The following is a 72,089-nucleotide window of genomic DNA, read 5'->3' on the forward strand; positions in this document are numbered from 1 at the left end:
GACTGGGAGCGAGCGGTAAGGGGTTTCGGTCTATTGGAACGCTGGAGAGTGGGTGCGAGCCGGAAGGGTGCTGGATCTATTGGGACTGTGGTGAGTGGGAGCAAGCGGGAAGGGGTTTGGGTCTATTGGGACTGTGGGGAGTTGGAGCGATCGGGAAGGGATTTGGGTCTATTGGGACTGTGGATAGTGGAAGCGAGTGGGAAGGGGTTCGGGTGCAGTGGTGCTGTGTGGAGTGGGAGCGATTGGATGTGGTTTGGGTGCAGCGGAGCTGTATGGTGTGGGAGCGAGCAGGAAGGGGTCTGGGTCTCTTGGGACTGTGGAGAGTGGGAGCACGCGGGAAGGGGTATGGGTGCCATCGGACTGTGGGGAGTGGGAGCGAGCGGGAAGGTGTTAGGGTCTATTGGGGCTGTGGGGAGTGGGAACGAGCGGGAAGTGGTTTGGGTCTATTGGGACTGTGGGGAGTGGGAGCGAGCGGGAAGTGTTTTGGGTCTATTGGGACTGTGGAGAGTGAGAGCGAGCGGGATGGGATTTGGGTCTATTGGGACTTTTGGGAGTGGGGGCGAGTGGGAAGGTGTTTGGTGCAGTGGGGCTGTGGGGAGCGGTGAGCGTTTGGATAGGGATTTGGGTCCAGTGGGACTGTGGAGAGTGGGAGCGAGCAGGATGGGGCTTGGGTCCAGTGTGGCTGTGGGTAGCGGGTGCGAGTGGGAAGGGGTTTGGGTGCAGTGGCGATGTGGAGAGCGGGAGCGAGCGGTAAGGTGTTTGGGACAATTTGGGCTGTGGGGAGTGGAAACGAGCGGGAAGGGGTTTGGAACGATTGGGGCTGTGGGGAGTGGGAGCGAGTGGGAAGGGGTTAGCGTCCAGTGGATCTGTGGTGAGTGGGAGTGAGAGGGATGAGGTTTGGGTCCAGTGGGGCTTTGGGGACTGGGAGCGAGCGAGATGGGGTTTGGGTGGAAAGTGGCTGTGGGGAGTGGGAGCAAGCGGGAAGGGTTTGGGTCCAGTGGGGCTGTGGGGAGTGGGAGCGAGCGGGAAGGGGTTTGGGACCATTGGGTCTGTGGGGAGTGAGATCGAGCGCAAAGGCATTTGGGTCCAGTGAGACTGTGAGGAGTGGGAGCAAGTGGGAAGGGGTTTGGGTCCATTGGTGCTGTGGAGAGTGGGAGCGAGTGGGAAGGCGTTTGCGATTAGTGGGATTGTGGAGAGTAGGAGTGAGAGGGAAGGTTTTTGCGACCATTGGGGCTGTGGGGTGTGGGGGCATGTGGAAAGGGGTTTGGGTCCATTGGGGCTGTGGGGAGTGGGAGCGAGCGGGAAGGAGTTTGGGTTTATTGGGACTGTGGGCAGTGGGAGCGAGCGGGAAGGGGATTGGGTCCAGGGTGGCTGTGGGGCGAGCGTGCGAGCGGGAAGGGGTTTGGAACATTGGGGCTATAGGAAGTGGCAGATAGCGGGATGCGGTATGGGACCATTGGGACTGTGGGGAGTGGGACCGAGCAGGAAGGGGTTTGGGTCCAGTGGGACTGTGAGGGGTGGGAGCGACCGGAAGGTGTTTGGGTCTATTGGGACTGTGGGATGTGGGAGCAAGCGGGAAGGGGTTTGGGTGCAGTGGGGCTGTGGAGAGTGGGAGCGAGTGGGAAGGGGTTTGGGACCATTGGGATTGTGGAGTGTGGGAGCAAGCGGGAAGAGGCTTGTAACCATTCGGGGCTGTGGGGAGTGGGAGCGAGCGGGAAGATGGTTGGGACCATTGGGGCATTGGGGAGTTGGAGTGCGCGGGTAGGGGTTTTGGTCCAATGGAGCTTTAGGGAATGGGTGCGAGCGGGAAGGGCTTTGGATCCTATGGAGAGTGGGAGCGAGCAGGAAGGGGTTTGGGTCTAGTGGGGCTGTGGGGAGTGGGAGCGAGTGGGAATGGGTTTGGGTCCGGTGTGACTGTGGGGAGTGGGATCGAGCGGGAAGGGTTTTGGGTCCAGTGGGATTGTGCGGAGTGGGAGCGTGTGGGAAGGGGTTTGGGTCTATTTGGACTGTGGAGAGTGGCAGCGAGCAGGAAGGGGTTTTGGTCCAGTGGGTCAGTGGGGAGTGGGAGCTAGTGGTAAGTGGTTTGTTCCAGTGGGCAGTTGGGGCGAGCGGGAAGGGGTTTGGGTCTACAGGGACTGTGGAGAGTGGGAGCGAGCGGGAAGGGGTTTGTGCCTATTGTCAGTGTGGGGAGTGGGAGCAAACGGGAAGGGGTTTGGGACCAGTGGTATTGTGGAGTGTAGGAGTGAGCGGGAAGGGGTTTGCGACCATTGGGGCTGTGGGGAGTGGGAGCGTGTGGGAAGGGATTTGGGTCCAGTGGGACAGACGGGAGTGGGAGCGAGCGGGAAGGGGATTGGGTCCAGTGTGGCTGTGGGGCGAGCGAGCGAGTGGTAAGGAGATCGGGCGGTGTGGGGAGAGTGGGAAGGGGTTTGGAACATTGGGGCTATGGGAAGTGGGAGAGAGCAGGATGGGGTTTGGGACCATTGGGACTGAGGGGAGTGGGAGCGAGCGGGATGGGGTTTGGGTCCAGTGGGACTGTGAGGGGTGGGAGCGACCGGAAAGGGGTTTGAATCCTATGGAGTGTGGGAGCGAAGGGAAGGGCTTTGGATCCAATGGGGTGTGGGAGCGAGCAGGAAGGGGTTTGGGTCCAGTGGGGCTGTGGGGAGCGAGTGGGAATGGGTTTGGGTCCAGTGAGGCTGTGGGGAGTGGGGGCGAGCGGGAATGGGTTAGGATGGAGTGGGCTGTGGGGAGTTGGAGCGAGCACGAAGGGGTTGGGTGGTGTGGGAGCCAGCAGGAAGGTGTTTGGCACCATTGGGGGTGTGGGGTGTGGGAGTGAATGGGAAGGGGTTTGGGTCCTGAGTGGCTGTGGGGAGTGGGAGCGCGTGGGACGCGGTTTGGGACCATTGGGATTGTGGAGTGTGGGAGCCAGCGGGAAGAGGCTTGTGACCATTTGGGCTGTGGGGAGTGGGAGCGAGCAGGAAGGGGTTTGTGACCATTGGGGCTGCGGGGAGTGGGAGCGAGCGGGAAGATGTTTGGGACCATTGGGGCTGTGGGGAGTTGGAGTGCGCGGGTAGGGGTTTTGGTCCACTGGAGCTGTAGGATGTGGGAGCGAGCAGGAAGGGCTTTGGACCCTATGGGGAGTGGAAGTGAGCGGGAAGTGGTTTGGGTCCAGTGGGGCTGTGGGTGGTGGGAGCGGGCGGGAAGGGGTTTGGGTCCAGTGGGGAGTGGGAGCGAGCGGGAAGGTGTTTGGGTCCAGTGGGGCTGTGGGTAGTGGGAGCGAGCGGGAAGCGGTTTGGGTCTATTGGGACTGTGGAGAGTGGCAGCGAGCGGGAAAGGTTTTGGGTCCAGTGGGTCTGTGGGGAGTGGGAGCGAGTGGTAAGGGGTTTGTTCCAGTGGGCAGTGGGAGCGAGCGGGAAGGGGTTTGTGCCTATTGGCACTGGGGGAGTGGGAGCGAACGGGAAGGGGTTTGGGTGCCGTGGGGCTGTGGGGAGTGGGAGCAAGCGGAAAGGCGTTTGGTCTATTTGCACTGTGGGGAGTGGGAGCGAGCGGGAAGGGGTTTGTATCCTGTGGGGCTCTGGGGAGTGGGAGCGAGTGGGAAGGGGTTTGGGTGCAGTGGGTCTGTGGGCAGTGGGAGCGTGCAGGAAGGAGTTTGGGTCTGTTGAGACTGTAGAGAGTGGCAGCTGGCGGGAAGGCATTTGGGTCCAGTGGGTCTGTGGGGAGTGGGAGCGAGTTGTAAGGGGTTTGTTCCAGTGGGCAGTTGGAGCGAGCGGGAAGGGGTTTGGGTCTATAGGGACTGTGGAGAGTGGGAACGGGTGGGAAGGGGTTTGTGCCTATTGGCACTGTGGGGCGTGGGAGCGAACGGGAAGCGGTTTGGGTGCCGTGGCGCTGTGGGTAGTGGGAGCGAGCGGGAAGGGGTTTGGGACCAGTGGTATTGTGGAGTGTAGGAGTGAGCGGGAAGGGGTTTGCGACCATTGGGGCTGTGGGGAGTGGGAGCGTGTGGGAAGGGATTTGGGTCCAGTGGGACAGACGGGAGTGGGAGCGAACGGAAAGTGTTTTGGGTCTATTGGGACTATGGGGAGTGGGAGCAAGCGGGAAGGGGTTTGGGACTATTGGAATTGTGGAGTGTGGGAGCAAGCGGGAAGAGTCTTGTGACCATTGGCGCTGTGGTGAGTGGGAGCGAGCGGGAAGGGTTTTGTGTCCATTGGGGCTGCGGGGAGTGGGAGCGAGCGGGAAGGGGTTTCGGACCATTGGGTCTATGGGGTGTTGGTGTGCGAGGTTAGGTGTTTTGGTCCAGTGAGGCTGTAGGGAGTGGGAGCGAGCGGGTAGGGCTTTGGATCCAATGGGGTGTGGGAGCGAGCAGGAAGGGGTTTGGGTCCAGTGGGGCTGTGGGGAGCGTGTGGGAATGGGTTTGGGTCCAGTGAGGCTGTGGGGAGTGGGGGCGAGCGGGAATGGGTTAGGGTCCAGTGGAACGGTGAGAAGTGGGAGCGAACGGAAAGGGTTTTGGGTCTATTGGGACTATGCGGAGTGGGAGCAAGCGGGAAGGGGTTTGGGTGCAGTGGGGCCGTGGAGAGTGGGAGCCAGTGGGAAGGGGTTTGGGACCATTGGGATTGTGGAGTGAGGGAGGGAGCGGGAAGAGTCTTGTGACCAGTGGGTCTGTGGGGAGTGGGAGCGAGTGGTAAGGGGTTTGTTCCAGTGGGCAGTGGGAGCGAGCGGGAAGGGGTTTGTGCCTATTGGCACTGTGGGGAGTGGGAGCGAACGGGAAGGGGTTTGGGTGCCGTGGGGCTGTGGGGAGTGGGAGTGAGCGGAAAGGTGTTTGGTCTATTTGCACTGTGGGGAGTGGGAGCGAGCGGGAAGGGGTTTGTATCCTGTGGGGCTTTGGGGAGTGGGAGTGAGTGGGAAGGGGTTTGGGTGCAGTGGGTCTGTGGGCAGTGGGAGCGTGCAGGAAGGAGTTTGGGTCTATTGAGACTGTGGAGAGTGGCAGCGAGCGGGAAGGCGTTTGGGTCCAGTGGGTCTGTGGGGAGTGGGAGCGAGTTGCAAGGGGTTTGTTCAGTGGGCAGTTGGAGCGAGCGGGAAGGGGTTTGGGTCGATAGGCACTGTGGAGAGTGGGAGCTAGTGGGAAGGGGTTTGTGCCTATTGGCACTGTGGGGAGTGGGAGCGAACGGGAAGGAGTTTGGGTGCCGTGGCGCTGTGGGTAGTGGGAGCGAGCGGGAAGGTGTTTGGGTCCAGTGCGACGGTGAGGAGTGGGAGCGAACGGAAATTGTTTTGGGTCTATTGGGACTATGGGGAGTGGGAGCAAGCGGGAAGGGGTTTGGGTGCAGTGCGGCTGTGGAGAGTGGGAGCCAGTGGGAAGGGGTTTGGGACCATTGGGATTGTGGACTGTGGGAGCGAGTGGGAAGAGTCTTGTGACCATTGGGGCTGTGGGGAGTGGGAGCGAGCGGGAAGGGTTTTGTGTCCATTGCGGCTGCGGGGAGTGGGAGCGAGTGGGAAGGGGTTTCGGACTAATGGGGCTGTGGGGAGTTGGAGTGCGTGGTTAGGTGTTTTGATCCACTGAGGCTGTAGGGAGTGGGAGCGAGCGGGAAGGGCTTTGGATCCAATGGGGTGTGGGAGCGAGCAGGAAGGGGTTTGGGTCCAGTGGGGTTGTGGGGAGCGAGTGGGAATGGGTTTGGGTCCAGTGAGGCTGTGGGGAGTGGGGGCGAGCGGGAATGAGTTAGGGTGGGGTGGGCTGTGGGGAGTGGGGGCGGGCACAAAGGGGTTTGGGTGGTGTGGGAGCGAGCGGGAAGGGGTTTGGCACCATTGGTGCTGTGGGGAGTGGGAGTGAATGGGAAGGGGTTTGGGTCCTGCGTGGCTGTGATGAGTGGGAGTGAGCGGGAAGGGGTTTCGGTCCACTGGGGAGTGGGCGCGAGCAGGAAGGGGTTTGGGTCCAGTGGGGCAGTGGGGAGCGGGATTGATCGGGAACCGGTTTGAGTCCATTGGGAGTGTGGAGAGTGGGAGCGGGTGGGAAGGGATTTGGGTCTATTTGGACTGTGGAGAGTGGAAGCGAGCGGGAAGGGTTTTGGGTCCAGTGGGCAGTTGGAGCAAGCTCGAAGTGATTTGGGTCTTTAGGGACTGTGGATAGTGGAAGCGAGCAGGAAGGGGTTTGTGCCTATTGGAACTATGGGGAGTGGGAGCGAATGGGAAGGGGTTTGGGTGCCGTGGCGCTGTGGGGAGTGGGAGCGAGCGGGAACGTGTTTGTGTCTATTTGCACTGTGGGGAGTGGGAGCGAGCGGGAAGGGGTTTGTCTCCTGTGGGGCTCTGGGGAGTGGGAGCGAGTGGTAAGGGGTTTGATCCAGTGGGCAGTGGGAGCGAGCGGGAAGGGGTTTGTGCCTATTGGCACTGTGGGGAGTGGGAGCGAACGGGAAGGGGTTTGGGTGCCGTGGGGCTGTGGGGAGTGGGAGCAAGCGGAAAGGCGTTTGGTCTATTTGCACTGTGGGGAGTGGGAGCGAGCGGGAAGGGGTTTGTATCCTGTGGGGCTCTGGGGAGTGGGAGCGAGTGGGAAGGGGTTTGGGTGCAGTTGGGCTGTGGGCAGTGGGAGCGTGCAGGAAGGAGTTTGGGTCTATTGAGACTGTGGAGAGTGGCAGCGAGCGGGAAGGGGTTTGGGTCCAGTGGGTCTGTGGGGAGTGGGAGAGAGTGGTAAGGGGTTTGTTCCGGTGGGCAGTTCGAGCGAGCGGGAAGGGGTTTGGGTCTATAGGGACTGTGGAGAGTGGGAGCGAGCGGGAAGGGGTTTGTGCCTCTTGGCACTGCGGGGAATGGGAGTAAACGGGAAGGGATTTGGGTTCCATGGCGCTGTGGGGAGTGGGAGCGAGCGGGATGGTGTTTGGGTCCTGTGGGACGGTGAGAAGTGGGAGCGAACGGAAAGGGTTTTGGGTCTATTCGGACTATGGGGAGTGGGAGCAAGCGGGAAGGGGTTTGGGTGCAGTGGGGCTGTGGAGAGTGGGAGCCAGTGGGAAGGGGTTTGGGACCATTGGGATTGTGGAGTGAGGGAGGGAGCGGGAAGAGTCTTGTGTCCATTGGGGCTGTGGGGAGTGGGAGCGAGCAGGAAGGGTTTTGTGACCATTGGGGCTGCGGGGTGTGGGAGCGTATGGAACGGTTTTGGGACCATTGGGGCTGGGTGGAGTTGGAGTGCGCGGTTAGTTGTTTTAGTCCAGTGAGTCTGTAGGGAGTGGGAGCGAGCACAAAGGGGTTTGGGTGGTGTGGGAGCGAGCGGGAAGGGATTTGGAATATTGGTGCTTTGGGGAGTGGGAGTGAAGGGAAGGGGTTTGGGTCCAGTGGAGCTGTTGGGAGTGGGAGCGAGTGGGAAGGGGTTTCCGTCCTGTGGGGCTGTGGTGATTGGGAGTGTGCGGGAAATGTTTGGGTCCAGTGGGGAATGGGAGCGAGTGGGAAGGGGTTTGGGTCCAGTGGGGCTGTGGGGATTGGGAGCGAGCGTGAATGGGTTAATGTCCTGTGGGGCTGTGGGGAGTGGGGTCGAGCGGGAAGGGGATGGATTCATGTGGACTGTGGGGACTGGGGGCGAGCGGGAAGGGGTTTGGGACCATTGGGACTGTGGGGAGTGTGAGCGAGCGAGAAAGGGATTGGGTCCAGTGGGACTGCGAGGAATGGGAGCGACCGGGAAGGGGTTTGGGTCTGTTGGGACTTTTGGGAGTGGGAGCGAGCGGGAAGGGATTTGGTTGCAGAGGGACTGTGGAGAGTGGGAGCGTGCACGAAGGTGTTTGGGACCGTTGGGGCTGTGGGGAGTGGGAGCGAGCAGGAATGGGTTTGGGACCATTGGGGATGCGGGGAGTGGGAACGAGCGTGAAGGGGTTTGGGTCCAGTGGGGCTGTGGGGAGTGGGAGCGAGTGGGAAGGAGTTTGGGTCCAGTGAGGCAGTGGGCAGTGGGAGCGAGCGGGAAGGGGTTTGGGTCCAGTGGGGAGTGGGAGCGAGCGGGAATGGGTTTGAGTCCAGTGGGGCCGTGGGGAGTGGGAGCGAGGGGGAAGGAGTTTGGGTCCAGTGGGGCAGTGGGCAGTGGGAGCGAGCGGGAAGGGGTTTGGGTCCAGTGGGGAGTGGGAGTGAGCGGGAATGGGTTTAAGTCCAGTTGGGCTGTGGGGAGTGGGAACGAGGGGGAAGGAGTTTGGGTCCAGTGGGGCAGTGGGCAGTGGGAGCGAGCGGGAAGGGGTTTGGGTCCAGTGGGGCTGTGGGGAGTGGGAGCGAGTGGGAAGGAGTTTGTGTCCAGTGGGGCAGTGGGCAGTGGGAGCGAGCGGGAAGGGGTTTGGGTCCAGTGGGGATTGGGAGCGAGCGGGAATGGGTTTGAGTCCAGTGGGGCCGTGGGGAGTGGGAGCGAGGGGGAAGGAGTTTGGGTCCAGTGGGGCAGTGGGCAGTGGGAGCGAGCGGGAAGGGGTTTGGGTCCAGTGGGGAGTGGGAGCGAGCGGGAATGGGTTTGAGTCCAGTGGGGCTGTGGGGAGTGGGAGCGAGGGGGAAGGAGTTTGGGTCCAGTGGGGCAGTGGGGATTGGGAGCGAGCGTGAAGGGGTTAGGGTGGATTGGGGCTGTGGGGAGTGGGAGTGAGCGGGAACGGTTTTGGGCGGAGAGGGAGCGAGAGGGAAGGGGTTTGGGACCATTGGGGCTGTGGGGAGTGGGAGTGAATGGGAAGGGGTTTTGGTCCAGTGGGGCTGTGGAGAGTGAGAGCGAGCGTGAAGCGGTTTGGGTCCAGTGGGGCTGTGGGGAGTGTGAGCGAGCGGTAAGGGGTTTGGGTCCAGTGGGGAGTGGGAGCGAGCAGGAAGGCGTTTGGGTCCAGCGGGGCTTTGGGGAGTGGGAGCGAGCGGGAAGGCGTTTGGATCTATTGGCGCTGTGGGATGTGGGAGTGAGCGGGAAGGGATTTGGGTCTATTGGTACAGTGGGGAGTGGGAGCGAGCTGGAAAGAGGTTAGGTCTATTGCGACTGTGAGGATTGGGAGCGAATGGGAAGTGGTTTGTGTCTATTGGGACTGTTGGGATTGGGAGTGAGTGGGATGCGTTTTGGGACCATTGGAGCTGTGGGGAGTGGGAGAGAGTGGGAAGGTGTTTGTGTCCAGTGGGAATGTGGAGAGTGGTAGCAAACAGGAAGGTGTTTGGGTCTATTGGGACTGTGGAGAGTGGGAGCGAGCGTGAAGGGGTTGAGGCCTATTGGGGCTGTGGGGAGTGGGAGCGAGCAGGAATGGGTTTTGGTCTAATGGGATGTGGATTGTGGGAGCGAGTAGGAAGGTGTTTGGGTCTATTGGGACTGTGGGGAGTGGGAGTGTGCGGGAAGGGGTTTGGATCTATTGGGACTGTGGGGAGTGGGAGAGAACGGGAAGGGATTTGGGTCCTGTGAGTCTGTGGGTAGTGCGACCGAGGGGGAAGGGGTTTGTGACCAGTGGCGCTACGGGGAGTTGGAGCGAGCGGGAAGGGGTTTGGGCACAGTGGGGCTGTGGGGAGTGGGAGGGAGTGGGACGGAGTTTGGGTGCAGTGGGGCTGTGGGGAGTGGGTGTGAGCGGGAAGGAGTTTGGGTCCAGTAGGGCTGTGGGGAGTGGGAGCGAGCGGGAAGGGGTTTGTGTGCAGTGGCACTGCGGGTAGTGGGAGTGAGCGGGAAGGGTTTTGGGTCTATTGGGACTGTGCGGAGTGGCAGCGAGCGGGAAGGGTTTTGTATCCTTTGGGTCCTGTGAGTCTGTGGGTCTGTGGGGAGTGGGAGCGAGCGGGAAGGTGTTTGGGTCTATTGCGTCTTTGGGGAATGGGAGCGAGCAGGAAGGGGTTCGTGTCCAGTGGGGCTGTGGGGAGTGGGAGAGAGCGGGAAGGGGTTTGGGTCCTGTGAGTCTGTGGGTAGTGCGATCAAGCAGGAAGGGATTTGGGTCTCTTGGGGCTGTGAGGAGTGGGAGCGAGTGAGATGGGGTTGAGGACTATTGGGGCTGTGGGGAGTGGGAGCGAGCAGGAATGGGTTTTGGTCTAATGGGATGTGGATTGTGGGAGCGAGTGGGAAGGTGTTTGTGTCTATTGGGACTGTGGGGATGGGAGTGTGCGGGAAGGGGTTTGGATCTATTTGGACTGTGGGGAGTGGGAGAGAGCGGGAAGGTGTTTGTGTCCTGTGAGGCTGTGGGTATTGCGACTGAGCGGGAAGGGATTTGGGTCTACTGGGGCTGTGAGGAGTGGGAGCGAGTGGGACGGGGTTTGGGTGCAGTGGCACTGTGGGGAGTGGGAGCGAGCGGGAAGGGGTTTGGGTCTATTGGGACGGTAGGGAGTGGGAGCGAGCGGGAAGGGGTTAGGGTCTTCTGGGACTGTGGAGAGTGGGAGCAAGCGGGAAGGTGTTTGGGTCTATTGGGACTGTCGGGAGTGAGAGCGAGCGGGAAGGGTTTTGTGTCTTTTGGGACTGTGCGGAGTGGCAGCGAGCGGGAAGGGTTTTGCGTCCTTTGGGTCCTGTGAGTCTGTGGGTCTGTGTCGAGTGGGAGCGAGCACGAACGTGTTTGGGTCTATTGCATCTTTGGGGAATGGGAGCGAGCGGGAAGGGGTTCGTGTCCAGTGGCACTGTGGGGAGTGGGAGCGAGCGGGAAGGGGTTTGGGTCTATTGGGACTGAGGGGAGTGGGAGCGAGCGGGAAGGGGTTTGGGTCCAGTGGGCCAGTGGTGTGTGGGAGCGAGCAGGAAGGGGTTTGGGTCTATTGGGACTGTGGAGAGTGGGAGCAAGCGGGAAGAGATTTTGTTCTATTGGGACTGTGGAGAGTGGTAAAGAGCTGGAAGGGGTTTGGGTCAATTGGGTCTGTGGGGAGTGGGAGCGTTTGGGAAAGGGTTAGGTTCCAGTGGGACTGTGGAGAGTGGGAGCGAGTGGGAAGTCATTTGTTTCTAATGGATCTGTGGAGATTGTGAGCGAGCAGGAAGGGGTTTTTGGACTAAAAGGACTGTGTGGAGTGGGAGCTAGCGGGAAGGTGTTTGGGTCTATTGGCACTGTGGGGATTGGGAGCGAGCTGGTTGGTGTTTGGGTCCAGTGGGGCTGTTGGAAGTGGGAGCGAGCCGGAAGGGGTTTGGGTCTATTGGGACTGTGGGGAGTGGGAGCGAGCAGGAAGGGGTTTGGGTGCAGTGGGATGTTGGGACTGGGAGCAATCGGGAATGCTTTGGGTCTATTGGGGCAGTGAGCAGTGTGAGCGAGTTGGACGGGGTTTGGGTCTATTGGTACTGTGGGAAGTGGGAGCTAGCAGGAAGGGGTTTGGGTCTATTGGGTCTGTGGGGAGTGGGAGCGAGCGGGAAGGAATTTGGGTCTATTGGGGCGGTGAGGAGTGGGAGCGAGTGGGACGGGGTTTGGGTCTATTGGTAATGTGGGGAGTGGGAGCTTGCAGGAAGGGGTTTGGGTCTATTGGGTCTGTGGGGAGTGGGAGCGAGCGGGAAGGATTATGGGTCTACTGGGGCTGTGAGGAGTGGGAGCGAGTGGGACGGGGTTTGGGTCTATTGGTAATGTGGGGAGTGGGAGCGAGCGGGAAGGGGGTTAAGTTCTATTGCCACTGTGAGGAGTGGGAGCGAGCGGGAATGAGTTTGGGTGCAGTGCGGCTGTGGGGAGTGGGAGCGTTTGGGAAGGGGTTTGGGTCCAGTGGAACTGTGGGGAGTGGGAGCGAGCGGGAAGGCATTTGGGCCTAATGGGTATGTGGAGAGTGTGAGCGAGCAGGAAGAGGTTTGGGACTGTTGGGACTGTGGGGTGTGGGAGCTAGCGGGAAGGGGTTTGGATCTATTGGCACTGTGGGGAGTGGGAGAGAGCTGGTAGGGGTTTGGGTCTATTGGGACTGTGGGTACTGGGAGCAATCGGGAAGGTTATGGGTCGTTTGGGGCAGTGAGGAGTGGGAGCGTGTTGGACGGTGTTTGGGTCTATTGGTCCTGTGGGAAGTGGGATTTAGCCGGAAGGGGTTTGGGTCTATTGGGTCTGTGGGGTGTGGGAGCGAGCGGGAAGGGTTTTGGGTCTATTGCAACTGTGAGGAGTGGTAGAAGGCGGGAAGGGGTTTGGGTCAAGTTGGGCTGTGGGGAGTGGGTGCGAGCAGGAAGGGGTTTGGGTCCTGTCTGGCTGTGGGGAGTGGGAGTGAGCGGGAAGGGGTTTGGGGCCATTGGGACTGTGGGGAATGGGGGTGAGCGTTAAGGGGTTTGGGTGCAGTGGGACTGTTGGGAGCGGTTGCGAGTTTGAAGGGGTTTGGGTCTATTGGGATTGTGGGGAATGGGAGAGAGTGGGAAGGGGTTTGGGTCTGTTGGGTCTGTGGGGAGTGGGAGTGAGCGGGAAGGGGTTTGGGTGCAGTGGGACTGTTGGGAGCGGTTGCGAGTTTGAAGGGGTTTGGGTCTATTGGGACTGTGGGGAGTGGGAGCGAGTGGGAAGCAGTTTGGGTCCATTGGGACTGTGGGGAGTGGGAGCGACCGGGAAGGGATTTTGGTCTATTGGGGCTGTGAGGTGTGGGAGCATGTGGGTCGGGGTTTGGGTCTATTGGTACTTTGGGGAGTGGGAGCGTTCGGGAAATGGTTTGGGTCTCTTGCGACTGTGAGGAGTGGGAGCGAGCGGGAAGGGGTTTGGGTCTATTGGGGCTGTGGGGTGTGGGACCGAGCGGGAAGGTATTTGGTTCCAGTGGGGCTGTGGGGAGTGGGAGTGAGCGCGAAGTGCTTTGTGTCTATTGGGACTGTGGGGAGTGGTAGCTGGCGGGATGGGGTTTGGGTCCATTGGGGCTGTGGGGAGTGGGAGCGAGCGGGATGGGGTTTGGTTCGAGTGGGGGCTGTGGGGAGCTTGTGCGACGGTTGGCCGCTGTCACAGCCTAGTGACACATTGTGAAGGCACGGATTCTGCAATTGGAAATTTAGTGATCGATGTGTTTTGGAGTCTTCAAAAAATGTATAAAGAATAAATGAAACATCATCTGTCTCATGATCATTCGCAATCTCCGCAAATGGGTCCCGAGGTGTGCAATCTGCTTCCCATATGCTGTCGCGCGGGGATTGAGAACCACTCACCTCAGACGATGGACCACACACCCGCTCTACCCCAATTACTCAACCGCATGACCAACAACACCTCACCCTCACTCCTCAACTGCACCCAGTCAAACCAGACAAGGCAACACTAAAATATATCAGTCAGGGTACAGATAAAGAACCATAGAAAAGTTATGGAACAGGAGGAGGACATTCAGCCCATCATGTCTGCGCCAGCTGAAGAACCTGCCCATTCTAATCCCACCTTCCAGCACCTGGTCCATAGCCTTGCAGGTTACCGCACTTCAGATACATGTCCAGGTATCTTTTAAAAGAATTGAGGATTTCTGCCTCCACCACCATTCCTGGCAGTGAATTCCAGACACCCACCATGCTCTGGGTGAAAAAGTTTATGCTCATGTCCCCTCTAATCCTTCTATCAATCATCTTAAATCTGTGTCCCCTGGTAATTGACTTCTCCGCTGGGCGAAACAGATCCTTCCTGTCTACTCTGTCTCGGCCCCTCATAATTTTTACACTAAAATTCAGTCACCCCTCAGCCTCCTCTGTTCCAAGGAAAACAACCCGAGCTGATCCAATCTTTCCTCATAGCTGCAACTTTCAAGCCCAGGTAACATTCCTGTAAATCTCCTCTGTACTCTCTCCACAGCAATTATGTCCTTCCTGTAATGTGGTGACAAGAACTGTGCGCAATATTTCAGCTGTGGCCTAACCAGTGTTTTATACAGTTCCAGCATCACATCCCTGCTTTTGTATTCTATATCTCAGACAGTAAAAGAAGGCATTCCATATGCACTCCAACGTCTCTCACGTCTTCTACCCTTCTCAATATCCTCTAATTTATTGTGTATTTCCTCGCTTTATTTGCCCTCAAATGCATTACCTTACACTTTGCTGGATTGAATTCCATTTGCCACTTTTCCACCCACTCAACCAAACCATTTACATATTTCTGTAGTCCACAGCTGTCCTCTTCGCTATCAACTGCACGAACAATTTTTGTGTCATCAGCAAATTTCCCAATTATGCCTCCCACATTTAAGTCTGTATCATTAATATATCCCACAAACAGCAGGGGACTCAACACTGAGCCCTGTGAAACACCACGGGAAACCGCTTCCCATTCACAAAAACATCCATCGACGACGACCCTTTGCTTCTTGTCACTGAGCCAATTATGATCCGAACTGCCACATTCCCCTGTATTCCAAGGGCATTCATTTTACTGACCAGTCCGCCATGAAACCACATCCACTGCACTACCCTCATCAACCCTCTTTGTTAGTTCCTCAAAAACCTCAAGTTAGTAAGACATGACTTTCCACTAACAAATCCACACTAACTATCCCTAATTAATCAGTGCCTTTCGAACTGGCAGTTTATCCTGTCCCTCAGAACTGGTATCTCCCTGAGAGACAATGACTGAGAGATACCAGTTAGAGTACAGATCATCCTGAGAGAGTGGGTACTGAGAGATACCGGGCAGTGTAAAGATATCTCCAATAGAGGGTACTCAGAGACACCAGTCAGTGCACAGATATCTCCCGGAGAGAGGGGACTGACAGACAAAAGTGTACAGATATCACCCTCAGAAAGAGGGACTGAGAGATACCAAGCAGTGTACAGATATCACCCTCAGAGAGAGAGACTGAGAGACACCAGTCAGTGGACAGATATCACGATGACAGAGAGGGACTGAGAGACACCAGTTAATGTACAGATATCTCCATCAGAGGGTACTTAGAGACACCAGTCAGTGTACAGATATCTCCCTGAAAGAGGGGACTGACAGACACCAGTATACAGATATCACGCTCAGAGAGAGGGACTGAATGACACAGGTCAGTGGACAGATATCACCGTGAGAGAGAGGGACTGAGAGACACCAGTCAGTGCACAGATATCGCCCTGAGACACACCAGTCAGTGTGCAGATATCACCCTGAGAGAGAGACTGAAAGACACCAGTCAGTGTACACATATCACCCTGAGAGAGAGGGACTGAGAGACACCAGTCAGTCTCCAGATATCACCCTGAGAGAGGGGACTGAGAGACACCAATCAGTGTACAGATATCTCCCTGAGAGAGAGGGACAGAGGGACACCAGTCAGTGTACAGATATCACCCTGAGAGAAGGGACTGAGAGACATCAGTCAGTGTACACATATCACCCTGAGAGAGAGGGATTAAGAGAGACACCAGTCAGTGCACAGATATCACCCTGAGAGAGGGGACTGAGAGACACCAGTCAGTGTACAGATATCACCCTGAGAGAGGGGACTGAGAGACACCAGTCAGTGTACAGATATCTCCCTGTGAGAGAGGGACTGAGAGACACCAGTCAGTGTACAGATATCACCCTGAGAGAGAGGGACTGAGAGACACCAGTCAGTGCACACATATCACCCTGAGAGAGAGGGACTGAAAGACACCAGTCTGTGTACACATGTCACCCTGAGAGAGAGGGACTGAGAGACACCAGTCACTGGACAGATATCACTGTCAGAGAGGGACTGAGAGACACAAGTCAGTGTACACATATCACCCTGAGAGAAGGGACTGATAGACAACAGTCAGTGTACACATATCACCCTGAGAGAGGGGACTGAGAGACACCAGTCAGTGTACAGATATCACCCTGAGAGAGAGGGACTGAGAGACACCAGTCAGTGTACAGCTATCACCCTGAGAGAGTGGGACTGAGAGACACCAGTCAGTGTACTGATATCTCCCTGAGAGAGGGACTGAGAGACACCTGTCTGTGTACACATATCAACCTGAGAGAGAGGGACTGAAAGACACCAGTCAATGTACACATATCACCCTGAGGGAGGGGCTGAGAGACACCAGTCAGTGTACACATATCACCCTGAGAGAGGGGACTGAGAGACACCAGTCAGTGTACAGATATCACCCTGAGAGAGGGGACTGAGAGACACCAGTCAGTGCACAGATATCACCCTGATAGAGGGGACTGAGAGACACCGGTCAGTGTACAGCTATCACCCTGAGAGAGTGGAACTGAGAGACACCAGTCAGTGTACTGATATCTCCCTGAGAGAGAGGGACTGAGAGACACCTGTCTGTGTACACATATCACCCTGAGAGAGAGGGACTGAAAGACACCAGTCAATGTACACATATCACCCTCAGAGAGAGGGAGTGAGAGACAACAGTCAGTGGACAGATATCACCCTGAGAGAGGGGACTGAGAGACACCAGTCAGTGCAGAGATATCACCCTGATGGAGGGGACTGAGAGACACCAGTCAGTGTACAGATATCACCCTGAGAGAGGGGACTGAAAGACACCAATCAGTGTACACATATCACCCTGAGAGAGAGGGACTCAGAGACACCAGTCAGTGTACAGATATCACCCTGAGGGAGGGGCTGAGTGACACCAGTCAGTGTACACAGATCACCCTGAGAGAGGGGACTGAGAGACACCAGTCAGTGTACAGATATCACCCTGAGAGAGAGGGACTGAGAGACACCAGTCAGTGCACACATATCACCCTGAGAGAGAGGGACTGAAAGACACCAGTCTGTGTACACATATCACCCTGAGAGAGAGGGACTGAGAGACACCAGTCAATGGACAGATATCACTGTCAGAGAGGGACTGAGAGACACCAGTCAGTGTACAGCTATCACCCTGAGAGAGTGGGACTGAGAGACACCAGTCAGTGTACTGATATCTCCCTGAGAGAGGGACTGAGAGACACCTGTCTGTGTACACATATCAACCTGAGAGAGAGGGACTGAAAGACACCAGTCAATGTACACATATCACCCTGAGAGAGGGGACTGAAAGACACAAGTCAGTGTACAGATATCTCCCTGAGAGAGAGGGGCTGGGAGACACCAGTCAGTGTACACATATCACCCTGAGAGAGGGGACTGAGAGACACCAGTCAGTGCACAGATATCACCCTGATAGAGGGGACTGAGAGACACCAGTCAGTGTACAGCTATCACCTTGAGAGAGTGGAACTGAGAGACACCAGTCAGTGTACTGATATCTCCCTGAGAGAGAGGGACTGAGCGACACCTGTCTGTGTACACATATCACCCTGAGAGAGAGGGACTGAAAGACACCAGTCAATGTACACATATCACCCTCAGAGAGAGGGAGTGAGAGACAACAGTCAGTGCACAGATATCACCCTGAGAGAGGGGACTGAGAGACACCAGTCAGTGGAGAGATATCACCCTGATAGAGGGGACTGAGAGACACCAGTCAGTGTACAGATATCACCCTGAGAGAGGGGACTGAAAGACACAAGTCAGTGTACAGATATCTCCCTGAGAGAGAGGGACTGAGAGACACCAGTCAGTGTACAGATATCACCCTGAGGGAGGGGCTGAGTGACACCAGTCAGTGTACACATATCACCCTGAGAGAGGGGACTGAGAGACACCAGTCAGTGTACAGATATCACCCTGGGAGAGGGGACTGAGAGACACAAGTCAGTGTACAGATATCTCCCTGAGAGAGAGGGACTGAGAGACACCAGTCAGTGTACAAATATCACCCTGAGGGAGGGGCTGAGAGACACCAGTCAGTGTACACATATCACCCTGAGAGAGGGGACTGAGAGACACCAGTCAGTGTACAGATATCGCCCTGAGAGAGGGGACTGCGAGACACCAGTCAGTGTACAGATATCTCCCTGCGGAAGTGTGGGTTGAGAAAGAGCTAAGGGACAGTGCACATGGGCTGTGGAAGGGGGTTGAATGGCGGTGCAGAGACTGTGGTGAGGGAGAGTGTACATGGGTTGTGGGAGATTGAATACGGGTGTAGAGACTGTGATAGTGGAGAGTGTACATGGGCTGTGGGAGATTGAATGGGGATGCAGAGACTGTGATCAGGGAGAGTGTACATGGGCTCTTGGAGATTGAATGGGGGTGCAGAGACTGTGATCGGGGAGAGTTTACATGGGCTGTGGGAGATTGAATGGGGGTGTAGAGACTGTGATGGGGAGAGTGTACATGGGCTGCGGGAGTTTGAATGGGGATGTCGAGACTGTGATAGGGGAGATTGTGCATGGGCTGTGGGAGATTGAATGGGGAAGTAGAAACTGTGTTAGGGGAGCGTGTACATGAGCTGTGGGAGATTGAATCGGGATGTAGAGACTGTGATAGAGGACAGTGTACTTGGGCTGTGGGAGTTTGAATGGGGATGTAGAGACGGTGATAGGGGAGATTGAACATGGGCTGTGGGAGATTGAATGGGGGTTTAGAGACTGTAATAATTGAGAGTGTACATGGGCTATGGGAGATTGAATGGGGGCGTAGAGACTGTGCTAGGGGAGAGTGTACATGGGCTGTGGGAGATTGAATGGGGGCGCAGAGACTGTGATAGGGGAGAGTGTACATGATGTGACTGACCGAAGTATCTGGGACATGTGACCTGTTTAATATTCCATAAACATTCCTCCTGTGAAATCCATCATTCAAGAACACAGAGACATTAAAAATCCCGGAGAGTTCCTCCATTTATTGATCAGTTTAAACTGTCGAGGATTGTCTCCTTCTTCTAACTCCATCGCACAACCTGTCAGAGACGGAGAGATATCGGGAGAGAGTCAATCTTTCTATATAATAAACTGAAAAGACATTAAATCTCCCCACGTAGTCAGGTGGCTACAGAATAGTGAGGACATTGTACACCCTGGCACCAGATAAGTAACAAAGCCCACAGGACATTCGCCTGTGAGTGCGGGGACGCAATCCATCCCGCAAGTGATCAAATTCCTCCATTAACAGAACAGCTCCATGCTTGAGGTACTTCACTTACTTACAGAGACGGCAGAACATGGGGGATAATCTACTTAGACCACTGAGGGAGTGCTGCACTGTCAGAGTGTCAGTACTGAGGGAGCAGTGCACTGTCAGAGTGTCAGTACTGAGGGAGCGCTGCATTGTCAGAGGATCAGGACTGAGTGAGTGCTGCACTGTCGGAGGGTCAGGACTGAGGGAGCGCTGCACTGTGAGAGGGTCAGTACCGAGGGAGCGCTGCACTGTCAGAGGGTCAGTACTGAGGGAATGCTGCACTGTCAGAGGGTCAGAACTGAGGTAATGCTGAACTGTCAGAGGGTCAGCAGTGAGGAAATGCTGCACTGTCAGAGGGTCAGTCCTGAGGGAGTGTTGCATGGTCAGAGTGTCAGTACTGAGCGAGCGCTGCAGTGTTGGAGGGTCAGTACTGAGGGTGCTCTGCACTGTCGGAGGGACAGTACTGAGGGAATGCTGCACTGTCAGAGGGTCAGTACTGACGGAGTTCAGCACTGTCAGAGAGTCAGCACTGGGGGAGTGCCGCACTGTCGGAAGGTCAGTACTGAGGGTGTACCGCACTGTCAGAGGGTCAGTACTGAGGGAGCGCTGCACTTTCAGAGAGTCAGTACTGAGGGAGTGCTGCGCTGTCAGAGGGTCAGTACTGAAGGAGGGCTGCACTGTCAGAGGGTCAGTACTGAGGGAGCACTGCTCTGTCAGAGGGTCAGAACTGAGGGTGAGCTGAACTGTCAGAGGGTCAGTGCTGAGGGTGCGCTGTACTGTCGGAGGGTCAGTACTGAGGCTGAGATGCACTGTCACAGGGTCAGTACTGAGGGTGAGCTGCACTGTCAGAGGGTCAGTCATGTTAGATGCAGAGTAAAGCTCCCTCTACTCTGTCCCAAACACTCCCAGGACAAGGACACTCGGGATTGGCTGGAGAGTTGGGAGCACTTCCTGTGTGCAGTCAGGGAGAACAACTGCACTCGAGCAGGCTGTGGGAGCTGGAACTGGACAGGAGAGTGGAGAGAGCGGCAACTTCCAGCTTCAACTGTGGAACTGTTGCTATTTTTACAAGAACAGGGAAGACCTGAAAGTCATTTTGGAGAGGTGGGTGTTGGAGCACCAGAGAACTGTTTGTTGTTTGGACTGTTGGGGGAGGGAGAAGGCACCGGAAGATCCAGGGGTGGGGCTGCCAAATTCTATCGGGAGCCCTTGTATTTGCTCGTGTGTTTATCTGCCATCCTGCACAAAGGGGGCTCCCTCCCCACCCCCAACTGTGTGGCTCGGGATGACTGGAGCTGCCCTGCTGAGAAACTCTTTAACAACAGCAGGAATAGGAGAGAACCGGGCGGCTCTAGCCGACCCGAGCGAAGAGCCCTCCCCTAACTGGAAGACAGGATGGTGGACTCTGCAGCAATGTGCTCCAACCACCGATCGTACAGCAACATCCTCTCAGTTGTTCTCTCCCTTGCAACCCTCGGCCACCTATCCTCTCCTCTCCTTTTCACCCCTATCCTGCTCTGCTCCCACCCTCCCATCAAATTGCTTCAGTTTTTTAAAGAAAGAAATTGTATTGTGCTTTGTTTCTTGGCAGTGGGTGTGGCTCTGCGACCCCATGGCAAGCCGCTCTTCACTGGTGGCGGGGTCTTCTCGCATGGATGTTGTGGCTGCTGCAGCTGCACCTGTTGCCCCATCACCATTTGCATTAATAACATCGAAGCATGGGGTCAAGAGCTACGTCCACCCCAATATGTCAATAGAGGCATGTGTAAAGGCAATGGCCAAGATTTTCGGCCCTTCAGCCATTGTTGCAGCCTCTAAAATGTACGGGAAGGCAGTGTTTTTCCTGAAGACCGAGCGGGCGGTGACCCTGGCTCTGAACAAGGGGCTCACCATGGGCGGGACCTTTCTTCCAGTGGACCCCCTGGAGGCCACGGTGCAAAGGGTCATTTTATGCAACGTTCCGCCCTTCATTCCTGGTGAGCTCCTCCTTCCCCACCTGCACCATCTGGGGGAGGTAAAGACCGGGCTCACTCCAGTCCTGCTCGGTCTTCGGGAGAACAGCCTCTGGAACGTGCACTTCGGAACGAGGACCTGATACCCTCCTCGGGAGCCGGTCCAGCACAAACCGAGCTGCCTATTGGAAATGTCCTCCGTGCCATTCCAACCGGCGTGGAGGGGTTCCTGTACGGGCTGCTCCTGCACACTCTCCACTTCCTCTCACTCGTCAGCCAGCCGGACATGCCCTGGTGGTCCGCGTTGCCATCTGGCGGCAAGGGGAAACCCCGATGGAGGTCTCTCTCCATGGGAGTCCTCCCCCTTGACATTGGGGACCTGGGGTGGAGGGTGTTGCACAGGGCAGTCCCGTGCAACAGACTTTTAAGCAGGTTCACGGACTCCCTGGCCGCCTGTACTTTCTGTGGCCTGGACGAGTCCGTGTTCCATGTATATATGGAGTGTGCGTGGTTGCAGCCCCTCTTTGAGTATTTGAAGGGGCGGTTCCTCAGGTTTTGGTTGCTGAAAGAAAGCAGGTTAGACACAGTGATGATATATTGCTTTATGCAAGTCCTAAAAACATAGGGATTAGATACAGAGGGTCAAAGAGAGATTAAATTAAATTTATACTCACTGACTTTTCGAGATTTTCCAGAGGCAAAGAGAAAAAACAAAAGCGATGGGAACGGATATGACAATTCCAATGATGCTGGAATGATGTTCGACCTGGTGTTCCCCATCTGTGAAAGAGAATACATCTTAATATGAACAGTCTATACTGATGTCTCAGAACTGGACCAGTTTAATATTGTCCTGTTGGATTGAACAAGGAAAAGAGAGAGACAGAGATATATCAGGAAAGAGAGACAGACAGACAGACAGAGAGTAAGATCCCGGAAAGGAGAGACAGACAGAGAGATTGAGAGTCATATTCTTCTATTCCTTTCTCTCCCATGTGTTTCTCCAGCTTCCCCCTTAAATACATCCACACTATTAACCTCACCCAATCCCTGTGGGAGAGAGTTGCACATTCTCACCACTCTTTGGGGAAAGATGTTTCTACTGAATTCCCTGTCTGGATTTATTACTATCTTATATTGACGGTCCCGAGATCTGATCTCACAAACATCTTCTATACATCAGTCCCATCGAAATGTCCATGATTTTAAAGACATCTGTCAGGTCATCCCTCAGTCTGCCCTTTTCTACTGAAAAGAGTCCAAGTCCGTTCAGTCTTTCCTGATTGCCGTAACTTCCCAGTTCTGCTATCATTCAACTAAGTCACAGTGCTCCCAATGTTGGTCTAACCAAGGGATATGGAGACTGGAACTGTGCACAGTGCTCTAAGTGTGGGTCTAACCAAGGAATATGGAGACTGGAACAAAGCACAGTGCTCCAAATGTTGTCTAACCAAGGGATATGGAGACTGTAACTGTGCACAGTGCTCCAGGTGTGGGTCTAACCAAGGGATATGGAGACCAGAACTGTGCACAGTGCTCCAAGTGTGATCTAACAAAGGGATATGGAGACTGGAACTGTGCACAGTGCTCCAACTGTGGTATAACCCAGGGATATGGAGACGGGGACTGTGCACAGTGCTCCAAGTGTGGTCCAATCAAGGGATATGGAGACTGGAACTGTGCATAGTGCTCCAAGTGTGATCTAACAAAGGGATATGGAGACTGGAACTGTGCACAGTGCTCCAACTGTGGTGTAACCCAGGGATATGGAGACCGGGACTGTGCAAAATGCTCCAAGTGTGGTCTAATCAGGGGATATGGAGATTGGAACTTTGCATAGAGCTCCAAGCATGGTATAACCAAGGGATATGGAGACTGGAACTGTGCACAGTTCTCCATGTGTGATATAACCAAGGTATGCGGAGACTACAAAAGTGCACAGTGCTCCAAGTGTGGTCTAACCAAAGGATATGGAGACCGGAACGGTGCACAGTGCTCCAAGGTTGGTCTAACCAAGGGATATGGAGACCAGAACTGTACACAGTGCTCCAAGTGTGGGTCTAACCAAAGGATATGGAGACCAGAACTGTGCACAGTGCTCCACGTGTGGTCTAACCAAGGAAAACGGAGACCAGAGTGGTACACAATACTCCAAGTGTGGTCTAAACAAGGGATATGGAGACTCGAACTGTGCACAGTGCTCCAAGTGTGGTCCAACTAAGGGATATGGAGACCAGAACTGTGCACAATGCTCCAAGTGTGGTCTAAACAAGGGATATGGAGACTCGAACTGTGCACAGTGCTCCAAGTGTGGTCTAACTAAGGGATATGGAGACCAGAACTGTGCACAATGCTCCAAGTATGGTCTAACCAAGGGATATGGAGACGGGAACCGTGCACAGTGCTGCAAGTGTTGTCTAACCAAGGGATATGGAGACCAGAACTGCGCACAGTGATCCAGATGTGATCTAACTAAGGGATATGGAGACTGGAACTGTGTACAGTGCTCCAAGTGTGGTTTAACCAAGGGATATGGAGATCAGAACTGTGCACCGTTCTCCAAGTGTGGTCTAACCAAGGGATATGGAGAGTGGAACTGTGTGCAGTGCTCCAAGTGTGGTCTAACTAATGGTTATGGAGACTGTAACTGCGTACAGTGCTCCAAGTGTGGTTTAACCAAGGGATATGGAGACCGGAACTGTGCACAGTGCTCCAAGTGTGGTCTAACGAAGAGATATGGAGACCGGAACTGTGCCCAGTTCTCCATGTGTGATCTTACCAAGGTATGAGGAGAACACAACTGTGCACAGTGCTCCAATAGTGGTCTAACCAAGGGATATGGAGAGCGGAACTGAGAACAGTGCTCCACGTGTGGTCTAACCAAGGAAAACAGAGATCAGAATGGTACACAATGCTCCAAGTGTGGTCTAACCAAGAGATATGGAGATTGGAACTGTGCAGACTGCTCCAGGTGTGGTATAACCAACGGATATGGAGACCAGAACTGTGAACAGTGCTCCACTTGTGGTCTAACCAAGGATAACGGAGACCAGACTGGTACACAATGCTCCAAGTGTGTTCTAAACAAGGGATATGGAGACTCGAACTGTGCACAGTGCTCCAAGTGTGGTCTAACCAAGGGATATGGAGACCAGAACTGTGCACAGTGCTCCAAGTGTGGTCTAACCAAGGGATATGGAGACTGGAACTGTGCCCAGTGCTCCAAGTGTGGTCTAACTAAGGGATAAGGAGACCGGAACTGTGTACAGTGCTCCAAGTGTGGGTCTAACCAAAGGATTTGGAGACCAGAACTGTGCACAGTGCTCCAAATGTGGTCTGACCAAGGGATATGGAGACTGGAACTGTGTACAGTGCTCCAAGTGTGGGTCTAACCAAAGGATTTGGAGACCAGAACTGTGCACAGTGCTCCAAATGTGGTCTAACCAAAGGATTTGGAGACCAGAACTGTGCACAGTGCTCCAAATGTGGTCTAACCAAGGGATATGGAGATTGGAACTGTGCACAGTGCTCCAGGTGTGGTATAACCAAATGATATGGAGACCAGAACTGTGCACAGTGCTCCAAGTATGATCTCACCAAGAGATATGGAGACCAGAACTGTGAACAGTGCTCCACGTGTGGTCTAACCAAGGAAAACAGAGATCAGAATGGTACACAATGCTCCAAGTGTGTTATAAACAAGGGATATGGAGACTCGAACTGTGCACAGTGCTCCAAGTGTGGTCTAACCAAGGGATATGGAGACCAGTACTGTGCACAATGCTCGAAGTGTGGCCTAACCAAGGGATATGGGGACCACAACTGTACACAGTGCTCCAAGTGTGGTCTCACCAAGGGATATGGAGACCGGAACAGTGCACAGTGCTCCAAGTGTGGTCTAACCAAGGGATATGGAGACCAGAAATGTGCACAGTGCTCCAGGTGTGGTCTAACTAAGGGATATGGAGGCCAGAACTGTGCACAGTAGTCCAAGTGTGGTCTAACCAAGGGATATGGAGACTGGAACTGTGCCCAGTGCTCCAAGTGCGGTCTAACTAAGGGTTAAGGAGACCAGAACTGTGTACATTGCTTCAAGTGTGGTTTAACAAAGGGATATGGAGACCGGAACTGTGTACAGTGCTCCAAATGTGGTCTGACCAAGGGATATGGAGACTGGAACTGTGTACAGTGCTCCAAGTGTGGTCTAACCAAAGGATATGGACACCAGAACTGTGTACAGTGCTCCAAGTGTGGTCAAACCAAGGGATATGTAGACTGGAACTGTATTCAGTGCTCCAAGTGTGGTCTAACCAAGGGATATGGAGAGCAGAACTGTGTACAGTTCTCCAAGTGTGGTTTAACCAAGGGATATGGATACTGGAACTGTGTACAGTGCTCCAAGTGTGGTCTATCCAAGGGATATGGAGACCAGAAGTATGTACAGTGCTCCAAGTGTGGTCTAACCAAGAGATATGGACACCAGAACCAAGTGCAGTGCAGATCATCAGGTGCAGGGGATTTATTAACTTCGAGTCTCATTAATTTCCCCTGTCCGACTTTTTTTTTACTTCTGCTAAGCTCCTTCAGTTCCTCCTTCGCACTAGTCCCTTGTTTCTCTAGCATTTCTGGGAGCATTTTTGCATCTTCCACTGTGAAGACAGACAGAAATATTTGTTTAGTTTCTCAGCCACTTCCTTGTTCACCATGATAAATTCTCCTTACTCTGCTTGTAAGGGCCCACAGTTATCTTTGCTAATCGTTTCCTTTTTGCATACCTACAGAAGCTTTTATGGTCCGTTTTTATGTTTTTGTTATTCTATATTCTCTATCGGTTTCTTGGTCCTCCTTTGCTGAAGTCTAAAAGGCTCCCAATCCTCAGACTTACTACAGTTTAGCAACTTTATACGCCTCTTCCTTTGATCTAATATAATCTTTAACCTTGTTACATTTCCTGCTGGGTTTTTGTGCCTCAAAGGAATGGAATCCGTTGTAAACCATGTATTAATTCTTCAAATGCTAGCATGCCTGTCGAACATCACATTTTTAATATAATTTCCCAATCTACCGCAGCCAATTTGCCCTCATACCTTTGTAGTTTCCTTTGTTTAGATTTAAGATCATAGTTTTGGATTGAATTACATCACTTGCAAGCCTAAAATACAATTCTATTACATTATGGTCACTCTTCCCTAAAGGTGCCTTTCCAACCAGATTATTAATTAGCCCTATCTCATTGCACAATACCAGATCTAAAATAACTCATTCTCTGGTTGTTACTAAGCATACTGTTCTGGGAAACCATCTCGTATACATTCCAGGAATTCATCCTCCACAGCATTAGTGCTAATTAGGTTTACCCCGTCTATATGCAGATTGAAGTGCCCCGTGAATACAGTATTACCCTTGTTTCATGCACCTCTAATTTCCTGATGTATATCATATCCTACTTTACCACTACTCTTTGTGGGCCGATAACAACGACAGCCAATGTTTTCTGCCCTTTGCTGTCTCTTAGCTCCACCCAAACTGATTCTAGCTCTTGCTCCTTCGATCTAAGATTCTCTCTCAGTAATATACTGATCTGATCCTTTATTAGCAGTGCTAGCCCACCTCCTTTCCTCTTTTGCCTGTCCTTCCTAAATGTTGAATACCCTTGGACTTTCAGTTCCCTGTCTTGTCACCCTGCAGCCATGTCTCTGTAATGGCAATTAGATCATACCTGTTTACTACTATTTGTGCCGTCATTCATCCATCTTTTTGCGAATGCTGTGTGCATTCTGATAGAGTGCCTTTAATTCTGTCTTTTTATTATTTTCACAACCTCTAACCTTATCTGCTGGTGCACGTGTAAGTTTGTACGCTCTGACCCTTCCTGCCACACACAGGTTATGTGTTCCCTTATTTCTACCGATCTCTCTTGCCTTTTCCTCTCTCTTTAATTTATCATATCTTCCCTTGCTTGATCCTTCGTTCCACTTTTTATTTTACAGCCCTCGCTTAAAGCCCTAGTTATATGACTCACCAGAACACTGGTCCCAGCATAGTTCGAGTGAAGACCATCCCAATATGACAGATCCGACTTTCCCCAGTACTGCTGCCAGTGCCCCATGAATTGAAACCCTTTTCTCCGACACCAATCTTGCAGCCACGCATTTTACTCTCTAATCTTATTTACCCGACTCCAATTTGCTTGTGGCTCAGGTAAGAATTCAGAGAATATTACCTTTGAGGTTCTGCTTTTTAACTTCGCCCCTAGCTGCTCATACTCCCTAAATAGAACCTTTTTCCCAGTCCTATCTATGTCATTGGTACCCACGTGGACCATGACAACTGGATCCTCCCCCTCCCACTGCTAGTTTCTCTCCAGCCCGGAGCAGATGTCCCGAATCCAGACAGCGGGCAGGCAACACAGCCTTCTGGAGTCTCGCTTTGGGCTGCACAGAACTATGTCTATCCCCCTGACTATACTGCCCCCTATTACCACTACATTCCTAATTACTCCCCCAACTGGAATGGCTTCCTGTACCATGGTGCCTTGGTGAGTTCACACATTCACCCTGAACCCCTCGCTCTTGTCCATACAAGCTGCAAGAACCTCGAACTTCTTTGACAACTGCAAGGGCTGAGGGTCCTCCACTTCTGACTTCTCGATACCCTTACCTGCCTCACTCGCAGTCACACTCTCCTGTTCCTGACCACTGAACAAATCAGAAGACCCTATCCTAAGGGGTGTGACTATCTCCTGCTACAAAGTGACCAGGTAACTTTCCCCCTCCCTGATGTGTCGCAGTATCTGGAGCTCGACCTCCAGTTCAATGTCTCTGAGCCAAAGCTCCTCAAGCTGCAGCTACTTACGACAGGCGTGTTTGCCCTGGATCACACTGGTATCCACCAGCTCCCACATTCTGCAGCTGCCACACATCGCCTACTCTGCCATCGTTATGGCGTTTAACAAACGAATTATTTTACTGATTACATTTTAATGATGTCTCTAGTCCTGTCTGTGCTAATATTATTTCAATAAATGTTCAACTTACCCCAATTTAAATTCCATATTTTGGGCAGTAGGGGTCAGTGTTCGAGTTCGGGTGCATTAAGGTTAGGGTACATTAGATTAGGGCACATTGGGGTTCGTATACAAAACGGTTAGTATTAATATACATTAGGATTAGGGTTAGTATACACTAATGTTAGGGTTAGTATACAGAAAGGATAGGGTTAGTATACACTCAGGTTAGGGATGGCATACATTCGGGTTCAGGGTCAGTAGCCATTCGGGTCAGGGTCAGCATACATTCGGGTTCAGGGTTAGTAAGCATTCGGGTCAGGGTCAGTATACATTCGGGTTCAGGGTCAGTATACATTAGGGTTCAGGGTCAAAATACATTAGGGATAGGGTCAGTATACATTAGGGTTAGGGTCAGTATACATTAGGGTTCAGGGTCAATATACATTAGGGTTAGGGTCAGTATACATTAGGGTTCAGGGTTAGTATACATTAGGGTTCAGGGTTAGTATACATTAGGGTTAGGGTCAGTATACATTCGGGTTAGTGTTAGTATACATTAGGGTTCAGGGTTAGTTTACATTAGGGTTAGGGTCAGTATACATTCGGGTTCAGGGTCAGCATACATTAGGGTTCTGGGTTAGTATATCATTAGGGTTCAGGGTCAGTATAGATTTGAATTAGGGTTAGTATACATCAGGATTAGGGTCAGTAAACATTAGGGTTCGGGTCAGTATACATTCGGGTTCAGGGTTAGTATACATTAGGGTTAAGGTCAGTATACATTAGGGTTCAGGGTCAGTATACATTCACGTTCAGGGCCAGTATACAGTAGGGATAGGGTCAGCAGACATTAGTGTTAGGGTCAGTATACATTAGGTTCAGGGTCAGTATACATCAGGGTTCAGGGTTAACATACATCAGGGTTCAGGGTTAATATACATTAGGGTTCTGGGTCAGTATAAATTAGGGTTCAGGGTTCGTACACATTAAGGTTCAGGGTTAGTATACATTAGGGTTAGGGTCAGGATACATTGGGGTTAGGGTTAGTATAGATTAGGGTTCAGGGTCAATATACATTAGGGTTAGGGTCAGTATACATTAGGGTTCAGGGCGAGTCTACATTAGGGTTCAGGGTTAGTATACATTAGGGTTAGGGTCAGTATACATTAGGGTTCAGGGTAAGCATACATTAGGGTTCAGGATTAGTATACATTAGGGTTCAGATTCAGTATAGATTTGAATTAGGGTTAGTATACATCAGGATTAGGGTCAGTAAACATTAGGGTTAGGGTTAGCATACATTCGGGTTCAGGGTTAGTATACATTAGTGTTAGTGTCAGTACACATTAGGTTCAGGATCAGTATACATTAGGGTTCAGGGTTTGTATATATAAGGTTCAGGGTTAATATACATTCGGGTTCAGGGTCAGTATCCATTCGGGTTCCGGGTCAGTATACAGTAGGGTTGAGGGTCAGGATACATCAGGGCTCAGGGTGAGTATACATCAGCGTTCAGGGTTAGTATACATTAGGGTTCAGTGTTAGTATACATTAGGGTTAGGGTCTGCATACAATCGGGTTCAGGGTTAGTATACATTAGGGTTAGGGTCAGTATACTTTAGGGATAGGGTCAGTATACATTAGGGTTAGGACAGAATACATTATGGTTCAGGGTCAGTATACATTAGGGTTAGCGTCAGTACACATTAGGGTGAGGTTCAGTATACATGAGGGCTCAGGGTTTGTATACATTAGGGCTCAGGGTTAGTGTACATTAGGGTTAGGGTCAGTAAATATTAGGGTTAGGGTCAGTATACATTAGGGTTCAGGGTTAATATACATTAGGGTTAGGGTAGGGATACATTAGGGTTCAGGGATCGTATACATTACTGTAAGGGTCAGTATACATTAGGCTTCAAGGTCAGTATACATTATGGTTAGGGTTCGTCTACATTCGGGTTCAGGGTTAGTATACATTAGGGTTAGGGTCAGTATACATTAGGGTTCAGGGCCAGTATACAGTAGGGTTCAGGTTCAGTATACATTAGGGTTCAGAGTTAGTGTACATTAATGTTCAGAGTCAGTATACAATAGGGTTCTGGGTCAGTATACATTAGGTTTAGGGCTAGTATACATTAAGGTTCAGGGTTAGTATACATTAAGGTTAGGGTCAGGATACATTCGGGTTCAGGGTTCGAATACATTAGGGTTAGGGTGAGTATACATTAGGGTTCAGGGTCAGTATACATTAGGCTTAGTGTTTGTATACATTAGGGTTCAGGGTTAGTATACATTCGGGTTAGGGTCAGTCTATATTAGCGTTCAGGGTCAGTATACATTAGGGTTCAGTGCCAGTATACAGTAGGGTTCAGGGTCAGTATACGTCAGAGTTCAGGGTTAGTATACATTAAGGATCAGGGTTAGTATACATCAGCGTTCAGGGTTAGTATAAATTAGGGTTCACGGTTAGTATACATTAGGGTTCAGGGTCAGTATACATTAGGGTTCAGGGTTAGTATACATTAGGGTTCAGGGTGGTATACATTTGGATTAGGGTCAGTAAACATTTGGGTTAGGGTCAGTATACATTCGGGTTCAGGGTCAGTACACATTAGGGTTAGGGACAGTATACATTAGGGTTCAGGGTCAGTTTACATTCGGGTTCAGGGTCAGTATACATTAGGGATAGGATCATTAAACATTAGGGTTAGGGTCAGTATACACTGGGGTTCAGGTTCAGTATACATTAGCGTTAGGGTCAGCATACAGTAGGGTTCAGGGTTAGTATGCATTAGGGTTCAGGGTTACTATACATCAGGGTCCAGGGTCAGTATACATTAGGGTTTGGGTCAGTATACATTAGGGTTAGGGCAGTATACATTAGGGTTAGGGTCCGTATACATAAGGGTTCAGGGTTCGTATAGATTTGAATTAGGGTTAGTATACATCAGGATTAGGGTCAGTAAACATTAGGGTTAGGGTCAGTATACATTCGGGTTCAGGGTTGGTATCCATTATGGTTAGTGTACATTTAGGTTCACGGTTATTGTACATTAGGGTTAGTGTTGGGATACATTAGGGTTCGTGTTCATTTACGTTCAGGGCTACTGTATATTAGGGTTAGGGTTATTATACATTAGGGTTTAGGGTCAGTATACATAATGGTTTATGGTTATTATACATTAGGGTTCGGGTTGGTATACTTCAGGGTTAGGGTTAATGTACATTCGGAGTTAGGGTTCGTGAACATTATGGTTCAGGGTCAGTGTACATTAGGGTTCAGGGTTAGTATACATTAGGGATGGTGTACATTAGGGTTCAGGGTTAGTGTACAGTAGGGTTAGGGTTGCTAGGCATTAGGATTCGTGTACATTTGGGTTTAGTGTTACTGTACATTAGGGTTAGGGTTATGATTCATTAGGGTTAGGGTCAGTATACATTATGGTTCAGGGTTAGTATACATTAGGGTTAGGGTCAGTATACATTAGGGTTAGTGTACATTTGTGTTCAGGGTTGTTGTACATTAGGGTTAGGGTTAGTGTACATTAGGGTTATAGCTTGGTGTACATTAGCATTAGGGTTAGTGTACATTACGGTTAAGGGTTAGTGTACATTAGGGCTCAGGGTTAGCATACATTAGGGTTAGTGTACATTTGGGTTCAGGGTTAGTTTACATGAGGGTTCAGGTTAGTATACAGTAGGGTTAGGGTTGCTCGGCATTAGGGTTAGTGTACATTTGGGTTCAGGGTTAGTATACATTAGGGTTAGGGTTAATATACATTAGTGTTAGGTCAGTATACATTAGATTTAGGTCAGCATACCATAGGTTTAGGGTTAGTTTACATTAGAGTTAGGGTCAGCATACATTAGAGTTAGGGTTGGTATACATTAGGGCTAGGGTCAGTACACATGAGGGCTAGGGTCAGTATTCATTAGGGATAGGGTCAGTATACATTAGGGTTATGGTCAGTATGCATTAGCGTTAGGGTCAGTATACATTAGGGTTAGGGCCAGTATACATTAGCTTTAGGGTCATTATTCATTCGGGTTCATGGTTAGTATACATTAGGTTTAGGTCAGCATACCATAGGTTTAGGGTTAGTATACATTAGAGTTAGGGTCAGTATACATTAGGGTTCAGGGTTACTATACATTAGGGTTTGGGTTAGTACACATTAGGGTTAGGGTCAGTATACAATAGGGTTGGGGTTTGTATACATCAGGGTTAGGGTCCTTACACATTAGAGTTAGGTTCAGTATACATTAGCTTTAGTGTCTGTATTCATTAAGGTTCAGGGTTAGTATACTTTAGGTTTAGGGTTTGTATACATTAGAGTTAGGGTCAGTATACATTAGGGTTCAGGGTTAGTATACATTAGGATTAGGGTCAGTGTACATTAGGGTTAGGGTCAGTATACATTAGGGTTCAGGGTTAGTATACATTAGGGTGAGGGTGAGTATACATTAGGGTTAGTAATTATTAGCGTTAGGGTCAGTATACATTAGAGCCAGGATACATTAAGTTTGGTTCCTTGCACATTAGGGTTCGGGTTGGTATACATTAGGGTTCAGCGTCAGTATTAATTAGGGTTAGGGTCAGTATACATTAGGGTTAGGGTTAGTACACATTCTGGTTAGGGTCAGTACACATTAGGGTCAGTATACATTAGCGTTAGGGTCATTACACATTAGGGTTAGGGTCAGTATACATTAGCATTAGGGTCAGTATACATTAGGTTAAGGGTCAGTATACATTAGCATTAGGGTCAGTATTCATTTGGGTTCAGGGTTTGTATGCATTAGGTTTAGGGTTAGTTTACATTAGGGTTAGGGTCAGTATACATAAGGGTTAGGGTTGGTATACATTCGGGTTAGGGTCAGTATACATTATGGTTCAGGGTTAGTATACATTAGGGTTCAGGGTCAGTAAACATTATGGATCAGGGCTATAATACATTAGGGTTAGGGTTGGTATACATTAGGGTTAGTGTACATTTAGGTTCAGGGTTACTGTACATTAGGGTTCGGGTTATTATACATTAGGGTTAGGGTCAGTATACATTATGGTTCAGGGTTAGGATACATTGGGGTTAGGGTTGGTATACTTTAGGGTTAGGGTTAGTGTACATTGGGGTTAGGGTTGGTGTAAAGTAGGGTTGGGGTTGCTAGGCATTAGCGTTAGTGCACATTTGCGTTCAGGGTTACTGTACATTAGGGTTAGGGTTATTATACATTAGGGTGATGGTCAGTATACATTATGGTTCAGGGTTAGTATACATTAGGGTTTGGGTATGTATACATTAGGGTTCATCGTCAGTATACATTATGGTTCAGGGTTAGTATACATTAGGGTTAGGCTTGGTGTACATTAGCATTAGGGTTAGTGTACATTTGGGTTCAAGGCTAGTGCACATTAGGGTTTGGGTCTGTATACATTAGGGTTCATTGTCAGTATACATTAGATTTAGGGTTGGTAAACATTAGGGTTCAGGGTCAGTATACATTATGGGTCAGGGGTAGTTTACATTAGGTTTAGGGTCAGTATACATTAGGGTTCAGCGTCAGTATACATTAGTTTCAGGGTTAGTATACATTAGGGTTCAGGGTCAGTATTCATTCGGTTCAGGGTTAGTATACATTATGGGTCAGGTGTAGTATACATTAGGGTTAGTGTTGGTATACATTAGGGTTCAGGGTCAGTATACATTATTGTTCAGGGTTAGTATACATTAGGTTTAGGTTCAGTATACATTAGGGTTCAGCGTCAGTATACATCAGGTTCAGGGTTAGTACACATTAGGGTTCAGGGTCAGTATACATTATGGGTCAGGGGTAGTATACATTAGGGTTAGGGTTATTACACATTTGGGTAAGGGTCACTATACATTATGGTTCAGGGTCAGTATACAATAGAGTAACGGTCAGTATACATTAGGTTCAGGGTCAGTATACATTAGCTTTAGGGTCAGTATTCATTAGGGTTCAGGGTTAGTATACATTAGGTATTGGGTTAGTATACATTAGAGTTCGGGTCAGTATACATTACAGTTCAGGGTTAGTATACATTCGGGTCAGGGTTAGTACACATTAGGGTTAGGGTCAGTATTCATTAGCCTTAGGGTCAGTATACATTAGGTTTAGGGTCGTAACACATTAGTGTTAGGGTTAGTATACATTACGTTTAGTGACAGTATTCATTGCGGTTCAGAGTAAGTATACATTAGGTTTAGGGTTAGTATACATTAGAGGTAGGATCAGTATACATTTGGGTTCAGGGTTAGTGTACGTTAGGTATAGGGTCCTTACACATTAGGGTTAGGGTCAATATACATTAGGGTTCAGGGTCAGTATACATTAGAGTTAGGGTCAGTGTCCATTAGGGTTAGGGTCAGTACACATTCGGGTTAGGGTTAGTATGCATTTGGGGTCGGGTCAGTATGCATTAGGGTTCAGGGTCAGTATGCATTAGGTTTAGGTTTCGTATACATTAGGGGTAGGGTCAGTATACAATAGGGTAAGGGCTAGTATACATTAGGGTTCAGGGTTATGATCTCATGGTCTCTCACCTGTATTATTAGGCTTGGTATAGTTATCAAAGCTGTCTGGTTTGGTATTCACTTCAGTCTCCGTCTTAGAATCTGTTAAACACAAATCAAACAGAGCAAATCGATGTTTTGCATCGACAATGGGTCAGGATCAGAGAGAGGACACGACAAAGAGAAAATCGGACAGAGTGTGACATGAGAGAGAGAGACAGACATGAGAGAGAGCGAGAGACATGAGAGAGAGACATTAAAGAGAGAGAGACACATGAAAGAGAGAGAGAGACATGTAAGAGAGAGAGAGAGAGACATGAAGGAAAGAGAGAGAGAGACAGGAAAGTGAGAAAGAGACATGAAAGAGAGACAGGGACATGAAAGGGAGCGACATGAGAGAGATGAGAGAGAGATGGAGAGAGATGAGAGAGATGAGAGAGAGATGAGAGAGAGAGATGATGGAGAGAGAGACATGAGTGAGAGAGAGAGACATGAAAGAGAGAGAGAGATAGAGATGGGAGAGAGAGACATGAGAGAGAGAGAGGCATGAGAGAGAGAGGGAGAGAGGGATGCGAGAGAGAGACATGAGAGAGAGAGACATGAAAGAGAGAGAGACATGAAAGAGAGAGAGAAAGACAGACAGACAGACAGAGAGACAGAGAGATATATGATTGTAATGTATGACGGACAGAGATGACTTTGGCACTCACTGTTTACTGCCAGTCTGACAACAAATCTTTCGGCACTCCCTTTCTTCGAGACAATACATTCGTATTCTCCACTGTCATTCAATTGCAGCCCCTGAATCAGCAGTGACAGATTTCCTCTGATGACTTCACTGTTGGCGATGAGGGTTCGATTCCTGTACTGCAGGTCCTGATACTGGGAACCTTCCTTGCCTTTGTTCCAATACCATACCACGATTTTCGTTTGCAGTATTTGCCAGTATATGGAACCCTTAGCAATTCCATTGGGATCACTCTTACAGGGAAGAAGTACATCACCTCCAACCCTGGCACTTATATTATGTCCTACAAAGCAAATCCGAACAGCCAATGATCAGGTCAATAATTCTGACATACAAAGAACAAAAGAACAAAGATAATTACAGCACAGGAACAGGCCCTTCGGCCCTCCAAGCCTGCGCCGATCCAGATCCTCTCTCTAAACATGTCGCCTATTTTCTAAGCTTCTGTATCTCTTTTCTTCCTGCCCATTCATGTATCTGTCTAGATACATCTTAAAAGACTCCATCGTGCCCGCATCTACCACCTCCGCTGGCAATGCGTTCCAGGTGCCCACCACCCTCTGCGTAAAGAACTTTCCACGCATATCCCCCCTAAACTTTTCCCCTTTCACTTTGAACTCGTGTCCTCTAGTAATTGAAACCCCCACTCTGGGAAAAAGCTTCTTGCTATCCACCCTGTCTATACCTCTCATGATTTTGTACACCTCAATCAGGTCCCCCCTCAACCTCCGTCTTTCTAATGAAAATAATCCTAATCTACTCAACCTCTCTTCATAGCTAGCGCCCTCCATACCAGGCAACATCCTGGTGAACCTCCTCTGCACCCTTTCCAAAGCATCCACATCCTTTTGATAATGTGGCGACCAGAACTGTACGCAGTATTCCAAATGTGGCCGAACCAAAGTCCTATACAACTGTAACATGACCTGCCAACTCTTGTACTCAATGCCCCGTCCGATGAAGGACATGTGAGAGATGACAGTGTGACACAGTATTTCAGCACAGAAACAGGCCATTCGGCCCAACAGATCCATGTCTATACCCCACACAAGCACCTCTTCATCTCACCCCATCACCATATCCTTCTATTGCTTTTTCTCTCCAGCTTCCCCCTTAAATACATCCACACTATTAACTTCACCCAATCCCTGTGGGAGCGAGTTGCACATTCTCACCACTCTGTGGGGAAAGATGTTTCTCCTGAATTCCCTGACTGCATTTATTACTATCTTATATTGACGGTCCCGAGTTCTGATCTCACCCACAAGTGGAAACGTCTTCTCCACACAGGGCCCATCGAAACTGCCATGATTTTAAAGACCTCTATTAGGCCACGGTTCAAGCGTTCTCACTTCTGGAGAAAACCGCCCCAGCCTGTTCAGTCTTTCCTGATAGTTATATGGAACCTCTCAGTTCTGGGATCATCCTTGTTTGCATCTTCACGAGGGTCTCTATATCCTTTTTATAATATGGAGACAAGAACTGTGCACAGTGCTCCAAGTGTGGTCGAACCAAGGGATATGGAGATCTGAACTGTACACGGAGCTCCACGTGTGGTCTAACCAAGCGATATGGAGACTGGAACGCTGCACAGTGCTCCAAGTGTGATCTAACCAAGGGATATGGAGACCGGAACTGTCCACAGTGCTCCAAGTGCTGTTGAACCAAGGGATATAGAGATTGGAACTGTGCACAGTGCTCCAAGTGTGGTCTAACCAAGGGATATGGAGACCAGAACTGTGCACAGTGCTCCAAGTGTGATCAACCAAGGTATATGGAGACCGGAACTGTACACAGTGCTTCAAGTGTGGTCTGACCAAGGTATATGGAGATTGGAACTGTGCACAGTGCTTGAAGAGTGGTCTAACGAATGGATATGGAGACCGGAACTGTGAACAGTGCTCCAAGTGTGGTCTAACCGAGGGATATGGAGACCAGAACAGAGCACAGTGCTCCAAGTGTGGTCCAACCAAGACATATGGAGATCACAACTGTGCACAGTGCTCCATGTGTGGTCCAACCAAGGTATATGGAGACTGGAATTGTGCACAGTGCTCCAAGTGTGGTCCAACCAAGGGAAATGGAGAGCAAAACTGTGCACAGTGCTCCACGTGTCGTCTAACCAAGGGATGCGGAGATCAGAACTGTGCACAATGCTCCAAGTGTGGTCTAACCAAGGGATATGGAGACCAGAATTGTCACAACTATGTATCTCACTGCTTGATCTCACTGATATATCACTGGTTATATCACAAGTTATCTCACTGCTTTATCTCACTGATATGGGTTGGTACCTGGGATCTCGATGCAGTGGCCATTTCGGAGACTTGGGTAGAGCAGGGGCAGGAATGCATGTTGCAGGTTCCAGGATTTAGATGTTTCAGTAAGAACAGAGAAGATGGTAAAAGAGGGGGGGGGGGTGTGGCATTGTTAATCAAGGAGAGTATTACTGCGACAGAAAGGACGTTTGAGGACTCGTCTACTGAGGTAGTATGGGCCGAGGTTAGAAACAGGAGAGGTGAGGTTACCCTGTTGGGAGTCTTTTATAGACCTCCAAATAGTTCCAGAGATGTAGCGGAAAGGATAGCGAAGATGATTCTCGACAGGGGCGAGAGTAACAGGGTAGTTGTTCTGGGGGACTTTAACTTTCCAAATATAGACAGGAAATACTATAGTTCGAGTACTTTAGATGGGTCAGTTTTTGTCCAGTGTGTGCAGGAGGGTTTTCTGACACAGTATGTAGACAGGCCAACCAGGGGCGATGCCACATTGGATTTGGTACTGGGAAATGAACCCGGCCAGGTGTTAGATTTAGAGGTAGGTGAGCACTTTGGTGATAGTGATCACAATTCGGTTAGGTTTACCTGAGCGATGGGCAGGGACAGGTATTTACCGCAGGGCAAAAATTATAGCTGGGGGAAAGGAAATTATGATGTGATTAGGCAAGATTTAGGATGCGTAGGATGGGGAAGGAAACTGCAGGGGATGGGAACAATCGAAATGTGGAGCTTATTCAAGGAGCAGCTACTGCGTGTCCTTGAAAAGTATGTACCTATGAGGCAGGGAGGAACTTGTCGAGCGAGGGAGCCGTGGTTTACTAAAGAAGTTGAAGCGCTTGTCAAGAGGAAGAAGAAGGCTTATGTTAGGATGAGACGTGAAGGCTCAGTTAGGGCGCTTGAGAGCTACAAGCTAGCCAGGAAGGATCGAAAGGGAGAGCGAAGAAGAGCAAGGAGAGGGCACGAGAAGTCATTGGCGGATAGGATCAGGGAAAACCCGAAGGCTTTCTTTAGGTATATCAGGAATAAAAGAATGACTCGAGTTAGATTAGGGCCAATCAAGGATAGTAGTGGGAAGTTGTGTGTGGAATCAGAGGAGATAGGGGAAGTGTTAAATGAATATTTTGCGTCAGTATTTACAGTAGAGAAAGAAAATTTTGTTGAGGAGAATACTGAGATTCAGGCGACTAGGCTAGATGGGATTGAGGGTCACAAGGAGGAGGTGTTATCAATTTTGGAAAGTGTGAAAATAGATAAGTCCCCTGGGACAGATGGGATTTACCCTAGGATTCTCTGGGAAGCAAGGGAGGAGATTGCAGAGCCTTTGTCCTTGATCTTTGTGTCATCATTGTCGACAGGAATAGTGCCGGAAGACTGGAGGATAGCAAATGTTGTCCCCTTGTTCAAGAAGGGGAGTAGAGACAGCCCTGGTAACTATAGACCTGTGAGCCTTCCTTCAGTTGTGGGTAAAATGTTGGAAAAGGTTATAAGAGACAGGATTTATAATCATCTTGAAAAGAATAAGTTCATTCGCGATAGTCAGCACGGTTTTGTGAAAGGTAGGTCGTTCCTCACAAACCTTATTGAGTTTTTCGAGAAGGTGACCAAACAGGTGGATGAGGGTAAAGCAGTTAATGTGGTGTATATGGATTTCAGTAAGGCGTTTGATAAGGTTCCCCACGGTAGGCTATTGCAGAAAATACGGAAGTATGGGGTTGAAGGTGATTTAGAGCTTTGGATCAGAAATTGGCTAGCTGAAAGAAGACAGAGGTTGGTGGTTGATGGCAAATGTTCATCCTGGAGTTTAGTTACTCGTGGTGTACCGCAAGGATCTGTTTTGGGGCCACTGCTGTTTGTCATTTTTATAAATGACCTGGAAGAGGGTGTAGAAGGGTGGGTTAGTAAATTTGCAGATGACACTGAGGTCGGTGGAGTTGTGGATAGTGCCGAAGGATGTTGTAGGATACAAAGGGACATAGATAGGCTGCAGAGCTGGGCTGAGAGATGGCAAATGGAGTTTAATGCGGAAAAGTGTGAGGTGATTTACTTTGGAAGGAGCAACAGGAATGCAGAGTACTGGGCTAATGGGAAGATTCTTGGTAGTATAGATGAACAGAGAGATCTTGGTGTCCAGGTGCATAAATCCCTGAAGGTTGCTACCCAGGTTAATAGGGCTGTTAAGAAGGCATATGGTATGTTAGCTTTTATTAGTAGGGGGATCGAGTTTCGGAGCCACGACGTCATGCTGCAGCTGAACAAAACTCTGGTGAGACCGCACCTGGAGTATTGCGTGCAGTTCTGGTCACCGCATTATAGGAAGGATGTGGAAGCTATGGAAAGGGTGCAGAGGAGATTTACTAGGATGTTGCCTGGTATGGAGGGAAGGTCTTACGAGGAAAGGCTGAGGGACTTGAGGTTGTTTTCGTTGGAGAGAAGGAGGAGGAGAGGTGACTTAATAGAGACATATAAGATAATCAGAGGGTTAGATAGGGTGGATAGTGAGCGTCTTATTCATCGGATGGTGATGGCAAACACGAGGGGACATAGCTTTAAGTTGAGGGGTGATAGATATAGGACAGATGTGAGAGGTAGTTTCTTTACTCAGAGAGCAGTAAGGGCGTGGAACGCCCTGCCTGCAGCAGTAGTAGATTCGCCAACTTTAAGGGCATTTAAGTGGTCATTGGATAGACATATGGATGAAAATGGAATAGTGTAGGTCAGATGGTTTCACAGGTCGGCGCAACATCGAGGGCCGAAGGGCCTGTACTGCGCTGTAATGTTCTAATTCTAAAAATTCTAATGTATCACTGGTTGTATCGCAAGTTATCTCACTGCTTTGTCTCACTGATATATCACTGGTTATATCACAAGTTATCTCACTGCCTTATCTTGCTGATATATCACTGGTTATATCACAAGTTATCTCACTGCTTTATCTCACTGACATACCACCGGTTATATCATAAGGTAGCTCACTGCTTGAATCCCAGTTATACCGTTGGTTGATCCTACCTGATGCCTGTGCGATTTTAGCCATTATTATCAGACACGCGATGATGGATTTGATGTTCCATGATCCATTATTTCCTTAAATAGAGAAAGAAAAACTGTATTATGGCAGGCACACGGGTTGGATCAATGATCAAAGGTGAGAGAGAGAGAAACAGAGAAATGGAGAATCTCTGAATCACAGAATTGTTACACACCGAAGGAGGTCATTCAACCCATCCTGTCTGTACTGGCTCTCCGAACGAGCTGTTTACCTCCTGCCACTCCTCCTCCTTCTCCCTGCAGCCCTTCCCATTCTTCAGTTTCAGACAACAATCCAATTCCTTACTGAATTCCTCAATCAAACCTGCTTCCACACTCTCAGGCAGTACATTCCAGACCTCAAACAATCGCTGCATAAAAACATTTTTCCTCGTGTTGCCATTGCTTCTTTTACCAAACAGTTTAAATCTGTGCCCTCTTGTTCTCGATCCTTCCACAGATTCTCTCTATCTACTCTGTCCTGACCCCTCATGATTTTGAATACCTCTATCAAGTCACCTATCAGCCTTCTCTTCTCCAAGAAAAACAGCCCTAACTTCTCCAATTTATCTTCAGAAACGAAATTCCTCATCCCTGGAAATATTCTCGTGAATCTTTTCTGTACTCTCTCCAATGCCCTCACGTCCTTCCTCAAGTGCAGCGCCCAGAACTGGACACAATTCTCCAGCTGAGACCGAACTAGTGTCGAACACAAGTTCAACATAACTTCCTTGCTCTTGTACTCTATGCCCCTATTAATAAAGCCCAGAATACTGTATGCTTTATTAACCACTCTCTCAACCTGTCTTGCCACCTTTAATGACTTATGCACATATACATCCAGGTCCTTCTGCTCCTGCACCCCCTTTAGAATTGTACACTTTATTTTGTATTGTCTCTCCATGTTCTTCCAACCGAAATGAATCACCTCACATTTCTCTGTATTGAACTTCATCTGCCACCTGTCTGCCCATTTCACCAACTTGTCTATGTCCTTTTGAAGTTCTACACTATCCTCCTCACAGTTCACAATGCTTCCAAGTTTCATATCACTGCAAGTTTTGAAATTGTGCCCTGTACACCAAGGTCTAGGTCATTAATATATATCAGAAAAAGCAAGGGTCCCAACACTGATCCCGGGGGAACTCCACTGCAAACCTTCCTCCAGCCCGAACAACATCCATTAACCACTACTCTTTGTTTTCTGTCACTCAACGAAATTCATATCCATGTCCTTTTTATTCCATGAGATACAAGTTTACTCACAAGTCTGTTGTGTGACACTGTATCAAACGCCTTTTGAAAGTTCATGTGCACCACATCAACAGCATCGTCCTCATCAACCCTCTTTGTTACCTCCTCAAAAAACTCCAGCAAGTTAGTTAGCATGACTTTCACTGAAGAAATCCATTGCTGGCTTTGCTTAATGAACCCACATTCACCCAAGTGACTATTAATTTTGTCCCTAACTGTTGTTTCCAGAAGCTTCCCCACCACTGAAGTTAAACTGACTGGCCTGCAGTTGCTGGGCTTATCTTTACACCATTTTTTGAACAAGAGTGTAAGGTTTGCAATTCTCCAGTCCTCTGGCTCCACCCCCGAGTCTAAGGAAGACTGAAAAATTATGGTCAGTACCTCCGCAATTTCCACTCTCACTTCCCTCAGTATCCTTGATGCATCTCACCTGGTGCTTAATCAAATTTAAGTACACAGTCTATCCAATACCTCCTCCTAATCAATTTTAAATTATTCTAGTGTCTGACTTACTTCCTCTTTCACCGTGGCCTGGGTTGCATCTTCTTACTTGATAAAAACAGATACCTGCCTCCATGCATAAATCCCCTTTGTGGTCCCTAATCGATTCCACCCTCCCTTTTACTATTAATATGCCTATGAAGACTTCTGCATTCCCTTTTATGTTAGCTGCCAGTCTCTTCTCATACTCTCTCTTTGCTTCTCTCATATGTTTTTTCACTTCCCCTCTGAAGCTTCTATGTTCAGCCTGGTTCTCTTTTGTCTTATCGACCCGGCATCTGCAATAAGCACACTTTTTCTTCATCTTAATCTCTATTGTTATGACCTGGTGAGAAAGTTGTCCAGGGGTATTTTACTGTCTTCACCTGGTCTGACTGCAACAGGGTTTCATTTCAAACACACTGTGTTTTGAGCGCCCCCTTGGTGGATCCTTGTTCACCACTTTCCAATGAAAAGGTCAAGAAATGAGCATAAACAGGCTTTCTTTGGTGTAAAGAAGAAAAGTGAAATGCATTAAACCTTAAACTTAAACTCTAATATGGGAATTGTTTATAGATACATGCCCCACCACACGCTAGCATGCATACGATACACACATGAAAATAGGGGCAGAAAAGATAAGAAAAATTATGTAAAAAATGTTTGAGGCAATCTCTGAAGAGGGGTTTTTACTGTGCTTCAAGCTCGCTGTGGTCCTTGATTGGATGTCGTCTTGCTTTTCATTGGGGCCCAGTATTCTTCTTAAACCTTGTTCACTGCAGGAGACTTTTCTCTCTTGGGGTTCCTGTGACTTCAATGGGTCTTCAGTTCCGTGAGAAAGAAATGTGAGCAGGCAGGAGAGAGATCTTTTCAGTCCAGGCGTTAGTCATGTGACTGAACTGGTCTGACCTCTTCTTCTCTGTAATGGGGAAGCAAGGACTGGGGTCTCTTGTTGCAACACTGTCTGCCAGCATGCAAATGTCTTTCCAGTCAGGGGCTTGGCAATTCCTTGTGAAAGGTCAACTTTTCTTCCCAGCCATAATTTTAAGTTTTAATGTTCATGTGTCAAAATAATGTTTGCCTCAGTCTTGGTAGGTGGGGGTCTGCAGGACACCATCTCTTTTGTCATCCAAGGAGCTCTGGAGTTCTTTGCCCAACCTTTCCCCTTCATGTGTCTATACCTTGACTGCAGCCGAACTATCTCTTCTTTGAAGGCAACCCATTGTTCAGCTACTGTTTTGCCTGCCAACCTTTGATTCCAATTTATTTGTCCCAGCTCCATTCTTACCCCATTGAAGTTGGCTTTCCCCCAGTTAATTATTATTACTCTCGGCCAAACCATCTTCAGCTGCTTCATCACTGACCTTCCTTCAATCACAACGTCAGAAATGGGGATTGTCACTGATGATTGCACAATGTTCAGCACCATTCGTGACTCCTCAGATACTGAAGCAGTCTGTGCAGAAATGCAGCAAGACTTGGACAATATCCAGGCTTGGGCTGATAAGTGGCAAGTAACATTCGCGCCACACAAGTGCCAGGCAATGACCATCTCCAACAAGAGAGACAAGAGAGACCATCTCCCCATGACATTCAATGGTATTACCATCGCTGAAACCCCCACTGTCAACATCCTAGGGGCTACCATTGAGCAGAAACTGAACATGAAGTAGCCATATAAATGCAGTGGCTACAAGAGCAGGTCAGAGGCTAGGAATCCTGAGGCGAGTAACTCACCTCCTGACTCCCCAAACCTGTCCACCATCTACAAGGTACAAGTCAGGAGTGTTATGGAATACTCCCCACTTGCCTGGATTGGTGCAGCTCCAACAAAACTCAAGAAGATCAAGACCATCCAAGACAAAGCAGCCCTCTTGATTGGCACCCCATCTACAAACATTCACTCCCTCCACCACTGACACACAGTGGCAGCAGTGTGTACCATCTACAAGATGCACTGCAGCAATGCACCAAGGCTCCTTAGACATCACCTTCCAAACCCGTGATCTCTACCAACTAGAAGGACAAGGGTAGCAGACACATGGGAACACCACCACCTGCAAGTTCCCCTCCAAGTCACACACCATCCTGACTTGGAACTATATCGCCGTTCCTTCAATGTTTCCTGGTCAAAATCCTGGAACTCCCTTCCTAACAGCACTGTGGGTGTACCTACCCCACATGGACTGCAGCGGTTCAAGAAGGCAGTCCACCACCACCTTCTGAAGGGCAATTAGGGATGGGCAATAAATGCTGGTCTGGCCAGGGAGGCTCACATCCCATGAATGAATTTGAAAAAAAATTCACTTAGCCTATCGAAATCTCTCTGAAGCCTCATTTCATCCGCCTCACAACTCACATTCCCAACTAGTTTTGTGTCATCAGCAAACTTGGAAATATTACATTAGTTCCCCACCTCCAATTCATTGATTTGGATTGTGAATAGCTGGGGCCCAAGCACTGATCCTTGTAGTACCTCACTAGTCACAGCCTGCCAACCTGAGAATGACCCGTTTATTCCTACTCTCTGTTTCCTGTCCATTAACCAATTCTCAATTCATACCAGTATATCACCCCCAATCCCATGCACTCTAATTTTATTTACTAACTTCCTGTGTGGGACCTTATCAAAAGTCTTCTGAAAATCCAAATATACCTTCTTCTTTCGCCTCCTTGTCTCGAGAGACAATGGGTAAGCGCCTGAAGATGGTCAGTGGTTTGTGAAGCAGCACCTGGAGTGGTTATAAAGGCTAATTCCAGATTGACAGACTCTTCCACATCTACTGGCTCCCCCTGATCTATTCTGCTAGTTTTAGCTTCAAAAAACTCCAACAGGTTTGTCAAACATGATTTCCCTTTTACAAAAAAAACGAGAGATACTAGAGAACCAAGTCTCAAGCGAGAATGAGGAACTGAAAGAAATTACAATCAGTAAAAATGTTGTACTGGAGAAATTAATCGGATTGAAAGTTGATTAAATCCCCTGGACCTGATGATCTACATTCCCAGAGTGTTGAAAGAGGTGGCTGCAGAGATAGTGGATGCATTGGTGGTCATCTTCCAAAATTCTTTAGATACTGGAACAGTTCCTAAAGATTGGAAGTAGCAAATGTAACCCCACTCTTTAAGAAAGTAGGGAGAGAGAAAGTGGGGTACTACAGACCTGTTACTCTGATATTAGTTACAGAGAAAATGTTAGAATCTGTAATAAAGCATGTGATAACTGCATACTTAGAACATAATGGTAGGATTGGGCAGAGTCAACATGGATTTCCACCAACCCCAATAACCTTTCACCCCATTACTTATCAAGAATATCTACCTCTGCCTTCAAAATATTCAAAGACTCTGCTTCCACTGCCTTTTGAGTAAGAGAATTCCAAAGATTCCCAACACTCTGAAAGAAAAAAAATTCTCCTCATCCCTATCTTAAATGGACCACCCCTTATTTTTAAACAGTGACACCTCGTTCGAGATTCTCCCACAAGGGGAAACATCCTTTCCACATCCACCCTGTCAAGACCCCTCAGAATCTTATATGTTTCAATCAAGTCGCCTCTAACTCTTCTAAACTCCAGCAGATACAAGCCTAGTCTGTCCAATCTTTCCTCATAAGACAGACCGCCCATTCCAGATATTAGTCTAGTAAACCTTCTCTGAACTGCTTCCAATGCATTTACATCCCTCCTTAAATAAGGAGACCAGTACTGTACACAGTACTCCAGATGTGGTCTCACTAATGCCCTGTATAGCTAAAGCATAACCTCCCTACTTTTGCATTCAATTCCCCTCACGATAAACGATAATATTCTATTAGCTTTCCTAATTACGTGCTGCACCAGCAGACTAAACATTTGTGATTCATGCACTAGGACACCCAGATCCCTCTGCATCTCAGAGCTCTGCAATCTTTCACCATTTACATATTATGCTTCTTTTTTATTCTTCCTGCCAAAATGGACAACTTTGCAATTTCCCACATTCTACTCCATCTGCCAGAAGTGAATATGGGCCCATTGCTGTCTTTGCTAATCTTTTCCCTTTTTGCATACCTATGGAACTTTTTCGGTCTGTTCCTCTGCTCCTCGCTAGTTTACTTTCATATTATATTTTCTCTTTCTTTATCAGTTTCTTGGTCCTACTCTGCTGAATTCCAAAACACTCACAATCCTCAGGCTCACTACGTTTTTTGGCAACTTTAGAAGCTTCTTCCTTTGATTTAACACTACCTTTAATTTCTCTTGTTAGTCATCGTTGAATCATTTCTCCTGCTGGGTTTTTGTGCCTCAAAGGACTGTACATTTGTTGAAAGCCATGTATTAATTCTTTAAATGCTAACCACTTCCTGTCTACAGTAATACCTTTTTAATGTAGTTTCCCAATTTACTTTAAGACCCTAGTTTTGGATTGAACTACATCACTTTCAAACATAATGTAGAATTCTATAATATTATGGTCACTCTTTCCGAAAGGCTCCTTGACAACAAGATTAATAATCAACCCTTTTCTCTCTGCACAATACTATATCTAACATAGCTCGTTCTCCAATTGGTTCCTCAATATACTATTTTACTGTTCTAGAAAACCATCACATATACATAGGAAAGCTATAGGAAGATAGAAGAGAGGGAGAGACCAGGAGAGAGAGAGTGAGACAGAGGGAGAGAAGGATAGAGGGAGAGAGTAGAGATGAAGAGTGAGACAGAGAGAGGGAGAGAGGGAGCGAGTGGGAGATGAGAGAGAGAGGGGGCGAGAGAGTGAGAGGGAGGGAGAGAAGAAGAGTGGGAGTGAGGGGGGTAGGTTGAGGGAGAGGGTGGTGAGGCAGAGAGGGAGCAAGTGAATATGATTTCTTTTTACCTCCAATGTATCCACCAGCAGTTTTATCCGGGCTGCGAATTATCCCATTCTCCTGCTGTTAAACAGAGATAGAATTGAAAGTTTCTGACCGTGAATTGAGAACACGATGATAATTCCTCCTTGCCAGTCCAGGAGCAGCTTCACCTGCCAGCTCCGTACTGCGAGTGTCCACTGGATATTGCACTGTGGAAGGCTGCACCACGACTGAGCCCTGATTGCAACCGCACTCCCAAATGTCACCAACAGGGATCTCTGCACCGTCATCCAGCACAGGAGCTACAACTCAATCCAACCCGAGGTGTACTGAGGACCAATGTATCCTGCCTACCCCTCCCCACACACACTCCCACCCCCACCAGGGGCTGGGACCTGGGATCCTACTGGGCCTGTGCATGGATCTCAGTACCACAATGGGGGTTGGGAACCTGGGATCTTGTGTCTGTGTGTGGAGCTCAGTCCCACACTGGGGGGCGGGAAGGGGGAGATGTGTGATCTTGCTGTGCCTGTGTTTGGAGCTCAGCACCATATTGGAGTGGTCTGTAACCTGGGAACTTTCTGTGCCTGTGTTGTGGTCTGAGGACCACACTAGGCCTTGGGACATGGGATCTTGCTGTGCCTGTATTTGGGTCTCGGGATCACACTGGGAGGGAGGGACCTGGGATCTTGCTGTGCTTGTGTGTGGGTCATGGGACCACACTGGGAGGGAGGGACCTGGGATTTTCCTGTGCCTGTGTTTGGGTCTGAGGAGCACAGTGGGCCTTGGGTCATGGGATCTTGCTGTGCCTGTGCTTAGGTCTCAGTCCAGCACTGGGCCCTGAGTCATGGGATCTTGCTGTGCCTGTGTTTGGGTCTCAGGACCACACTGTGGCCTGGAACATGGGATCTTGCTGTGCCTGCATTTGGGTCTCGGGACCATACTGGGAATGAGGGACCAGGGATCTTGCTGTGATTCCGTGTTTGGGTCTCAGTAGCACACCGGGGCCTGGGACATGGGATCTTGCTGTGCCTGTGTTTGGATCTCAGGACCATACTGGGCCCAGGGATGTTGCTGTGCCTGTGTGTGGGTCGCAGGACCACACTGGGGCCTGGAACATGGGATCTTGCTGTGCCTGTGTTTGGCTCTCGGAACCACAGTGGGAGAGAGGGACCTGGGATCTTGCAGTGCCTGTGTTTTGGTCTCAGTATCACCCTGGGAGCTGGGATCTTGCTGTGCCTGTGTTTGGCCCTCGGGACCACAGTGGGCCCTGGGAGCTGGGATCTTGTTGTGCCTGTGTTTGGATCTCAGGACCACATTGGACCCTGGGAGCTGGGATCTTGCTGTGCCTGTGTTTCGCTCTCGGGACCACATTGGGCCCTTGGAGCTGGGATCTTGCTGTGCCCGTGTTTGGCTCTATGGACCACTTTGGCCCTGGGAGCTGGGATCTTACTGTGCCTGTGTTTGGCTCTCGGGACCACAGTGGGCCTTGGGACATGGGATCTTTCAGTGCCTGTGTTTGGCTCTCTGGACCACAGTGGGCCCTGGGACATGGGCTCTTGCTGTGCCTGTGTTTGGGCCACACTGGGCCCTTGGAGCTGGGATCTTGCTGTGCCTGTGTTTGGCTCTTAGGACCACAGTGGACCCTGGGAGCTGGGATCTTGCTGTGCCTGTGTTTGGCTCTCGGGATCACTCAGGGACCTGGGACATGGGATCTTGCTGTGCCTGTGTTTGGCTCTCGAGACCACAGTGGGCCCTGGGAGCTGGGATCATGCTGTGCCTGTGTTTGGCTCTGTGGAACACATTGGCCCTGTGAGCTGGGATCTTACTGTGTCTGTGTTTGGCTCTCGGGACCACAGTGGGCCTTGGGTCATGGGATTTTGCTGTGCCTGTGTTTGGCTCTCTGGACCACAGTGGGCCCTGGGAAATGGGATCTTGCTGTTCCTGTGTTTGGACCACACTGGGTCCTTGGTGCTGGGATCTTGCTGTGCCTGTGTCTGGCTCTTAGGACCACAGTGGACCCTGGAAGCTGGGATATTGCATGCCCGTGTTTGGCTCTCTGGACCACAGTGGGCCCTGGGAGCTGGGATCTGGCTGTGCCTGTGTTTGGCTCTCGGGACCACAATGGGCCCTGGGACATGGGATCTTGCTGTGCCTGTGTTTGGGTCTGGGAGACACAGTGGGCCCTCGGACATGGGATCTTGCTGTGCCTGTGTTTGGGTCTGGGAGACACAGTGGGCCCTGGAACATGGGATCATGCAGTGCCTGTGTTGCGCTCTCAGGGCAACAGTGGGCCCTGGGACATGGGATCTTGCTGTGCCTGTGTTTGGCTTTCGGGACCACACTGGGCCCTGGGACAGTATAATCCAGGTTCTGAGAGGTGGAACAGGCTTGGTGGGGCCTACCTGCAATGAGATGTTGGTCTCCACCCAAAATCATTCTCCTGGCCAAGAAACTCACCTCAGCCGCATTCTCGGTCGAAATCTTCACTGACAATTGGAGAGCTTTTCCAAACACTCGGAAATCATCCAGCATCATCTGTCAAAATCAATTAAGAGTTCATAAGTTTGGCGGGGGGCAGGAGTCCCACTGTTTGGGGATGGGGGGAGTCCCACAATAACTTGCATTTATATATTTACTTTATTGTATTTACATAGCCTCGTTAACATCCCAAGCTGCTTTGCATCAAACAAGATTCAACACTGAGACACTTAAGGAGATCTTAATGATAGGCGAGCAAAGGCTTGGTGAAAGAGGGAGGTTTTATGGAGGAGCGAGAGCGAGAGAGAGTGGCGGAGAGGTTTAGGGAGGGAATTCCAGAGCTCAGGGCCCAGGCAGCTGAAGGCAGGGCCGCCAATTGTGGAGCGATGGGAATCGGGGGATGTTCAAGAGGCCGGAATTGGAGTAGTGCGGAGATCTCGGTAGGTTGTCGGGGCTGGAGGAGGTTAAAGAGGTAGCGAGGGCTGAATTAGGTGGAGGAAGTTAGAGATAGGGAGGGTTGTAGGGGCTGGAGGAGCTTACAGAGATAGGGTGGGTTGTAGGGTTGGAGGAGGTTACAGAGATAGTGAGGTTTGTAGGGGTGGAGGAGGTCACAGAGACAGGGAAGGCTGTAGGGGTGGAGGCGGTTACAGAGATAGTGAGGGTTGTAGGGGCAGAAAGCGGTTACAGAGATAGGGAAGGTTGTAGGGTTGGAGGAGGTTACAGAGATAGGGAGGGTTTTCGGGGTGGAGGAGGTTACAGAGATAGGGAAGGTTGTCGGGGCTGGAGGAGGTCACAGAAATAGGGAAGGTTGAAGGGGTGGAGGAGGTTACAGAGATAGGGAAGGTTGTAGCGGTGGAGGAGTTTTCAGAGATAGCGTGGGTTGAAGAGGCTGGAGGCAGTTACAGTGACAGGGAAGGCTGGAGGGCTGGAGGAGGTTACAGACATAGGGAGGGTTGCCGGGGTGGTGGACGTTACAGAGATAGGGAAGGTTGTAGGGGTGGAGGAGGTTACAGAGATCAGGAAGGTTGTAGGCGTGGAGCTGGTTGCAGAGATAGGGAACGTTGTAGGGGTGGAGGAGGTTACAGAGATAGGGAAGGTTGTAGGACTGGACGAGGTTACAGAGATAGGGAGGGTTGTAGGGGTGGAGGAGGTTACAGAGATGGGGAAGGCTGCAGCGGTGGAGGAGTTTTCAGAGATAGCGTGGGTTGAAGAGGCTGGAGGCGGTTACAGTGATAGGGAAGGCTGGAGGGCTGGAGGAGGTTACAGACATTGGGAGGGTTGCCGGGGTGGTGGACGTTACAGAGATAGGGAAGGTTGTAGGGGTGGAGGAGGTTACAGAGATAGGGAAGGTTGTCGGCGTGGAGCTGGTTGCAGAGATAGGGAACGTTGTAGGGGTGGAGGAGGTTACAGAGATAGGGAAGGTTGTAGGACTGGAGGAGGTTACAGAGATTGTGAGGGTTGTAGGGGTGGAGGAGGTTGCAGAGATCGGGAGGGCTGTAGGGGCAGGAGGAGGTAACAGAGATAGGGAAGTTTGGAGGGTTGGAGGAGGTTACAGAGATAGTGAGGTTTGTAGGGGTGGAGGAGGTCACAGAGACAGGGAAGGCTGTAGGGGTGGAGGCGGTTACAGAGATAGTGAGGGTTGTAGGGGTGGAGGAGGTGAGAGTGATAGCGAGGTTTGTCGGGGTGGAGGAGGTTACAGAGATAGGGAGGGTTGTAGGTGTGGAGGAGTTTACAGAGATAAGGAAGGTTGCAGGGGTGGAGGAGGTTACAGAGATGGGGAAGGCTGTAGGGGTGGAGGAGTTTAGAGAGATAGGTAGGGTTGTAGGGGCTGGAGGAGGTTACAGAAATAGGGAAGGTTGTGGGGTTGGAGGAGGTTACAGATTTGGGGAAGTCTGTGGTGGTGGAGGAGGTTAGAGAGATAGGGAGTGTTGTAGGGACTGGAGTAGGTTACAGTGATAGCGAGGGTTGTCGGGCTGGAGGCGTTTACTGAGATAAGGAAGGTTGTAGGGGTGTTGGAGGTTACAGAGATAGGGAAGTCTGTAGGGGCTGGTGGAGGTTACAGAGAAATGGAGGGTTGTAGGGGCTGGAGGAGATTACAGAGATAGGGAAGGTTGTCGGGGTGGAGGAGGTTACAGAGATGGGGAAGGCTGCAGGCGTGGAGGAGGTTACAGAGATAGGGAGTGCTGTAGGGACTGGTGGAGGTTACAGAGATAGGGAGGGTTGTAGGGGCTGGAGGAGGTTACAGAGATCCAGAAGGTTGCGGGGTTGGAGGAGGTTACATATTTGGGGTAGTCTGTGGTGGTGGAGGAGGTTAGAGAGATAGGGAGTGTTGTAGGGACTGGAGTAGCTTACAGTGATAGCGAGAGTTGTCGGGCTGGAGGCGTTTACTGAGATAGGGAAGGTTGTAGGGGTGGAGGAGGTTACAGAGATAGGGAGTGCTGTAGGGACTGGAGGAGGTTACAGAGAGAGCCAGGGTAGTCTGGGTGGAGGAGGTGACATAGATAGGGAAGGTTGTAGGACTGGAGGAGGTTACAGAGATAGGGAGGGTTGTAGGGGTGGCGGAGATTACAGAGATGGGGAAGGCTGTAGCGGTGGAGGAGTTTACAGAGATTGTGAGGGTTGTTGGGGTGGAGGAGGTTGCAGAGATCGGGAGGGCTGTAGGGGCTGGAGGAGGTAACAGAGACAGGGAAGTTTGTAGGGTTGGAGGAAGTTACAGAGATAGTGAGGTTTGTAGGGGTGGAGGAGGTCACAGAGACAGGGAAGGCTGTAGGGGTGGAGGCGGTTACAGAGATAGTGAGGGTTGTAGGGGTGGAGGAGGTGAGAGTGATAGCGAGGTTTGTCGGGGTGGAGGAGGTTACAGAGATAGGGAGGGTTGTAGGGGTGGAGGAGTTTACAGAGATAAGGAAGATTGTAGGGGTGGAGGAGGTTACAGAGATGGGGAAGGCTGTAGGGGTGGAGGAGTTTACAGAGATAGGTAGGGTTGTAGAGGCTGGAGGAGGTGACAGAGATAGGGAAGGTTGTAGGGGTGGAGTAGATTGCAGAGATGGGGAAGGCTGTAGGGGTGTTGGAGGTTACAGAGATAGGGAAGTCTGTAGGGGCTGGTGGAGGTTACAGAGAAATGGAGGGTTGTAGGGGCTGGAGGGGATTACAGAGATAGGGAAAGTTGTAGGGGTGGAGGAGGTTACAGAGATGGGGAAGGCTGTAGGGGTGGAGTAGATTGCAGAGATGGGGATGGCTGTAGGGGTGTTGGAGGTTGCAGAGATAGGGAAGTCTGTAGGGGCTGGTGGAGGTTCCAGAGAAATGGAGGATTGCAGGTGCTGGAGGAGATTACAGAGATCGGGAAGGTTGTAGGGGTGGAGGACGTTACAGAGATGGGGAAGACTGTAGGGGTGGAGGAGTTTACACAGATAGGGAGTGCTGTAGGGACCGGAAGAGGTTACAGAGATAGGGAGGGTTGTAGGGGCTGGAGGAGGTTACAGAGATAGGGAGGGTTGTAGGGGTGGAGGAGGTTACAGAGATGGGGAAGGCTGCAGCGGTGGAGGAGTTTTCAGAGATAGCGTGGGTTGAAGAGGCTGGAGGCGGTTACAGTGATAGGGAAGGCTGGAGGGCTGGAGGAGGTTACAGACATTGGGAGGGTTGCCGGGGTGGTGGACGTTACAGAGATAGGGAAGGTTGTAGGGGTGGAGGAGGTTACAGAGATAGGGAAGGTTGTCGGCGTGGAGCTGGTTGCAGAGATAGGGAACGTTGTAGGGGTGGAGGAGGTTACAGAGATAGGGAAGGTTGTAGGACTGGAGGAGGTTACAGAGATTGTGAGGGTTGTAGGGGTGGAGGAGGTTGCAGAGATCGGGAGGGCTGTAGGGGCAGGAGGAGGTAACAGAGATAGGGAAGTTTGGAGGGTTGGAGGAGGTTACAGAGATAGTGAGGTTTGTAGGGGTGGAGGAGGTCACAGAGACAGGGAAGGCTGTAGGGGTGGAGGCGGTTACAGAGATAGTGAGGGTTGTAGGGGTGGAGGAGGTGAGAGTGATAGCGAGGTTTGTCGGGGTGGAGGAGGTTACAGAGATAGGGAGGGTTGTAGGTGTGGAGGAGTTTACAGAGATAAGGAAGGTTGCAGGGGTGGAGGAGGTTACAGAGATGGGGAAGGCTGTAGGGGTGGAGGAGTTTAGAGAGATAGGTAGGGTTGTAGGGGCTGGAGGAGGTTACAGAAATAGGGAAGGTTGTGGGGTTGGAGGAGGTTACAGATTTGGGGAAGTCTGTGGTGGTGGAGGAGGTTAGAGAGATAGGGAGTGTTGTAGGGACTGGAGTAGGTTACAGTGATAGCGAGGGTTGTCGGGCTGGAGGCGTTTACTGAGATAAGGAAGGTTGTAGGGGTGTTGGAGGTTACAGAGATAGGGAAGTCTGTAGGGGCTGGTGGAGGTTACAGAGAAATGGAGGGTTGTAGGGGCTGGAGGAGATTACAGAGATAGGGAAGGTTGTCGGGGTGGAGGAGGTTACAGAGATGGGGAAGGCTGCAGGCGTGGAGGAGGTTACAGAGATAGGGAGTGCTGTAGGGACTGGTGGAGGTTACAGAGATAGGGAGGGTTGTAGGGGCTGGAGGAGGTTACAGAGATCCAGAAGGTTGCGGGGTTGGAGGAGGTTACATATTTGGGGTAGTCTGTGGTGGTGGAGGAGGTTAGAGAGATAGGGAGTGTTGTAGGGACTGGAGTAGCTTACAGTGATAGCGAGAGTTGTCGGGCTGGAGGCGTTTACTGAGATAGGGAAGGTTGTAGGGGTGGAGGAGGTTACAGAGATAGGGAGTGCTGTAGGGACTGGAGGAGGTTACAGAGAGAGCCAGGGTAGTCTGGGTGGAGGAGGTGACATAGATAGGGAAGGTTGTAGGACTGGAGGAGGTTACAGAGATAGGGAGGGTTGTAGGGGTGGCGGAGATTACAGAGATGGGGAAGGCTGTAGCGGTGGAGGAGTTTACAGAGATTGTGAGGGTTGTTGGGGTGGAGGAGGTTGCAGAGATCGGGAGGGCTGTAGGGGCTGGAGGAGGTAACAGAGACAGGGAAGTTTGTAGGGTTGGAGGAAGTTACAGAGATAGTGAGGTTTGTAGGGGTGGAGGAGGTCACAGAGACAGGGAAGGCTGTAGGGGTGGAGGCGGTTACAGAGATAGTGAGGGTTGTAGGGGTGGAGGAGGTGAGAGTGATAGCGAGGTTTGTCGGGGTGGAGGAGGTTACAGAGATAGGGAGGGTTGTAGGGGTGGAGGAGTTTACAGAGATAAGGAAGATTGTAGGGGTGGAGGAGGTTACAGAGATGGGGAAGGCTGTAGGGGTGGAGGAGTTTACAGAGATAGGTAGGGTTGTAGAGGCTGGAGGAGGTGACAGAGATAGGGAAGGTTGTAGGGGTGGAGTAGATTGCAGAGATGGGGAAGGCTGTAGGGGTGTTGGAGGTTACAGAGATAGGGAAGTCTGTAGGGGCTGGTGGAGGTTACAGAGAAATGGAGGGTTGTAGGGGCTGGAGGGGATTACAGAGATAGGGAAAGTTGTAGGGGTGGAGGAGGTTACAGAGATGGGGAAGGCTGTAGGGGTGGAGTAGATTGCAGAGATGGGGATGGCTGTAGGGGTGTTGGAGGTTGCAGAGATAGGGAAGTCTGTAGGGGCTGGTGGAGGTTCCAGAGAAATGGAGGATTGCAGGTGCTGGAGGAGATTACAGAGATCGGGAAGGTTGTAGGGGTGGAGGACGTTACAGAGATGGGGAAGACTGTAGGGGTGGAGGAGTTTACACAGATAGGGAGTGCTGTAGGGACCGGAAGAGGTTACAGAGATAGGGAGGGTTGTAGGGGCTGGAGGAGGTTACAGAGATAGGGAAGGTTGTACGGCTGGAGGAGGTTACAGATTTGGGGTAGTCTGTGGTGGTGGAGGAGGTTAGAGAGATAGGGAGTGTTGTAGGGACTGGAGTAGGTTACAGTGATAGCGAGGGTTGTCGGGCTGGAGGCGTTTACTGAGATAGGGAAGGTTGTAGGGGTGGAGGAGGTTACAGAGATAGGGAGTGCTGTAGGGACTGGAGGAGGTTACAGAGATAGGGAGGGTCGTAGGGGCTGGAGGTGGTTTCAGAGATTGGGATGGATGTTGGGGCTGGAGGCGTTTACAGAGATAGGGAAGGTTGTAGGGGTGGAGGAGGTTGCAGAGATTGGGAGTGTTGTAGGGAATGGAGGAGGTTACAGTGAGAGCGAGGGTTCTCGGGGTGGAGGAGGTCACAGAGATAGGGAGGGTTGTAGGGGCTGGAGGAGGTTACAGAGATAGGGAAGGTTGTAGGGGTGGAGGAGGTTACAGAGATAGGGAGGGTTGTAGGAGTGGGGGAGGTTACAGAGATAGGGAGTGTTGTAGGGACTGGAGGAGATTACAGTGATAGCGAGGGATGTCGGGGTGGAGGAGGTTACAGAGATAGGGAATGTTGCAGGGGTGGAGGAGGTTACAGAGATAGGGAGGGTTGTAGGGGTGGAGTAGATTGCAGAGATGGGGAAGGCTGTAGGGGTGTTGGAGGTTACAGAGATAGGGAAGTCTGTAGGGGCTGGTGGAGTTTACAGAGAAATGGAGGGTTGTAGGGGCTGGAGGAGATGACAGAGATAGGGAAGGTTGCAGGGGTGGAGGAGGTTACAGAGATGGGGAAGTCTGTAGGGGTGGAGGAGGTTACAGAGATAGGGAGTGCTGTAGGGACTGGAGGAGGTTACAGAGATAGGGAGGGTTGTAGGGGCTGGAGGAGTTTACAGAGATAGGGAAGGTTGTCGGGCTGGAGGAGGTTACAGATTTGGGGAAGTCTGTGGTGGTGGAGGAGGTTCGAGAGATAGGGAGTGTTGTAGGGACTGGAGTAGGTTACAGTGATAGCGAGGGTTGTCGGGCTGGAGGCGTTTACTGAGATAGTGAAGTTTGTAGGGGTGGAGGAGGTTACAGAGATAGGGAGTGCTGTAGGGACTGGAGGAGGTTACAGAGAGAGCCAGGGTTGTCTGGGTGGAGGAGGTTTCAGAGATAGGGAGGGTTGTAGGGGCTGGAGGTGGTTTCAGAGATAGGGATGGTTGCAGGGGCTGGAGGAGGTTACAGAGATAGGGAAGGTTGTAGGGGTGGAGGAGGTTACAGAGATAGGGAGGGTTGTAGGAGTGGGGGAGGTTACAGTGAGAGCGAGGGTTGTCGGGGTGGAGGAGGTTACAGAGATAGGGAGGGTTGTAGGGGCTGGAGGTGGTTACAGAGATAGGGAGGGTTGTAGGGCTGGAGGTGGTTGCAGAGATAGGGAAGGTTGTAGGGACTGGAGGAGATTACAGTGATAGCGAGGGATGTCGGGGTGGAGGAGGTGACAGAGATAGGGAATGTTGCAGAGGTGGAGGCGGTTACACAGATAGGGAAGGTTGTCAGTGTGGAGGAGGTTGCAGAGTTAGGGACGGTTGTCGGGGTGGAGGAGGTTGCAGAGTTAGGGAAGGTTGTCGGGGTGCAGGAGGTTTCTGAGTTCGGGAAGGTTATCGGGGTGGAGGAGGTTACTGAGATAGGGATGGTTGTCGGGGTGGAGGAGGTTACAGAGTTAGGGAAGTTTGTAGGGGTGGAGGAGGTTGCAGAGATAGGGAAGGTTGTAGGGGTGGAGGAGGTTACAGCGTTAGGGATGGGCCGAGCATGCCATGTGGGGATTTGAAGACTGGGATTCGCATTTTCGAATGGTGGTGTTGCTGGACTGGGAGGGTCTGTGAGCACGGGGAGGAGATGAAGGGCGAAGGGAATCAGTGTCATTGCGGGACACAGGAGAGCAGGGTACTGGCTAAATTCCTGCTCTCCCTCCCACGAGCAGTTCAGACTATGCCAAGCGTGCAGCCTGGGCCTTTCCTGAGCCTGTACCCACCTTGTATTTGGTGTGCAGAAAGATCCCGGGCTGTGATCTGCGATGGAGTTCCAATCTCCAAGCGAATCCTTCTCTCTCTCTGCCCTCAAACTTTGGGGTCACTTCTCACTCTCGTGGGGCACAATCCGTTCAGGCAATCGCCGAAATATCTCTGATAATAATTACCAGAGGCCTGGTTCTTAATCTTGTCGGTATTGAGCGGAAATGATTGCGAAAGAGAATGAGGGAGGGACTTTCCTCCTCTTCACATCATCATTTTCATTCATGCACATGATGTGGGTGTCGCTGCGAGGTCACAGTGGTTTTTATTACCCATCCCCTCATACCACTCTGCGAAAGTGGCATTGAGTGCCTCACTCTATCTGCCATTACTGAGGGCAACACTGCTGTGGGTCAGCAGTCCGTATGTTGTGTGTAAGGGCAGCAGCTCTCTGTCAAAGGAGAGGCTCTCACTTCCAGATCAGCACACACACACACGCAGCTCCATAGAGCACACACAGACACAGAAACAGAGACCCTCAAAACACCCTCACACACTCACACACTCACACACAGACTCCCTCTCACAGACACACACACGCACACAGAGATCCATAGAGCACACAGACACAGACACCCTCACACACAGATACAGACACAGACACCCTCACACAGACACACAGATGCCCTCAAAACACCCTCACACACTCACACACACAGCTCCCATAGAGCACACACACACAGTCACAGACACACAGACGCCCTCAAGACACACTCACACACAGATACACACAGACACAGACACCCTCACACACACAGACACACCCTGTACAACCTGCTCCATCACATCACTCCACACACACACACACACACACACACACACACACACACACACACACACACACACACACACACACACCACACATACACAGAGACACAGACACCCTCACACACATACACACACACAGAAAAATCACACATGCAGACACACACACACACTCAGGCATACACACAGACTCACACAGAATTACACATACACACACGCAGATGCAACACTCACACAAGCATGGACATACACACACACACACAGCTCTATAGAGCACACATACAGATGCACATCACCCTCACACATCCTCATGACATCCTCAAACACGCACAAAAATCACTCACTCACGGATACACGTGTGTCGGTGTGTGAATGAGTGTGTCTGTGTCTGCGAGTGTGGCTGTGTGTCTGTATGAGTGTCTGTGTTTGTGGGGGAATGTGTGTGTGTGTGCGTGTGTGTGTGTGGCGTGGAGTGTGAGAGTGTGTGTGTGTGAATATGTGTGTTTGTCTGTATGGGAATGAAATGTGTGAATGGGTGTGTGTGAGTGGATGTGTGTTTGTGAGTGTGTGAGTGAGTTTGAGTGTGTGAGGAAATGAGAGTTTGAGTGTGTGGAAATGAATTGTGTATGTGAGTGAGATTGAGTGTGGGCATATGTGTGAATAAGAGTGAGTGAGTCTGTATGTGTGGAAATGTGTTGTGTGTGAGTTTGAGTGTGTGTGTGTAGGTGAATGAGTGTGAGTGTGTGTATATGTATGTGAATGAATGTGTGTGACAGTGTCTGTGTGGGAATGAGGTGTGTGTGTGTGTGTGTGTGTGTGTGTGTGTGTGTGTGTGTGTGTGTGTGTGTGTGTGTGCCTGCCTTTGAAGGTATGAGTTGTGAGTGTGTGCCTGTGAGAGTCTGTGTGAGATATACACAGACTCACAGAAAGACACACACATGCAGATAGGAAAGAATATGCACACATAGAAAGAGAGGACACAGACAGGCAGAGAAAGACAGAGACAGATAGACACACAGACACAGACAGGAAGAGAGACACACACATACAAAGCACAGAGACACAGACAGGCAGAGAGACAGACAGAGACAAAGGCAAGCAAAGACAGACACACACACATACACACAGACAGAGACAAGCAGAGAGAGATGTACATACACACAGACAGAGACAAGCAGAGAGAGAGACACACACACATACACAGACAGAGACAAGCAGAGAGAGACGCACATACACACACACAAAGACTCAGATAGGCAGAGAGAGACACACACACACATATACAGACAGAGATTCAGATAGGCAGAGAGAGACACACACAAACACACAGAGACTCAGAAAGGCAGAGAGAGAGACACACACACACACATACACACAGAGATTCAGACAGGCAGGGAGAGAGAGACAAATACAAATACAAATATGCAAAGACAAATACTCTGATAGGCAGAGACAGGGACACACAAATGCACACAGACAGAGACAGGCAGAGAGAGACATACACATACACACAGACAGAGACAAGCAGAGAGAGAGACATACACATACAAACAAACAGAGACAAACAGAGAGAGACACACACACATAAACACAGACAGAGACAAGCAGAGAGACACAAAGACACATACACAAAGGGACAAAGAAAAGCAGAGAGAGACACACACACATAGACACACAGAGACTCAGATAGGCAGAGAGAGACACACACATACATACACACAGAGACTCTGATAGGCAGAGAGAGACACACACATACACACGGAGACACAGACAAGCAGAGATGGAGACAAACATATACACACAGAGACTCAGATAGCCAGAGAGAGACACACATACACACAGAGACTCAGATAGGCAGAGAGAGAGAGACACACACAGACATACAGAGACTCAGATAGGCAGAAAGAGAGAGACACACAGAGACACAGACAAGCAGAGAGAGACACACAAACAGAAACACAGAGACTCAGATAGGCAGAGAGAGACGCAAACACACACAGAGACTCAGATAGGCAGAGAGAGAGACATACACACATATGCTCACAGAGACTAAGATCGGCAGAGAGAGAGAGAGAGAGAGAGACACACACACACACAGACTCAGATAGGCAGAGAGAGAGACACACATACACACACAGAGACTCAGATAGGCAGAGAGAGACACACACATATACATAAAGGGACTCAGATAGGCAGAGAGAGAGACACACACACATATACACAGAGACTCAGATCGGCAGACAGAGACACACACACATATACACACACATACTCAGCTAGGCAGAGAAAGACACACACATACACAAAGAGACTCAGATCGGCAGAGAGAGGCACACACATAAACACACAGAGAGTCAGATAGGCAGAGAGAGAGACACAAATACACACAGAGACTCAGATCGGCAGAGAGAGAGGCAAACACATACACACAGAGACTGAGATAGGTGGAGAGAGACTCACACACATTCACACAGAGACTCAGATAGGCAGAGAGAGAGATAAACACATACATACAGAGACTGAGAAAGGCAGAGAGAGAGAGAGAGAGAGATACAAATATACACAGAGACTCAGATAGGCAGAGAGAAACAGACACACACATAAACACAGACTCAGATAGGCAGTGAGAGAGAGAGACACACACACAGAGACTCAGATAGGCAGAGAGAGACAGACATACACACACAGAGACTCAGATCAGCAGAGAGAGAGACACACACACATAAACACAGAGACTCAGATAGGCAGTGAGAGAGAGACACACACACAGAGACTCAGATAGGCAGAGAGAGACACACACATACACACAGAGACTCAGATAGGTAGAGAGAGACACACACATAGACACAAAGAGACTCAGGAAGGCAGAGAGAGAGAGACACACACATACACACAGAGACTGAGATAGGTGGAGAGAGACACACACACATTATCACAGAGACTCAGATAGGCAGAGAGAGAGAGAGAGAGCGATACACATATACACAGAGACTCAGATAGGCAGAGAGAGACAGACACACACATACACACACATACACACAGAGACTCAGATAGGCAGTGAGAGAGAGAGACACACACACAGAGACTCAGATCGGCAGAGAGAGAGAGGCAAACACATACACACAGAGACTGAGATAGGTGGAGAGAGAGACACACACATTCACACAGAGACTCAGATAGGCAGAGAGAGAGATAAACACATACATACAGAGACTGAGAAAGGCAGAGAGAGAGAGAGAGAGAGAGAGATACAAATATACACAGAGACTCAGATAGGCAGAGAGAAACAGACACACACATAAACACAGACTCAGATAGGCAGTGAGAGAGAGAGACACACACACAGAGACTCAGATAGGCAGAGAGAGACAGACATACACACACAGAGACTCAGATCAGCAGAGAGAGACACACACACACATAAACACAGAGACTCAGATAGGCAGTGAGAGAGAGAGACACACACAGAGACTCAGATAGGCAGAGAGAGACACACACATACACACAGAGACTCAGATCGGCAGAGAGAGAGAGAGAGAGACACACACACACAGAGACTCAGATAGGCAGAGAGAGACACACAAGTATACACAGAGACACAGATAGGCAGAGATAGAGAGACACACACACAGGGACTCAGATAGGCAGAGAGAGAGACACACACACATACAGACAGAGACTCAGATAGGTAGAGAGAGACACACACATAGACACAAAGAGACTCAGGAAGGCAGAGAGAGAGAGACACACACATACACACAGACTGAGATAGGTGGAGAGAGACACACACACATTATCACAGAGACTCAGATCGGCAGAGAGAGAGAGAGAGAGATACACATATACACAGAGACTCAGATAGGCAGAGAGAGACAGACACACACATACACACACATACACACAGAGACTCAGATAGGCAGTGAGAGAGAGAGACACACACACACAGACTCAGATCGGCAGAGAGAGACAGACACATACACACGGAGAGTCAGATAGGCAGAGCGAGAGACACCCACACAAACAATGACTCAGATAGGCAGAGAGAGAGAGACACACACACAGAGACTCAGATAGGCAGAGAGAGACACACACATACACACAGAGACTCAGATCATCAGAGAGAGAGAGAGAGAGAGACACACACACAGAGACTCAGATAGGCAGAGAGAGACACACAAGTATACACAGAGACTCAGATAGGCAGAGATAGAGAGACACACACACAGGGACTCAGATAGGCAGAGAGAGAGACACACACACATACAGACAGAGACTCAGATAGGTAGAGACAGAGACATACATAGACACAATGAGACTCAGAAAGGCAGAGAGAGAGAGACACACATACACACAGAGACTGAGATAGGTGGAGAGAGACACACACACATTGTCACAGAGACTCAGATAGGCAGAGAGAGAGATAAACACATACATACAGAGACTCAGATAGGCAGTGAGAGAGAGAGACACACACACACAGACTCAGATAGGCAGAGAGAGACACACAAGTATACACAGAGACTCAGATAGGTAGAGATAGAGAGACACACACACAGGGACTCAGATAGGCAGAGAGAGAGAGAGACACACACACACAGAGACTCAGATCGGCAGAGAGAGAGACAGACACATACACACGGAGAGTCAGATAGGCAGAGCGAGAGACACCCACACAAACAATGACTCAGATAGGCAGACAGAGAGAGAGACACACACACACAGAGACTCAGATAGGCAGAGAGACACACATACACACAGAGACTCAGATCGGCAGAGAGAGAGAGAGAGACACACACACACATACTCAGAAAGGCAGAGAGACACACACAAGTATACACAGAGACTCAGATAGGTAGAGATAGAGAGACACACACACAGGGACTCAGATAGGCAGAGAGAGAGACACACACACACATACAGACAGAGACTCAGAAAGGCAGAGAGTGAGTCGCACACAGACACACAGAGACTCAGACAGGCAGCGAGACACACACAGAGACACAGAGACTCAGATAGGCAGCGAGACACACACAGACACACAGAGACACAGATCGAGAGAGAGAGACACACACACATATACTCACAGAGACTCAGATAGGCAGACAGAGAGACATGCACATACGCACATAGACTCAGATAGGCAGAGAGAGAGACACACATAGACACAAAGAGACTCAGGAAGGCAGAGAGAGAGACACACACATACACACAGAGACACAGAAAGGCAGAGAGAGAGAGAGAGATACAAATATACACAGAGACTCAGATAGGCAGTGAGAGAGAGAGACACACACACAGACTCAGATAGGCAGAGAGAGACACACAAGTATACACAGAGACTCAGATAGGTGGAGATAGAGAGACACACACACAGGGACTCAGATAGGCAGAGAGAGAGAGAGAGACACACACACACAGAGACTCAGATCGGCAGAGAGAGAGACAGACACATACACACGGAGAGTCAGATAGGCAGAGCGAGAGACACCCACACAAACAATGACTCAGATAGGCAGACAGAGAGAGAGACACACACACACAGAGACTCAGATAGGCAGAGAGACACACATACACACAGAGACTCAGATCGGCAGAGAGAGAGAGAGAGACACACACACACATACTCAGAAAGGCAGAGAGACACACACAAGTATACACAGAGACTCAGATAGGTAGAGATAGAGAGACACACACACAGGGACTCAGATAGGCAGAGAGAGAGACACACACACACATACAGACAGAGACTCAGATAGGTAGAGAGAGAGACACACATAGACACAAAGAGACTCGGGAAGGCAGAGAGAGACACACACACACATACACACAGAGACACAGAAAGGCAGAGAGTGAGTCGCACACAGACACACAGAGACTCAGACAGGCAGCGAGACACACACAGAGACACAGAGACTCAGATAGGCAGCGAGACACACACAGGCACACAGAGACACAGATCGAGAGAGAGAGACACACACACATATACTCACAGAGACTCAGATAGGCAGACAGAGAGACATGCACATACGCACATAGACTCAGATAGGCAGAGAGAGAGACACACATAGACACAAAGAGACTCAGGAAGGCAGAGAGAGAGACACACACATACACACAGAGACACAGAAAGGCAGAGAGAGAGAGAGAGATACAAATATACACAGAGACTCAGATAGGCAGAGAGGGAGAGAGAGAGACACGGACACAGAGACTCAGATAGGCAGAGATAGACAGACACATACACACACACAGACTCAGATCGGCAGAGAGAGAGACAGACACATACACACGGAGAGTCAGATAGGCAGAGCGAGAGACACCCACACAAACAATGACTCAGAAAGGCAGAGAGAGAGAGACACACACACACAGAGACTCAGATAGGCAGAGAGAGACACACACATACACACAGAGACTCAGATCGGCAGAGAGAGAGAGAGAGAGAGAGAGACACACACACAGACTCAGATAGGCAGAGAGAGACACACAAGTATACACAGAGACTCAGATAGGCAGAAGATAGAGAGAGACACACACACAGGGACTCAGATAGGCAGAGAGAGAGAGACACACACACATACAGACAGAGACTCAGATAGGCAGAGAGAGAGACACACAAAGACACAAAGAGACTCAGGAAGGCAGAGAGAGAGAGAGACACACACATACACACAGAGACTGAGATAGGTGGAGAGAGACACACACATTATCACAGAGACTCAGATATGCAGAGAGAGAGATAAACACATACATACAGAGACTCAGATAGGCAGAGAGAGAGAGATACACATATACACAGAGACTCAGATAGGCAGAGAGAGACAGACACACACATACACACAGAGACTCAGATAGGCAGTGAGAGAGAGAGACACACACACAGAGATTCAGATAGGCAGAGAGAGACAGACACACACACACACACACAGTGACTCAGATCGGCAGAGACAGAGACAGACACATACACACGGAGAGTCAGATAGGCAGAGCGAGAGACACCCACACAAACAGTGACTCAGATAGGCAGACAGAGAGAGAGAGACACACACACACACAGACTCAGATAGGCAGAGAGAGACACACAAGTATACACAGAGACTCAGATAGGCAGAGATAGAGAGACACACACACAGGGACTCAGATAGGCAGAGAGAGAGACACACACACACATACAGACAGAGACTCAGATAGGTAGACAGAGACACACACATACACACAGAGACTCCGGAAGGCAGAGAGAGAGACACACACACAAACACACAGAGACTCAGACAGGCAGAGAGACACACACACAGACACACAGAGACTCAGATAGGCAGCGAGACACACACAGACACACAGAGACACAGATCAAGAGAGAGAGACACGCACACATATACTCACAGAGACTCAGATAGGCAGAGAGAGAGACACCCAAATACACACAGAGACTCAGATTGGCAGACAGAGAGACATACACATACACACATAGACTCAGATAGGCAGAGAGAGAGACAAACACATATCCACACAAAGACTCAGATGGGCAGAAAGAGAGACATTCACACACACAGACTCAGATAGGCAGAGAGAGAGACACACACATGCACACAGAGATTCAGAGAGGCAGAGAGAGAGAGAGAGACACAACATACACACAGACACTCGGATAGGCAGAGAGAGAGAGAGAGACACACACACACAGGGACTCAGATAGGCAGCGAGAGACACACACATAGACACAAAGAGACTCAGGAAGGCAGAGAGAGACACACACACATACACACAGAGACACAGAAAGGCAGAGAGTGAGTCACACACAGACACACAGAGACTCAGATAGGCAGAGAGACACACACAGACACACAGAGACTCAGATAGGCAGCGAGACACACACAGACACACAGAGACTCAGATCGAGAGAGAGAGAGGCACACACATATACTCACAGTGACTCAGATAGGCAGAGAGAGAGACACCCACATACACACAGAGACTCAGATAGGCAGACAGAGAGACATACACATACACACAGAGACTCAGATAGGCAGAGAGAGAGACAGACACATATCCACACACAGACTCAGATGGGCAGAAAGAGAGACATTCACACACACAGACTCAGATAGGCAGAGAGAGAGCAACACACATACACACAGAGACTCAGAGAGGCAGAGAGAGAGACACCACATACACACAGACACTCAGATAGGCAGAGAGAGAGACACACACATATACACACAGAGACTCAGATAGACAGAGAGAGAGAGAGAGAGACACACACACAGACTCAGATAGGCAGTGAGAAACAGACACACACACACAGAGACTCAGATCGGCAGAGAGAGACAGACACATACACACGGAGAGTCAGATAGGCAGAGCGAGAGACACCCACACAAACAATGACTCAGATAGGCAGAGAGAGAGACACACACACACAGTGACTCAGATAGGCAGAGAGAGACACACACATACACACAGAGACTCAGATCATCAGAGAGAGAGAGAGAGAGAGAGAGAGACACACACACAGAGACTCAGATAGGCAGAGAGAGACACACAAGTATTCACAGAGACTCAGATAGGCAGAGATAGAGAGACACACACACATAGGGACTCAGATAGGCAGAGAGAGAGACACACACACATACAGACAGAGACTCAGATAGGTAGAGACAGAGACATACATAGACACAATGAGACTCAGAAAGGCAGAGAGAGAGAGAGACACATACACACAGAGACTGAGATAGGTGGAGAGAGACACACACACATTGTCACAGAGACTCAGATAGGCAGAGAGAGAGATAAACACATACATACAGAGACTCAGATAGGCAGAGAGAGACAGACACACACATACACACAGAGACTCAGATAGGCAGTGAGAGAGAGAGACACACACACACAGACTCAGATAGGCAGAGAGAGACACACAAGTATACACAGAGACTCAGATAGGTAGAGATAGAGAGACACACACACAGGGACTCAGATAGGCAGAGAGAGAGAGAGAGACACACACACACAGAGACTCAGATCGGCAGAGAGAGAGACAGACACATACACACGGAGAGTCAGATAGGCAGAGCGAGAGACTCCCACACAAACAATGACTCAGATAGGCAGACAGAGAGAGAGACACACACACACAGAGACTCAGATAGGCAGAGAGACACACATACACACAGAGACTCAGATCGGCAGAGAGAGAGAGAGAGACACACACACACATACTCAGAAAGGCAGAGAGACACACACAAGTATACACAGAGACTCAGATAGGTAGAGATAGAGAGACACACACACAGGGACTCAGATAGGCAGAGAGAGAGACACACACACACATACAGACAGAGACTCAGATAGGTAGAGAGAGAGACACACATAGACACAAAGAGACTCGGGAAGGCAGAGAGAGACACACACACGCATACACACAGAGACTTAGAAAGGCAGAGAGTGAGTCGCACACAGACACACAGAGACTCAGACAGGCAGCGAGACACACACAGAGACACAGAGACTCAGATAGGCAGCGAGACACACACAGACACACAGAGACACAGATCGAGAGAGAGAGACACACACACATATACTCACAGAGACTCAGATAGGCAGACAGAGAGACATGCACATACGCACATAGACTCAGATAGGCAGAGAGAGAGACACACATAGACACAAAGAGACTCAGGAAGGCAGAGAGAGAGACACACACATACACACAGAGACACAGAAAGGCAGAGAGAGAGAGAGAGATACAAATATACACAGAGACTCAGATAGGCAGAGAGAGAGAGAGAGAGACACGGACACAGAGACTCAGATAGGCAGAGAGAGACAGACACATACACACACACAGACTCAGATCGGCAGAGAGAGAGACAGACACATACACACGGAGAGTCAGATAGGCAGAGCGAGAGACACCCACACAAACAATGACTCAGAAAGGCAGAGAGAGAGAGACACACACACACAGAGACTCAGATAGGCAGAGAGAGACACACACATACACACAGAGACTCAGATCGGCAGAGAGAGAGAGAGAGAGAGAGACACACACACAGACTCAGATAGGCAGAGAGAGACACACAAGTATACACAGAGACTCAGATAGGCAGAAGATAGAGAGAGACACACACACAGGGACTCAGATAGGCAGAGAGAGAGACACACACACATACAGACAGAGACTCAGATAGGCAGAGAGAGAGACACACAAAGACACAAAGAGACTCAGGAAGGCAGAGAGAGAGAGAGACACACACATACACACAGAGACTGAGATAGGTGGAGAGAGACACACACATTATCACAGAGACTCAGATATGCAGAGAGAGAGAGATAAACACATACATACAGAGACTCATATAGGCAGAGAGAGAGAGATACACATATACACAGAGACTCAGATAGGCAGAGAGAGACAGACACACACATACACACAGAGACTCAGATAGGCAGTGAGAGAGAGAGACACACACACAGAGATTCAGATAGGCAGAGAGAGACAGACACACACACACACACAGTGACTCAGATCGGCAGAGACAGAGACAGACACATACACACGGAGAGTCAGATAGGCAGAGCGAGAGACACCCACACAAACAGTGACTCAGATAGGCAGACAGAGAGAGAGACACACACACACAGTGACTCAGATAGGCAGAGAGAGACACACAAGTATACACAGAGACTCAGATAGGCAGAGATAGAGAGACACACACACAGGGACTCAGATAGGCAGAGAGAGAGACACACACACACATACAGACAGAGACTCAGATAGGTAGACAGAGAGACACACACATACACACAGAGACTCCGGAAGGCAGAGAGAGAGAGACACACACAAACACACAGAGACTCAGACTGGCAGAGAGACACACACACAGACACACAGAGACTCAGATAGGCAGCGAGACACACACAGACACACAGAGACACAGATCAAGAGAGAGAGACACGCACACATATACTCACAGAGACTCAGATAGGCAGAGAGAGAGACACCCAAATACACACAGAGACTCAGATTGGCAGACAGAGAGACATACACATACACACATAGACTCAGATAGGCAGAGAGAGAGACAAACACATATCCACACAAAGACTCAGATGGGCAGAAAGAGAGACATTCACACACACAGACTCAGATAGGCAGAGAGAGAGCAACACACATACACACAGAGACTCAGAGAGGCAGAGAGAGAGACACCACATACACACAGACACTCAGATAGGCAGAGAGAGAGACACACATAGACACAAAGAGACTCAGGAAGGCAGAGGGAGACACACACACATACACACAGAGACACAGAAAGGCAGAGAGTGAGTCACACACAGACACACAGAGACTCAGATAGGCAGAGAGACACACACAGACACACAGAGACTCAGATAGGCAGCGAGACACACACAGACACAGAGACTCAGATCGAGAGAGAGAGAGGCACACACATATACTCACAGTGACTCAGATAGGCAGAGAGAGAGACACCCACATACACACAGAGACTCAGATAGGCAGACAGAGAGACATACACATACACACAGAGACTCAGATAGGCAGAGAGAGAGACAGACACATATCCACACACAGACTCAGATGGGCAGAAAGAGAGACATTCACACACACAGACTCAGATAGGCAGAGAGAGAGCAACACACATACACACAGAGACTCAGAGAGGCAGAGAGAGAGACACCACATACACACAGACACTCAGATAGGCAGAGAGAGAGACACACACATATACACACAGAGACTCAGATAGACAGAGAGAGAGAGAGAGAGAGAGAGACACACAGACTCAGATAGGCAGTGAGAGAGACACACACATAAACTCAGAGACTCAGATGGCCAGAGAGAGACACACACACATCTACACATACAGACTCTGTATGGCCAGAGTGAGGGTATGGCTGATCTGGTCTAGTGGAGGGAACTAGTGCCTGGAGTCGGAGGAGGTAGTGGAGGTCCTAAATGAATACTTTGCTTCAGTATTCACTAGTGAGAGGAACCTGGTCGTTTGTGAGGACAGCGTGAAACAGGCTGATATGCTCGAACAGGTTGAGGTTAAGAGACCTGCTGGAAATTTTGAATGTTATGAGGACAGATAAGTCCCCGGGCCAGACGGGATATACCCAAGGATATTACGGGAAGCGAGGGAAGAGATTGCTGCGCCTTTGGCGATGATCTTTGCACCTTCACTGTCCACTGGAGTAGTACCGGATGATTGGAGGGTGGCAAATGTTGTTCCCTTGTTCAAGAAAGGGAATAGGGATAACCCTGTGAATTATAGACCAGTCAGTCTTATGTCGGTAGTGGGAAAATTATTGGAGAGGATTCTGAGAGACAGGATTTATGATCACTTGTAAAAGCATGGTTTGATTAAAGACAGTCAGCATGGCTTTGTGAGGGGCAGGTCATGCCTCACAAGCCTTATTGAATTCTTTGAAGATGTGACAAAACACATTGATGAAGGAAGAGCAGTGGATGTGGTGCATATGAATTTTAGCAAGGCATTTGATAAGGTTCGCCATGGTAGTCTCATTCAGAAAGTAAGGAGGCATGGAATATAGGGAAGGTTGGCTGTCTGGATACAAAATTGGCTGGCCCACAGAATACAGAGGGTGGTAGTAGATGGAAAGTATTCAGCATGGAGCTCGGTGACCAGTGGTGTTGCACAAGGATCTGTTCTGGGACCTCTGCTCTTTGTGATTTTTATAAATTTCTTGGATGAGGAAGTGGAAGGCTGGGTTAGCAAGTTTGCCAATGACATGAAGGTTTCTGGAGTTGTGGATAGTGTGGAAGGCTGTTGTAGGTTGCAACGGGACATTGACAGGATGCAGAGCTGGGCTGAGAAGTGGCAGATGGAGTTCAACCTGGAAAAGCGTGAAGTGATTCATTTTGGAAGGTCGAATTAGAATGCGGAATACAGGCTTAAAGACAGGATTCTTGGTAGTGTGGAGGAACAGAGGGATCTTGGGGTCCATGTCCACAGATCGCTCAAAGTTGCCACCCAAGTTGATAGGGTTGTTAAGAAGGTGTATGGTGTGTTGGCTTTCATTAACAGGGGGATTGAGTTTAAGAGCCGCGAGGTTATGCTGCAGCTCTATAAGGCCCTGGTTCGACCACACTTGGAATATTGTGTTCAGTTCTGGTCGCCTCATTATAGGAAGGATGTTGAAGCTTTAGAGAAGGTGCAGAGGAGATTTACCAGGATGCTGCCTGGACTGGAGGGCATGTCCTGCGAAGAAAGATTGAGGGAGCTAGGACTTTTCTCATTGGAGCGAAGAAGGATGAGAGGTGACTTGATAGAGGGGTACAAGATGATGAGAGGCATAGTTAGAGTGGATAGTCAGAGACTTTTTCCCAGTGTGGAAAGGGCTATCACCAGGGGGCATAATTTTAAGGTGATTGGAGAAAGGTTTCGGGGAGATGTCAGAGGTAGGTTCTTTACACAGAGAGTGGTGGGTGCGTGGAATGCGCTGCCAGGGGTGGAAGTAGAAGCATATACATTAGGGGCATTTAAGTGACTCTTGGATAGGTACATGGATGATAGTAGAATGAAGGGTAGGTAGTTAGTTTGAGCTTGAGCTGTGAAGGGGTTTGGGTGCAGTGGGACTGTGGGGAGTGGGAGTGAGCGGGAAGGTGTTAGGGTCTATTGGGGCTGTGGGGAGTGGCAGCGAGCGGGAAGGGGTTTGGGTCCATTGGGGCTTTGGGGAGTTGGAGCGAGCGGGAAGGTGTTTGGATCCATTGGGACTGTGGTGAGTGGGAGCGAGCGGGAAGGGGTTTGGGTCTATTGGGACTGTGGGGAGTTGGAGCGATCGGGAAGGGCTTTGGGTCTATTCGGACTGTGGATATTGGAAGCGAGCGGGAAGGGGTTTGTGTCAATTCGGACTGTGGGGAGTGGGAGCGAGCGGGGAAGTGGTTCGGGTGCATTGGGGCTCTGTGGAGTGGGAGCGATTGCAAGTTGTTTGGGTGCAGCGGGGCTGTGGGGTGTGGGAGCGAGCAGGATGTGGTTTGGGTCGGTTGGGGCTGTGGGGAGTGGGACCGAGTGGCAAGCGGTTTGGGTCTCTTGGG

The 72,089-nt window shown here is 50.2% G+C and overlaps 1 protein-coding gene across 1 annotated transcript; it reads right to left on the bottom strand.

Moving 5' to 3' along the window:
* Nucleotides 1-18,439: 18,439 nt before the first annotated feature.
* On the bottom strand, nt 18,440-57,424 carry LOC137345319 (CD276 antigen homolog). The gene is made up of 8 exons (XM_068008817.1): nt 57,199-57,424; nt 49,318-49,395; nt 46,884-46,938; nt 40,275-40,349; nt 34,949-35,269; nt 34,269-34,340; nt 21,368-21,473; nt 18,440-18,523 (listed from the first exon to the last, which is right to left on the bottom strand). Exons 2-8 carry the CDS (start codon nt 49,393-49,395, stop codon nt 18,478-18,480), a joined length of 753 nt encoding a protein of 250 aa, XP_067864918.1. The 5' UTR covers nt 57,199-57,424; the 3' UTR covers nt 18,440-18,477.
* Nucleotides 57,425-72,089: the final 14,665 nt, after the last annotated feature.

Source organism: Heterodontus francisci, chromosome 28, assembly GCF_036365525.1.
Source record: "Heterodontus francisci isolate sHetFra1 chromosome 28, sHetFra1.hap1, whole genome shotgun sequence".
NCBI classification, from domain to species: domain Eukaryota; kingdom Metazoa; phylum Chordata; class Chondrichthyes; order Heterodontiformes; family Heterodontidae; genus Heterodontus; species Heterodontus francisci.

Excerpts from the sequence above, each read along its gene's own strand:
- LOC137345319 (XM_068008817.1), bottom strand. The coding sequence starts at position 49,395 with ATGATGCTGGATGATTTCCGAGTGTTTGGAAAAGCTCTCCAATTGTCA. Across the intron at positions 46,939-49,317 it reads CGACCGAGAATGCGGCTGAG|CAGGAGAATGGGATAATTCG; the intron begins GTGAGTTTCTTG and ends TCTGTTTAACAG. Across the intron at positions 18,524-21,367 it reads TGGAAAATCTCGAAAAGTCA|GTTGTGCGATGGAGTTAGAA; the intron begins GTGAGTATAAAT and ends CGTCTCTGACAG.